Here is a 72,089-nt window from a genome sequence, read left to right on the forward strand (position 1 = left end):
AATTAAATATTAATTTAATTAATAGTTGAAAAAAGGAAAAGGAATAATTAAATATGAATTTAATTAATATTTGGATGAAGGATAATTAAACAAATATAAAATTCATTTAATCAAGTGGACATATATAGGTGTCTACATTTTGCCCTTCTTTGAAATGATGTGTGGCGACATGTTGATTCAAAGAAAAATTCACTTGATGATGCTGATAAAATTTTTGATTTGCCTCAGATGTTGATTGTTGAATATTGATATGAGTATACCCCCTCAAGAGATGAATCAAATAAATTTTTAAATTTTTATGATTGTTGAAATTGTTTTCATTTTTTACAATTTTTACAATTTTGGTTTTTTTTTTGGAGTTTTGGAAGTATTATTTTTTGATCGGTAAAAGGCTGAAGCTAGAATTTTTTTTATTAATTAAATAAAATGATTACACACTCTATTTAGTGTGGGCACCGATAGGAAAGAATGGAGGAAGAAAAACTTCGATCTCGCTTAGATCCCTTAGAGGATCAGAATCTAATGATACACATAAACAAGAATGAGAACAAGATACAATAGCCCCTGGGAAAATCCCAACCAACTGAGCTATATGATAGAGAAATGTCATTCTAGAATTTTGATGTTCTGAAAGAACTGCTCCAACCTAAAAATGATATATGCTTCACCCATGATACCCTGGATCTAAACCCTCAGTAGCAGGTTACAAATGATCTGCAAAAGATCTTACGACCAAGATCAGTGTCAGGAAATACACTATAGAGATTAAATAAGAGAGCAATGTCAAGAGACTCGTTGAATGAGTAATGAAGCACTGAAAACCTCAAGGGGAAGGCCCTGCAGGGCTAATCATGACTAGACCTACATTAAACCTTCAGACTTATCCTACAACAAGCACTTCACGAGATGTTAGCCCGAAAAAACCACACAACTAGTGGTGCCAAACCTTCACAATTAATCTGCAACATCCTCAAAGACTATAGGAGATGTTAAGAAATATAAAAGCTCATGTCATAGAAAAGCCATATCACAACAATATATTTAGGAGATAAAGCCAATCAGAGAGGACAATAGGAGTATATCTGAGAATAGTATATCTGAAGAGATTGAAGAAATGATTGGAGTATTGAAAGAAAAGAACAAAGCACTGGTTGATCAGCTAAAAGCAATGAAAAGAGAACATGAACATTTCAACACACATATGACTGAAAAATCTTGATGTATTAAGGATAGCCGAGGATAAAGTAAGAGATCTAGAAAGAGAGAAACAACAACTTGAAGCCTTAGTATCTGATAAGAATGATGAAATCACAAGGATGACTGGAATTCAACAAAACTTGTCAGATCAACTAGGTTATGCACATCATGAAGCAAATCTGAAAAATGATGAGAATCAAGCATTGAAACTTGAAGTATCAAGGTTGACCGATGAACTTGAAACAGAGAAGAAATCCAAAGAAACACTGAAGAAGAGTTATGAAGCATCAAAGATGTTGGATGAGCAACTGAATACAAGATGACACAACAAAGATGTAGGACTCAGTTACAAAGGAAAAGGCTCTACCGAGAAGGGAATTCATACTACCAAGAGAGGAGAATCATCAAAGCAAGCTGGAATCAAAAGAAATAAGCCTATTTGTAACTACTATGGAAATCAAGGTCACACTGCCAACATGTGCCAAATCAGAAAAGGTAAGCAACTGAATGTCACTAAGTCCAATGGTTATTGTTACAACTACAATAAATATGGTCACACATCTAATCAATGTAAGACAAAGTCTGTTAACAATTATCAGAAGGAAAAATTCAAAGGGTTTTGTAAAAACTGCAATAGATATGGACATAGTACCGAGAAGTGTTGGTTTAAGCAAAAGAACTATATGTGGTCTGCACACCGAGCAAATGCTAGAGGTTACCGAGCTCACACAAATCCTTACTGACAGTATTCTACAGTACCATGGGATTACATACAAGGATATGGTGTGAATGTTGTGGAAGATATGGACATATAAGTGCCAACTGCTTTATAAGGGTTGGGATGAACAACTGAAGATCATGGAGAAATCCTGGTATGGCATGTTTTCATTGTCACAAAGTTGGACACTTGGTTGGAGATTGCAGAGATCAACCTAGAAAAGACACTAAGGAAATAAAAGACAAATTATAGATGATTTGGAAAAAGAAGGAAATTGTGTCAAATGAAGAAAGCACCTTACCTACCGAGTTAGGTGCACCTATTCCAAATTAATCGGTAAAGGTATGAAGGGACTGCATTCTCTCAAGGTTAAATCTTAATAGTTCCTATTTTATTATGTACTTAATTCAAAATCTACATAGTTAAGATGTAGTAGTAAGTTTGAAATTCTATCAAGTCTTTTGGAGCACTTTACAAGAAACCTGTCAAGTCGGTGAATACAGGAAACCTATCAAGTCGATAAATGAAGGAAGTTTGGTTACTCGGTTAAAACAAAAAAAAAGGATAGTAAATCGATTTAGTGGAACCGAGTGCATTTAATGTTTTTGACCTAACCTGCATGGAGCCCAATAAGGCATATTATGTACTTAAAGCATTTTCGCAATCATTTTTACTTACCAAGTTTTTGAGAGAACAGAGGAAAGTGAATCTAAGGCGATCAAACCTCCTACAAAGAAAATTCAAGGTATTTACATCAATCTCAATGCATTGTTAAGCTGGTTTACCAATCTTATCAAGTTGCTATTATCTACTATGTGTAAAACGTCTGTCGTTTGAAAATCCTCAAACCCTAAGGATCTTTTGTTAGTTTTTATTTGAAATCTACAAATGGCACCTAAGATCCAAGATCCCATCGTTGTCAAGAATGTTGAAAAGCCCTCACTAAAATACTCTTTAACTCCCAAAGTTGCATATGAACCGGATGACACAACCGCATTTTCACTCATCCCAGATAGAGTGTTATTAGTCGAGGATGTGAGATTCTTCACCAAATATCGTGTTGAAGAACTCGGTCATGTTGAAATCAAAGACACATATGATGAATTGTGCACCAATGGTAAATTGAATAGCAATTATGAGCACATTAAGATCAAGGGATTAATTGAAGCCCTAACCTATCCCCGTGTGTTCAAACCCCAATGGGTCAAGTTTGTTCTGAGCAGAGTTCACGATGATTTCATGTTGCTAGAAGAGAAACTGTTTAAGATTACCAAGGAAATCATTCATCTGATTACCGGTTACCCTATTTATGATCATGCCCGAGCCCAAAAGATGATATCACAAAAGGAATTGATTAGTTTAACCGTAGTGGAATCAGATTGCAGAGGACTGAAATTGAACAATGTCATTGATGCAGAACTAAAATTTGCCATTAGAGTAATAGGTTACTGTTTCTTCCAATCGGCAAGGGAAAACAGTGTACCCTGTGCAGCAGTAGACCTAGCATACAAAATTGTGAAAAAGGGAATGAAAATTGATCTTTGTGAGGTGTTGCTAAAAAACCTGTTTGAGAATCTAAACACCATCAGGAAACCGAAGAAGAACAACTCGGCTAATACACTAAAGTTTGGATCATTACTTGTATGCATGTTTTTCTATTTTGAAAAATTCTTTCCATCAGTCATTAAAGTTGTTTGGGAACTACACCGACCAATCACCCATCAGATCAATGACTTCATTAAGAAGCTAGGTGATAATTTTAATGATATTATGGATGATTACTTTAGTAAGTTTCAAGAGAAAATGCATAACAGGTACCGGATTCCACCCAAGCTAGTGGAGAAATACAAAGATGCCATATGTTTTGAACTAGACACTGATTACTGTTATGTGAATGTTGTGGAACCAAGAACTCAATCTTTGTCACCTATGGGATACGAGATTGATTTTGACATCACACAACAGAAAATTGATGCATTTCTCACATTGCCAAGACATGCTACCAAGCTGAGGTATGGAACATATGAAGAAGTGAAGGAAAAAGTAAAAATGAGCATTGTATTACCCAAAGCTACAAGAAAGGCAACAAAGATGATAAAGGCATTATCAGAGAAATTCGGAGAAGACTCTTCCTCCACACCTGTTAAAGGCACTTTAGCCATTATTGAAGAGGAATCTGAAGCCCAAGAGGTAGCTATAACACTGAGCACCGAATTGCCTAAGGGAAAAGTGTTGAAAAGAAAGAAACAAGACACATCAAAGGCCTCACCGACTCCTCTAGCAAAGCGACCTAACACTAGAGCATCTGCAACTTCACCGAGTAAGAAAACAAAGAGTGTTACTATTCCTAAGGTAACAAAAACTTACAAGAAATATACTTGGAGACTCATTTTGGCAAAAGAGTCTAGTGACACCAAATCTGAGGATGCAAGCAAATTTAAGATTGTCAAGAGCAAGAAGGTAAATGTACATAGTGTTGAAAATTTTTGTGCTAATCTGAAAGAATATGGTGGATTTGGAGGATTCAGATATGTTAAGTATGAAACCAGAAATAATGATTAAAAGAGACAAATTGAAGAAGCTATCATCTACACACTTCTAAAATTCCAGTTGGCTCCATTGGAACTATCTAAGTCACTTCCAAATGAATTATATTTGCATATTGACAATAGGTGGAAGTATGCAATGGACTTAGAGAAACAGATCAGAGAAAGAAGTCTAGTACATCTCTTTCCAAACATGTTGGTAGCTGAAATAAAAGAACATCTAACAACCTACAACACAAAGTTTCTCATCAAACAAAGAGCCTTAAAACTGATGAATGGGTTGTATATTGAAGTAGAAAATGAGACAAAAGCAAAGTGGCACGAAATCTTTAAAATCAAGGATGCTGGTGAGCAAGCTATAGTTGAAATTATTGATGTCACCGAGCAAGATCCTAATGTTACCAAGCAAGACCCTGCTGACATCATTCAAATAGATGAAGATATCATGGATATAGAGGCACCGGAATAGGAAATGATAGAAGGCAATGCATATGCAAAACTTGTATCCAATGAATCAGTCTTGGAACAAGTTTAGCCTTATCCACCGGTCAATCAACCTGTCTCAATCGAAACCCCTCAAGATACGGATCAAGGCACCGAAGGTCACAAGTCTACATCAGGAGAAGGTACTACTCAAGAACAGACATCTCAAGCACCTTCTAGCACTGAAAATGTTGTAACTGAGACACCGAGTATCGAGACACCAAAGGACTCTACAGAGGCTAAAGAAACTGACTAAAGTGTTGCCTCTACTGAGCAACCTACCGAGGGTCATCAAGCCTCACAAGCCATTGTCTTAGTTCAATCGGTGAAAGGTAAAGAAATGAAGATGAAAAAGCATAGTTTTAAAGTTGATTTGTCAAAACCAATAGTGTTTCCCAATGTAGACATATCAAAATTAAAGGGGCAAGCACTCATTGATTTTGGTGAACTATGCAAAGCAAAGGCTGAACAAGAGAAGCAAACAGCGATTCAAAAGAAAAAGAAAGTACTTCAAAAGGTGAAAGCACTTTTAATAGATATGCTACCTGAAGCTACAGTCTCAACAGATGCAGCCATCCACATTCAACTAGATGAACTCCTAACAAAGATAGAGACATCTGGAGTAGATGCATCAGAATGTTTGAGCAAGCTAAAAGATAAGGAGCTCATTGCAAAAATGATAGAAGAGGTACAGAAAGCTATAGCTATTGGCAAAGTTAATCTTGTCAAATTTATTGCTAAGTTGACTCCTCAACTCAAGCACATTCATTATTTATTTTAGAAACTTTGTACATTTTCTTTATTCATTAAAGACATCAAAAATAAAATAGAAGCAATTGAGAAAGAGATCACCGATCTCTCAAATAAGTTGACCATAGAGCCCAATTCAGTTCAGAATTTTTATACAAAGTTACAACAGCTTATGGCTCAACAATTGGACCTAAGAAATGAAGAACACAAGATCAGGATGGACATAATGACACTTCAGACATTATTCCTTCCTCATCTTTCATCCGTCCAAGAACAGATCAACCGAGCCACATACTTATCTACTACACAAGAGGGAAGCACTCTAGATGGCTTAATATCATTATTGGCTGATATTCAAGCACAAAATTCTTTAATGGATAGTGTAAAGGATGCCCTCTCTATCGCTCTCACCGAAGCACAGACAAAGTACAAATCCATTTTTGACCAGTTGCCTCCACCAAATGGTAACTAAGTCTTGATGTTTGTCAAAAAGGGGGAGTGATATGGTATTCAAAGCATCAAAGTATAGTATCAAACAAAAGGAGTGTAGTATACAGGGGGAGTATACCGAGCAGAGTAAGCAGAGTACCCAAGAGCAGTGAACAGAACAGTAAAGCAAAGAACAAGTGCAACACACAGAACATTGATCACCGAGCATGCAAAATCAGAAGTTTTGTATAGTATATCGATAAGGGGAGTATATCTAGATTTAATATTTCATTGACTATTGTATATACTGTCAGTATAGTCAAATTTTGCAAGTATATAGATTATTGAGTTATAACTTTGAAACTAGTTTTTGTTAAACATCGAAAACATTGAGTTTTTGTACAACATTCACATAACAGTAATCAGTGTCTAGTTCAAAACATATGGCATCTTTGTATTTCTCCACTAGCTTGGGTGGAATCCGGTACCTGTTATGCATTTTCTCTTGAAACTTACTAAAGTAATCATCCATAATATCATTAAAATTATCACCTAGCTTCTTAATGAAGTCATTGATCTGATGGGTGATTGGTCGGTGTAGTTCCCAAACAACTTTACTGACTGATGGAAAGAATTTTTCAAAATAGAAAAACATGCATACAAGTAATGATCCAAACTTTAGTGTATTAGCCGAGTTGTTCTTCTTCGGTTTCCTGATGGTGTTTAGATTCTCAAACAGGTTTTTTAGCAACACCTCACAAAGATCAATTTTCATTCCCTTTTTCACAATTTTGTATGCTAGGTCTACTGCTGCACAGGGTACACTGTTTTCCCTTGCCGATTGGAAGAAACAGTAACCTATTACTCTAATGGCAAATTTTAGTTCTGCATCAATGACATTGTTCAATTTCAGTCCTCTGCAATCTGATTCCACTACGGTTAAACTAATCAATTCCTTTTGTGATATCATCTTTTGGGCTCGGGCATGATCATAAATAGGGTAACCGGTAATCAGATGAATGATTTCCTTGGTAATCTTAAACAGTTTCTCTTCTAGCAACATGAAATCATCGTGAACTCTGCTCAGAACAAACTTGACCCATTGGGGTTTGAACACACGGGGATAGGTTAGGGCTTCAATTAATCCCTTGATCTTAATGTGCTCATAATTGCTATTCAATTTACCATTGGTGCACAATTCATCATATGTGTCTTTGATTTCAACATGACCGAGTTCTTCAACACGATATTTGGTGAAGAATCTCACATCCTCGACTAATAACACTCTATCTGGGATGAGTGAAAATGCGGTTGTGTCATCCGGTTCATATGCAACTTTGGGAGTTAAAGAGTATTTTAGTGAGGGCTTTTCAACATTCTTGACAACGATGGGATCTTGGATCTTAGGTGCCATTTGTAGATTTCAAATAAAAACTAACAAAAGATCCTTAGGGTTTGAGGATTTTCAAACGACAGACGTTTTACACATAGTAGATAATAGCAACTTGATAAGATTGGTAAACCAGCTTAACAATGCATTGAGATTGATGTAAATACCTTGAATTTTCTTTGTAGGAGGTTTGATCGCCTTAGATTCACTTTCCTCTGTTCTCTCAAAAACTTGGTAAGTAAAAATGATTGCGAAAATGCTTTAAGTACATAATATGCCTTATTGGGCTCCATGCAGGTTAGGTCAAAAACATTAAATGCACTCGGTTCCACTAAATCGATTTACTATCCTTTTTTTTTGTTTTAACCGAGTAACCAAACTTCCTTCATTTATCGACTTGATAGGTTTCCTGTATTCACCGACTTGACAGGTTTCTTGTAAAGTGCTCCAAAAGACTTGATAGAATTTCAAACTTACTACTACATCTTAACTATGTAGATTTTGAATTAAGTACATAATAAAATAGGAACTATTAAGATTTAACCTTGAGAGAATGCAGTCCCTTCATACCTTTACCGATTAATTTGGAATAGGTGCACCTAACTCGGTAGGTAAGGTGCTTTCTTCATTTGACACAATTTCCTTCTTTTTCCAAATCATCTATAATTTGTCTTTTATTTCCTTAGTGTCTTTTCTAGGTTGATCTCTGCAATCTCCAACCAAGTGTCCAACTTTGTGACAATGAAAACATGCCATACCAGGATTTCTCCATGATCTTCAGTTGTTCATCCCAACCCTTATAAAGCAGTTGGCACTTATATGTCCATATCTTCCACAACATTCACACCATATCCTTGTATGTAATCCCATGGTACTGTAGAATACTGTCAGTAAGGATTTGTGTGAGCTCGGTAACCTCTAGCATTTGCTCGGTGTGCAGACCACATATAGTTCTTTTGCTTAAACCAACACTTCTCGGTACTATGTCCATATCTATTGCAGTTTTTACAAAACCCTTTGAATTTTTCCTTCTGATAATTGTTAACAGACTTTGTCTTACATTGATTAGATGTGTGACCATATTTATTGTAGTTGTAACAATAACCATTGGACTTAGTGACATTCAGTTGCTTACCTTTTCTGATTTGGCACATGTTGGCAGTGTGACCTTGATTTCCATAGTAGTTACAAATAGGCTTATTTCTTTTGATTCCAGCTTGCTTTGATGATTCTCCTCTCTTGGTAGTATGAATTCCCTTCTCGGTAGAGCCTTTTCCTTTGTAACTGAGTCCTACATCTTTGTTGTGTCATCTTGTATTCAGTTGCTCATCCAACATCTTTGATGCTTCATAACTCTTCTTCAGTGTTTCTTTGGATTTCTTCTCTGTTTCAAGTTCATCGGTCAACCTTGATACTTCAAGTTTCAATGCTTGATTCTCATCATTTTTCAGATTTGCTTCATGATGTGCATAACCTAGTTGATCTGACAAGTTTTGTTGAATTCCAGTCATCCTTGTGATTTCATCATTCTTATCAGATACTAAGGCTTCAAGTTGTTGTTTCTCTCTTTCTAGATCTCTTACTTTATCCTCGGCTATCCTTAATACATCAAGATTTTTCAGTCATATGTGTGTTGAAATGTTCATGTTCTCTTTTCATTGCTTTTAGCTGATCAACCAGTGCTTTGTTCTTTTCTTTCAATACTCCAATCATTTCTTCAATCTCTTCAGATATACTATTCTCAGATATACTCCTATTGTCCTCTCTGATTGGCTTTATCTCCTAAATATATTGTTGTGATATGGCTTTTCTATGACATGAGCTTTTATATTTCTTAACATCTCCTATAGTCTTTGAGGATGTTGCAGATTAATTGTGAAGGTTTGGCACCACTAGTTGTGTGGTTTTTTCGGGCTAACATCTCGTGAAGTGCTTGTTGTAGGATAAGTCTGAAGGTTTAATGTAGGTCTAGTCATGATTAGCCCTGCAGGGCCTTCCCCTTGAGGTTTTCAGTGCTTCATTACTCATTCAACGAGTCTCTTGACATTGCTCTCTTATTTAATCTCTATAGTGTATTTCCTGACACTGATCTTGGTCGTAAGATCTTTTGCAGATCATTTGTAACCTGCTACTGAGGGTTTAGATCCAGGGTATCATGGGTGAAGCATATATCATTTTTAGGTTGGAGCAGTTCTTTCAGAACATCAAAATTCTAGAATGACATTTCTCTATCATATAGCTCAGTTGGTTGGGATTTTCCCAGGGGCTATTGTATCTTGTTCTCATTCTTGTTTATGTGTATCATTAGATTCTGATCCTCTAAGGGATCTAAGCGAGATCGAAGTTTTTCTTCCTCCATTCTTTCCTATCGGTGCCCACACTAAATAGAGTGTGTAATCATTTTATTTAATTAATAAAAAAAATTCTAGCTTCAGCCTTTTACCGATCAAAAAATAATACTTCCAAAACTCCAAAAAAAAAACCAAAATTGTAAAAATTGTAAAAAATGAAAACAATTTCAACAATCATAAAAATTTAAAAATTTATTTGATTCATCTCTTGAGGGGGTATACTCATATCAATATTCAACAATCAACATCTGAGGCAAATCAAAAATTTTATCAGCATCATCAAGTGAATTTTTCTTTGAATCAACATGTCGCCACACATCATTTCAAAGAAGGGCAAAATGTAGACACCTATATATGTCCACTTGATTAAATGAATTTTATATTTGTTTAATTATCCTTCATCCAAATATTAATTAAATTCATATTTAATTATTCCTTTTCCTTTTTTCAACTATTAATTAAATTAATATTTAATTATTTCACCCCAACCCCCTTCTTCTATTAGTTAAATAAATTATTCAATTTATTTTATTTTATTCATTTGACCATGTTCTAACTATTAATTGAATAAATAAAGCATATTTATTTAACTAACCACCCCTCTTGCATTTAAATAAATTAACATTTATTTAAATCATATCTTTCACATTTAAATAAATCAATATTTATTTAAATCCCTAAAATCCCATCCCTCACACTTAAATAAATTCTATTTATCCTTCACCCACTTGCATTTTCCTAAAAAAACAAGTTGCACACACATTTAAATAATGTATTTATTTAAAAAACTCATCCAATGCAAGTTGCACATTTGATTGAAATAAATGAATTTTATTTTAATTAAAATCCTATTTATCCTCACCTACCCTAATCCACTTTCTAAGTGTTTGCACATTCCTAAACTAAGGAATTAGAGAAAAGTCACTTCTCAAAATATTTAAGGCTCTTACAATCATTAAAAGTATTTCTCCCTTGCACAAGTTAACCCCCAAAGTCTCCTCAAGCCTTAAAGGCTTTAATCCAACTAACCCATCTTTGACCCTTGGTTAGAGACATTTTCTTCAACCCAACCGTCCAAGTTAACCCTCAAGTCTCTTCAAGCATTTAATGATTTGACCAAGGTAACCCTTTAACCCTTGCACATTCCTTTACCCCTTGGATAAAAGTTTTATCCATCAACCTAACCTTAACCCAACCACCCATGGTAACCATCATGTCTCTTCAAGCATTTAATGCTTTGTCTCTCTCCTCTTAAGCCTTCTCTTGTTGACACTTGTCAACATGTGATTGGGTTGAAGAGGAGTGCATGGATTGAGGATCACCCCTTCCTCAAGCAATCCTAACACTTCCTCCATCAATTGAGTGATAACCATTCATTGTCCTATTTCCTCTATAAATAGGACTCATTCTTTCACTATCAAGGTGCTACACAAGTCCCTCTCACAAGTCTTTTTCAATTAATCAATCCTCTCTCACAGAAGCTTTTTAGAATCATTTTAGATCATAATCTTATTATCATTAGTAATTACTCGTGTTAGTATAGCATTTTTAATATCATTATCATAGCATTTTCATTATCATGCATTAATTGTAGTATAATTGTTACTCTCATATAGATCTTAATTGCATGGCATATAGATCATTTTAGCATAAGCTCTCATTCTTTAGGTTGTCATTTTGAAAGTCAAGTGCTCAATGATCTGAGAGCAAAACCATGACTTGAGGAATTCTTAGAGATAGAGAACAATGGAACATCTTGGAAAGGATTGTTTTGTTTAACTTGTTTATCAATTAAATCCTTTTACATATAATGTTTCATTGGCGTGTCACTTGCTTTATGGTTATTTGATTGTCACACTTTTGTGCACACAATAATTAATACAATATTGTATTTTTATGTAAAATTCAACTTATATGCAACTAAAGGACTAATAGTTGAATACAACAAATTATTTGTTGTTATAAAAATAATATATTATTATATAAAATACAACTTATATTGAACACAAAGGGACCAATTGTTGAACATCAAAACTTTTAGAAATCCCTTATATTTCATGGAAAAAAAAAGCATTTATTGCGTTCACCTTTTATATTTGTGATAAAACAAATTATTAAATATGAAATACTCCAATGCATATACATTGCTAGCCTAATAGTTGTACACATAAGAATAATGTTTTTTCACTATGATAACGATAATTGTTTAAGTGAGCATCTTATTATGCCGAGATCGCATGACGAGTAAACGCATGAAATATGTCTTTTAGTTTTTGTGGAGGTGTTATTTTATTACTACAAATAAAATAGAACTCTCGCCACTTGTCTCCAACTATATGAAACCGTTACATTCAAATGATAGTGGAAGAGTGCCATGATATTTAAAAGGGAACAATCAATTGTCAGAGTCCTTTCTATTATAAGATATCTCTCCACATAATTTACCTATATTTTTTAAATATAGATATACTAGTTTTATTTTATAAATGATACACTTATAGGGACGTGGATAGATATGCAAACAAAAAAAGATTTGTTTCACTTGCTAATAAATGTATTTATGTTTTTTTATATAACATTTATAGGTTCTCTTGTGTTCAAGTATTGGTCCATTTAACCAACATTTGATAATTTTTTGTATTTACATGTGGATTATTTATTTACAATATATAGTATAAATATGTGATAAGACTGAATATTGTAAGCACAATTGCTATAACCACTATTAGACCTTTGTACAAATAATCTCTAATCATCTAAAAACCTATCATCTATAATGTTTTTCTTTTTAAGTTCAACAAATATCTGATCCACATGAGATGATATTCTACTAGATAAATGTTAACTAAGGATACACAATTTGTAGCTAGTTTTCTGAAAACATAATTTCATGTAGGATTTTTTATTAATAGAGTTGTTTTGTGGTTGCTTGTTCCAATCAAACATGGGTGTGATATAAACTTGATACAAAGAATGTGACACAAGAACTAATTGAATAACCCAAAAAAGTATAAAAAATAATAATAAAGATGTGTGTTATTTGTAGAGTTTGATTTATGGCGAGAATGTGATTAGGGCATTCTAGATATGCTTAAGTAGGCAAGGTACCTACGATACTTGATAAGATCCATTTCTCTAATTAATTGAATTCTAAATTAATTGAGAGGCGTGGGAATCAAAACAAATGGCCGACAAGGAAAAAAGTATGTCCTTTAAGGGCGGGCCCACCATTGACTTGGTGTGAGATGTTACTTGTGATCATCACTCACCCCATTTATTTCCACCGACCTCAAAGATGCGAAGCATCTTTCACTTTCTTTTCGTATATTTTGGACTTTTCTTCTGTCATGAAATAGACGTTTCAGAGACGTTTCTGCAACACCTACGATCGACTTCAGATGTGAAAGGGTAAGATTCCTCACCTTTCTTTTCAAAAGCAACTTGGAAGTGGAGCCATAATTTGATGGGAATAAAATATTACTTTGATTCCGCGGAATACTGTGCAGTAGGTAGCCCGGTACCTTGTGACCTCTGTCTACGCAGCACTCATTTTGCATCATTGACTGTGTTAATAAATTAATTAATAATTAATTATTAAAATATAACAATCGTTTATTTTTTAATTAATTATTGAGGATAGGGCCTTGGTGCAGACATATGATTATAAATTGTACGTGGATACAGCGCCACAGACACAAGGCAGAAGCGACATGCAAAACGATGTTTATGCTATGCTAAATGGTTTCCCACCGTCAAAAAGGCTTCCAATCGGCATCATCTAGGTTAATGCCCCCTCACTCTCTAAAATATAATTTCTATATGATGCCCGTTAAATTTGTTGGTAAGTTAAAAAAATTGGTTTTAACGCGTCCCCAAGGAAAAAAATAATAATTGTTATTCAAAATTTAAAAGGGAAATTAATAATAAGATATTATATTTTATCTTATTACTATTTGTCATTGTTATTATTAAATTATTCTTTCTGCAATAAAAATTGTGAATTTTTTAAATTTTTTTAAAGTTAAGATACATAATTTTTAATTTGTTAAGCTATTTTTTATTAAAAAGTTATTATTTTATTATTAATTTTTTATAAAAAAATTATTTATATATATATATATATAATTTTCACAAATTGTATAGAATTAAATTATTGTAAAAATATAATAAACATCTCTCAAATATATCTTAAAATTTAAAAATTATATACTAACATATAGACAATCCAATAAATTGTGAAAATCTAATAACAACGACCCACCTTCATGTGGAAACAAGATAAAAACAATAAAAAAATGTTAGATAAAACAATGAATAAGAAATGTTATTCTTTTAATACGTCCACAATTATTTAACCCATCATAGATCAAAAAATGAAATAGAAATAAACAATAAAATCAAACACAAAACGTAACTTAATGTTTATGTGGAAAAGCCCTCGTAAAATTCCCAAACCTCGAAGAAACTCAATCTTACCTATATGTTTCTGCAGCATAGACACCTACAATCTCCTTTTGCTTTCTTGTCAAAAGGAGATTGGAGATTGTTTATTTTTAAAACATATTTAAAATTTAATTAACAATTATGGAAAAAAATATTATTATATACAATAGATAAAGTCAACTATGGTTAAATTTTTAAAAAAGATTAGAGTTTAGGGTTATATATATTTTAATTAAAGTAAGAGTTCAATTAGGGTTTAATTATGATTCAAGTTGGGATTACCATTTGATAAATCTTAGGGTTAGGGTCAATTTTAAAGTTCAAATAGAATTTGAGCTACCATAAAAATTATAATGTTTAAGTTTTAAGTAAATCTATAAAAATATAACTTAAATTTTTATGGTAACTCTAATCATATTTGAACCATCAAATTGACATAACCCTAAGATTTATCAAATAACAGTAATCCAATTTCAAAGATTTTATAAAAATAAACCAATATGAAAAAAAATTACTATAAAAATTTACTTAAAATTAATTTTATAAATTTACTTAAAATTTAAGTATTATAAGTTAAAAGTAAATTTTAAAATTATTTCTTTATTAAGTTTTCTTAAAATTTAAACATTATAATTTAATAAATCTATTAAATAAATAATATTATAACAGTAAAAAATAATTAAATTAAAAAATTAGGCATATTTATTTACACAATAAGAAAATAACATATGAAAAATATTCTATATCATATTTATCAAAAAAATATAACAATAAAAAATATTATATACACATTTAAAAATTTATATAAAAAAAAACAAATAAGATAATAATATAAACATATAAATTTTTTCATTTTTTTTTTCAAATTTGTCTTTTTTTTCTTCAATTTTCAATTGTGGTGTGGTGTGAAACTTATCTTTAATGGTTGGTCGAAGAATATAAATACCAAAATGGATGCTAGATAGCTAATAATCCAAATAGCTTTTATGGTTTTAATCAATAATTTCACGTATGGAAAATAAAAATTACTTAACAAAGAAAATAACAAAACGATTTGTGGCCCTGCCACTGGCCTTCTTAATGTTCCTATGGGTCAACCCCCTTGTTTTTTTTTGGCTGCTTTTAATATCAAAAACATATAAACATAAAAATTACTAAAGATAGAAAATAAAAGTTTCTTAAAATAAAAAATAACTAATTGATCTTAGCATATAACTAAGTTTTAACATACATGATATATAACTTAATTAGATAATATAAACTATTTTAACATAAGAAATAAATAAGTATTTAGAAAAAATAAACAATTATTTACTTATATAAGTATTTTTAAAAAATTAAAATAATATTATTAAAATTTATATATAATATATATATTGTAATATACTTTTTATTAAAATAAATTAAAAAATTTAAATTTAAATATATAAATTATTATAAAAAATTTAAATATATAATTCATTATTTATAATATTTATTATTTTACTCATTATAACTTTTAAAAATATAAAAACATAATAAATGAAAAAAAAAAAAAGGTAAAAGCTACAGTGGGCAGGACGAATGTAACTGACGGATATGACATATTGTACGAGCCTGGGAATGAATGACATGATGGGCATGGAGAAGGCATTGCATGGGGCGGGCCATTTTGTCCGCTGCATAGCCAGTGCCCAAAATTTGTGTCTTTTTTATTGATGCAATCTGATTCACTTCATTAAAAAAATATGCTTTCTCACAAAATTTGTCACGACTTAATCAACCTTTTAGTGCTTCCCATTTCATTTGTTTGGTCAAGGAACTACTCTAGGTTATTATATTCAAGAGGGTGGAATTTTTTTTTTTTGTTTCTAGATGAGGAATCCCTAAATTTTTCATGTGAGGGAAAGGGTGTTATGTAGTGGCATCTTTAGAGATTTGTTTAGCTACATTAAATGTTTATTTGGTTTCATTTGTAGAGTTATATGTGACATTGGTTCGATATTTCATATGGAAGCTGTACATTGAAACTTATTTAATATTAGAAAAATTTAGTACAAAAAAGTAAATATTGATATCAATGGTTTGTGCATTCATGATTATGAGACACATTGTTTTTCTATGTCATAACCCATTAAATTAGTGTAGTTTAATCACTAGACTATTGTATAAATTGATTAAATGAAAACAATTAGGTAGATAACTTGATTTTGTTAAGTATATTTAACTAATGATTGTTTTGACTATTGGAATCCAAGAACACTGAGAGAGTGGGGGTGGGGTAGTGAATTAGTGTTCTATTGGTGAGATCAATTTTAACCTTATTAACAAAGTATTTTAGTAACTGGTAACCATAAAGGAATATAACAAGAAGTAGAAATGATGCAATCACAAGAACATACACCATAACACAAAGATTTATATGTGGAAAACCACAAAGAGGAAAAATCACGGTGCGATTGGTAACCCACAATATCTATCCACTAGTCAAATGAATAAATGTTACAATAGGGGTCTACATGTGTAGGAAGGCCAACAACCTAGAGCACACTTCTCATCACAAAAGGAGCCTCACTGACTACAAATATCATATATGGAGTTACAAACAAAATTCTAAACTCAGAGAATGCATCTACTATCCTGGATGAGTTCTAGTTCAAACACTCTCTGTATCGGTTTTCACTGTGTCCTCCCTTACCGATACCTTACTTCGCATCCCAAACCTCTAAACCAATAACCAAGACCAACTATAGAATATTAGATTCACATTTAGTCAATCAACATCACTCGCATAATATCACTTTACTATACATTCCATATCTATTCAAAATAACCTAACCGGACTGAGTTAAATACCCTTCCCAATCATAAACATAAATGCCTTATGTCAGCTTACAATGATATTATAATTTATTTACATGTCAGCCTAGACAAAAATAAATGAATTAAACTTCATGATCGATGACGCTGATTGTTGCCATGGAAACCTATCAGATCAATCTCCAATGGTGGCCTCATATACGAGTTCCTAGTTTGTTGGTTCCCCTTGTCTGCTGGTTGTCGGTTTCTTTGTATGTCGGATGACTTAAATTCTGGTTGCCAAACAATGAATACATGTGAGTATCCAACCCAAAATGATCTATGTTGCCATCAATGACAATGCAACTAAACCGAATGAGTGTCAATTGTCAACAATCTCCCCCTTTGACATTGATGGCAACACTCATGTGAAAAATGGTTTGCTGAAGTGTTGTTCTGGTTCCTCCCAAACCTGATGACCAAAACTGACCCTTCTCCCCCTGAGCTATAGATTACTTCTTATGCCCCTTAACATTTTTCACATCAACCTCTCCCCCTTTAACATCAATGACAAAGTGCAAGGCAAATGAATGAAAGAATGAAATCAAATGTGTTTACCGGATCTAGATGTACTTGAATATATCCGGGTAAGCAGCCTTCAAAAATCCTAAGTAAGTATCCCAACCAGTTTTCAATGTTCCCAAAATAGATACAAACCCATTAAGAATGTATGCATGTAGTTCTTCTGTTAGGTCTGTCGATGTGGGTTTATTCATCAATTCTATACTTTCCCGCTTATGAAGTAATAAAGTGTTCAACCGGGGACTTACTAATCCTCTCAATTCCCTTACTCACCAGATTAATCTATCCATATCTTTCTCCAAGGCTAATATCTCAAATTCTGTAACCAAAATTTGACCATCAATAGCGCTGGTCAATGACTAAGTACCATCAAAATTGTTAGCTAGATGTTCCAACCAGGCCTTTGCTGCTTTTATTTTTACCTCCAGGTTAGATGTAAGTTTTCTGGTGTTAGTACAAGACCTATATATACAACTGCACTGATTAAGAGCCTCATCAATCTTTGTTAGCTCCTTTGTCATCTTGGCCTCATTTGATGTGATCATATTGTCACAGGTGATCATTCTAGTTGCATTGTACCTCTCTATTAACTATCAGTTTGATATCTATTGAAGAGTTTTAAACTCTTTGGAAATGTGCTCTGTCAAACCTTTCAATTTTCTAGATGGGCTTCCAATATGATCTACCTTATATTCTAGAAAAAGCTGCTACAAAACTGGGTTAGCCTGCTAAATAACTTGCTTGTCTTCAGACCCTTCCTTCCTTAACTTTTGAGATACAACATACATCAATTCAAAACTGCTCAGTTGCTCAATATTCTTCTGTCCACAATCAACTTGACCAAATGAGCCAAGTGCCAACAATGAATGACTAGACTCTCCAACCCGATGAATGGCACTGGTGGCTTCGCCACTTGGTGCAGTTACCTACTCAGCCTTAGCCTCTTCTATATGTACATTTGTTGTCGGAGGTTCAATATCCTTAACCTGCTTATTTTTTGTATCCACATCAATGACCTCTATATCCTGAATGTTTTATTTTGGTGTATCTTGCTTATCACGTACAGTTTCAATATTATCTACCGGTTTCTCTACATTATGTATAGGTGCTTCTGTCAGAGGAACATTCTCTTAGAGTTTTTATTCCAAAACCAGTGAATCCATACCCAATATACCTTTCTCCTTATCATCTACAGGTATGTCTAGAGTGTTAGACTTTGGAGGGACTTCCGGTGATGTAAAGAATCCAGGTTTATCTACAAATAATTTTACCCATGCCTCATGTGTCTCCTTAACTATTTTATTAACTCTACCCACCATCACACTCACATGTTGGTGTTTGCTCCAGAATATTTTTTTGTTTGGATATTTTAGATACTGCTGCATCTCCCCATCAGTTATAGCACCACAAATAGTCAATAACTCCTGTATCTTTATATGTTTATCCTCTTCAACTGCAGACGATCTCCTAGCATCTAATGTGTTACATAATTCTGCCCGTATTTGTTTCTCAATCTCAATTAATGCCTTCTTATATTTATCTAAGTATAACAAAACTCCTTCATTAATCACCATTTGTTCCTTATCATCCATATGTACATAGTAATGATTGATATTACTCAAAATTCCATCTTTAGTTATTTGATCAATCAATTCAGCAACTGAGAGAGGAGGAATGACTTCAATACTCTTACCAGATTTGAGAGCTATATCTATATTTTATTTCTTCTTCTTCTTGTCGAGAGTAGAAGTAGACTCCTTAACCGGTTTCATCTTCTTTGTGAGTTTCCTCTCCTTCAAAATTTTCTTTGGGGTTGTCGGAGGGGTGACCTTTACTTCATGTTTCTTTCCTTCCTGAGGCTTCTCCCTCTAAATCGGTATGTAAGTCGTGGGAATCTTTGGGGGCCCATCATTAGTATCAGAACTGGATGCAACAGGGGCAATATAAGTTTCTAGTTTCTTCCTCTTCACTACACCCTTGCCGATTGTTGTTGTCGGTGAGGCCTGAACTACTATCAGAGAAGATCCTTCTGCTAGGCCAATGATTTGCTTGATTTCAAAGGACATCTTCTATACAGCTTCCCCAACCTTCTTGATTTTTCCTTCCCTTTTCTTCTTGTTGAAACCTATCTGAACTTCAGACTCCTTTTGCTTTCTTGTCCCAAAAGTTTTCTGATACCAATTGTTGGATTCCAAGAACACTGAGAGGGGGGGGGGGATGAATCAGTGTTCTACCGGTGAGGTCAATTTTAACCTTATTAACAAAGTATTTTAGTAATGGGTAACTATAAAAGAATATAACAACAAGTAGAAATGATACAATCACAAGAACATACACCATAACACATAGATTTATATGTGAAAAACCTCAAAGAGAAAAAACCACGGTGGGATTGGTGACCCACAATTTCTATCCACTGACCAAATGAATAAATATTACAATAGGGTCCTACACATGAAGGAAGGTCAACAAAATAGAGCACACTGCTCATCACAAAAGGAGCCTCACTGACAACAAACACCAAATATGGAGTTACAAACAAATTTTTGAACTTAGAGAATGCATCTACTATGCTGGATGAGTTCCTGTTCAAGAACTGTTTGTATCGCTTTTCATTGTGTCCTCCCTTACTGGTAACTTACTTTGCATCCCAAACCTCAAAACCAATAACCAAGACCAACTACAAAATATTAGATTCGCATTTAGTCAACCAACATCGCTCGCACAATATCACATCACTATACATTTCATATCTATTCAAAATAACCTAACCGGACTGACTTAAATACCCTTCCCAATCATAAACATAAATGCCTTATGTTAGCTTACAATGATATTACAATTAATTTACATATAGGCCTAGACAAAAATAAATGCATTAAACTCCGCAACCTATGCCGCTGATTGTTGTTGTGTAAACTTGTCGGATCAATCTCCTATGTCAGCCTCATAAATTGGTACCTAGTTTATCAGTTACCCTTGTTTGTTGGTTGTCAGTTTCCTTGTATGTTGGATGACTGGAATGACAATTGATAAACAATGAATATCGGTGAGTATCTAACCCAAAATGATGTGTGTTTCCATCATTGACACCACAACTAAACCAGATGAGTGTAAATTGCGAACATTGAGAACTATATATTAAAGTGTAATTAGAATCATCAATATTTTGTTATGTTAGAGAGAGAGTATCATCTGAAAAAAAAATATAGCCCATGGAGTTAAAATGTCATGATGGAATCAATACACAGACTAATTTAGAGTCATGTAGCTAGGTTGCATGTGTGTGTATAAGACTAATTGTTGGTTCCTAAATTAAATATGTAATTGTTAGAATGTTCTAATACCGAGAATAAATTGAGAGGTGGGGGTGAATTAGTTTACTAACAATAATAGCAATCAATACAATTGTGAACCTTAAATCAGAGCATAACTCAATGAGGAATATAACATGAAAGCACAACACACATAACACCAATATTTTGACATGGAAAACCCAGAAATGGAAAAGCCATGGTGGGAAACCCTACCCACAATCATATGAATACTCTATAGTAGTATTGTGAATGATTACAATGGGGTCTGCACATGCAGAAAGGCCAATAGCCTAGAGAACACTGCTCATCACAAAGGGAAGTCTCACTGACTTACAAAATCTTCGGACTACAATCTAGAAAGGAATAAACTAAAAAGTAGCTTCTACAAATGCTTGATATATTTTCGGTTAAGCATTTATGTCTTCCCTGCAATACAAAACATTTCCAACCTTCTTCTAAATGATATGACTTGTTCACTCATGAACCAACCTCTTATAATGCTGACTTAACCAACCATAACCATCAATCCATCCATTATGTCAATTACATGAATAAGTCACCTATAAATATAGATCATCAACCTTATTTACAAGGGCGGCTAAATCCTAAACCCATAATTACAAAAGTTACATCACACTATACTATCAGACCAATATTACGATTTACCTTACATAGCATGGACCTAAATCAAGTAACCAAACAATTAAATCCACCGAGAATTCCGCTAAGACCAAAATCCAACATGCTTCACTAGTTAGTAGAAACCCTCAATGAAAGTTTAACCGGATCCAAATAGGACCACCATAACAACACACCATCTAATGTAAAGTCATCAAATACTTAGGATATGATAAAAAAGAATCAATAGCATGATAGAAATTGAATCCATAAGTTAGACCCCAAATCCACATATGAAGTCACTAAATAGTGCATATCGGTAAAGCTAACCGGGAATGTCAGAAGTCAATAAAGCCAAAACAAAGCTAGGAAAGCCAAGAACAAGCCGGGTACCAATAGATACCAAAAGTGATAACCAAATCATGAAACCACTAGAATATAGAAAGCATATAACCATCAGAATAAGCATCCAAAAGTGATTCCAGAGATCTGATCAGACCAGATAAAAATCATAGCCAAAGATAGGATGATCACCAAGACTAATCAGGATAGATCTAACTAGGATACACTATTGAAATCAATGACAACAATTAACCAAACCTAGCATATTGCCAACAATCTCCCCCTTTAGCATTGATGGCAACACTGAATGTGAAAAACATCCAAGTGCCAAGGAATGCCAACATTCTCTCAAAAGATGAAATTGAAATATATGTCCCCCTTATATTAACATGAGTACCTCTCTCCAAAAAAGATCTAATAGTTTTTCACATGGATACCTCTCTCCCCCTTTGACATCAATGACAGAAGATGAATACCAAACCAAGAATACCGAACAAAACAATAGACTACTCCCCATGAGTAGTAGCACCAAATTCATCAACCCGAATAAAAAAACTATCTTTGATAAGCTCATTGGATTGATGCATCCCTGCATCTCTAAGTCTCTTCTAAAGAGCTGGTAACCCCTAATTGATTTCTGAGTTATTCAAAAGTGTCTTTAGGTACTGGTTAAGTTAGAATGTCTGCAATCTGTTCCTTAGTAGGCACATAAACCAATCTGACTTCCTTTGTTTCAACCTTTTCCTTCAAGAAATTATACTTTATAGAAATGTGTTTTGATTTGGAATGAAATACCAAATTCTTTGAACTATTAATAGAAGTAGTATTATCATAGTGAATAACAATAGGCTTATCATAACTCACCCTTATGTCCTTTAATATTTGTTTCATCCATAAAATCTAAGTACAGTTGGTAGTAGTTGCAACATATTCTGCTTCAGCAGTAGACAATGAAGTGCATGATTGATTCTTACTAAGCCATGAAATCAACTTCTTCCCAAGAAACAATACTATGCCAGTAGTTCTCTTTCAGTCATCCACATCTCCTTCCCAATTAGAATCTGCACATGCACATAATGTGAAGTCATCATCCTTAGGATACCATAACCTAAAGTTTGTTGTACCTACCAAATATCTTAATATTCTCTTGACAACAATATCATGAGTCTCTCTAGGATCTGACTGAAATCTGGAAGAAATGCAAACAACATTCATTATATCAAGTCTCTTCTGAGTTAGGTACAACATCCACCAATCATTGATTTGTATCTTCTCGGATTCACTTTAGGTGATTCTCTATCCTTTGACAATTTGCAACAGGTTATCATAGGAGTACTGATAGGTTTATAATTCTCAAGTCCAAATTTCTTAAGTAACTCCTTCACATACTTAGTTTGACAAATGAAAATACCTTTATCAGTTTGCATAATCTATAAGCCTAAGAAAATTTTTATTTCACCAATCATAGACATTTCAAATTCATTCTTCATATCATCAGCAAATTTCATGCATAAACCTTCTTCTCCTCCAAAAATGATATCATCCACAAAGACTTCAATAATCAATATGTCATCATGCTCAATTTTGTAATATAAGTTACTATCAACATTACCCTTACTAAAGCCAAATTTTGAAAGATACTTATCCAATCTAGCATACCATGCTCTAGGGGCCTGTTTTAGTCCATATAAAGCTTTCTTTACCCTACAAACTATGTCCTTGTCCTCTAATAAAGAAAATCCATCAGGTTGATCAATGTAAACTTCTTCTTCAAGATCTCCATTTCAAAATGCACATTTAACATCCATCTGATATACTTTGTAGTTCTTGTGTGCAACATAAGCAATAAAAAGTCTTATCGCTTCAATTCTAGCAACTGGAGCATAAGTCTCTCCATAATGAACACCTTCTTCCTGAGAATAGCCTTTGCAAACCAATCTAGCCTTGTTCCTTACCACTTTACCTTTCTCATTCAATTTATTCCTAATAATCCATTGAGTTCCAATAATATTCTTGTCTTTAGGTCTAGGTACAAGTTCCCATGTCTTATTCTTTTCAATTTGATTTAATTCTTCTTCCATTGCTTTATCCAATTTTCATCCTTACTCACCTCAACAAAAGATTCTAGTTCAATTTGCGAAATTAAACATACCTCTTCAGCAACTAACCTTCTCCTAGTCATCACACCTTTCCTTTTATCTCCAATGATCTGATATTAAGAATGATTTAGCTTTACATACCTGGGAGTCTTTGAATTTTCTTGATTTTTTGACTCATTATGTTTTTCCTCTGTCACTGTTGAATTTTTTGATCTTATCAGAGTCATAGGTTCACTACTCTGAATTGATTCTTACATTACCTATTCAAGTTTGATAAATTCATCTTCCGGTCCATAATCATAAGCTTCGATTTGATTGCTTCCATGCTCACCCACCTTGAAATTTATGCTTTCCATTATCCTATTCAATATTTTGTCATAACATCTATATGCTTTACTCTTAGTAGAATAACCCAAAAATATTCCTTCATCACTTCTAGGATCAAACTTACCTAATGCATCATCTCTTCTAATGTAACATTTGCTTCCAAAAATGCTGAAATATATGACAGTAGGAGTATGACCAAATCATAATTCATAAGGAGTATTACCGATATCATCTTTAATATGTACTATGTTGAAAGTGTATATAGTAGTACTAATAGCCTCTCTCCAATAGATATCAGGTAGTTTAGCTTTAGTCATCATAGTCATTGCAACACCAAAGATTGTTTTGTTCTTCTTGTTGGCATTGTGTTGTCATTGATAACTGGTATAGGATGTTACCGGTATCACTAACATTGATGTCAACTAAGTAAACAAGAGGCTGTTGGCATTAGAGTGTGATGTCAATCAGAATTGAAGATGGACTGGTATGGGAGAAGAGTTGATGTGTTGTCATTGGTGACAACCAGGTGACCATCTTCATGCAGAAGGAAGAACCAGTGTGTACCGATATGCTAGAGGTGCAGTAAAGTGACCACTCCACTCAGTAAAAGGGTTGTTGATATGGTGGTACATACAACCAGAATGAAGAGACTACATGATGGGCATTGATTGTGTTGAAGTGCTGGAATGCTATTTGGATCTCATCAACACTGGAGGTGAAGTTTGTGTAGGCCACCAAATTGCTAGTGTAAGGATAACTAGCAGGACTCCCATCGGATGAAGAAGCTATCAAAGGCTAGGTGATAGGTTGACATAGTATCTTGCCTTTGTGTGCACGTTGACATATGGAAAACCATTGGGACATATATCATGTTGAAGATGTATCCTCCCCTCAGTAATGACACATTTGTACTAGCAAAATGATTCCCTAAGATAGATAAATGATTGAATGTAGAGACTGGATGTACAAGTGGAAGATAAGGAAGCCCCTATAGCATGGGATTAGAAATGCACACCGGATAAGAAAGTGAAAACAAGATGTGATACCAGGACAGTGGAGGAATAATGAGGAGTTGAGATGGTGTGTTTGTCATCTTGACAAACCAGTTGCTAGGAGAACTAGTTTGATGAAGAAGGATGCTAGTGAGTTTGCAGGAATATACATGGTGATACCGGGATGCTAAAGGAAGGTTTATGCAAAATAGTTGGAGGGTGATGACTTGATGTCATCAATGTGTCTCACTGGAAAGAAGGAAAGCATGTTGTCCACCAATAGACACATCTACTTGAATCTGCACTGGTGATAGTTGACATATTATGTCAACCGGTGAAACATCAAAGAAGAGATAAGGTAGATAAGGTTCTCAGCTAATAAAGTGAAGTGCAGACATAAGGATTATACTGGCTGGAAGGGTAACCGACAAGGTGGTCAGTGCCAGTAGGGCTAGTGAACCAGTATGGGCATACTGATTATGTGTGTGGTCAGTGACCAAGATGAACCGACAGAGTAGTGTGATGAGGTGGATATCGACTATGATGCCACAAGGAACTGAGGTGGTGAATATGCAGAGGTTGGTGATGTTTGGTGTCAAAGATGTAGTTGTGATTGGTCAATATTAAATGTTGATTGCGACAATCACAAAGGAGTTGCAGAGTGTGCAACTTGATGAAAGATGAATGAAAGAGGAAGATCAGGGATCTGTTGGCATCATGAACGATGTCTAAGATCTGATTGCAAATTGACCTCAAGAAGGAAACAACTGGATCATAAATGTGTCGACTGATTTCAAGGCTAAAGAATAGGGTTATATTTTCTATTTTTAGCAAATATGTATTGGATGATGAAAAACACGTACAGATGCATTCCTCTAATGTAGGTGATCGATCTAAGGTAGATTGGATTGGATCTAATAAAGATTTGATGAGTGGAAGAAACCCTAACCGCCTGAGATTTGAATTTGCTCTTGGAGAGAAAACTAGGTTATAAATAAGGAAGCCAAAATCATTGAAGGTTGTTGTTGAACATAAGAAGATAGAGCTGCTGCATGTCAAACCAAATCAATCAAGTTCTCTTCAAGGAGATAGAGAAGAGACTGAGTGTGAGGGAGAACAAGGTTGAAGTGTTCTACTAGTAGAAGTGCAGAACCGGTAGTGTCCATACTGACAGAAAAGAAGAAAAGGTAACTATACAAAAGGCAAGGATAGAACTGGTTGAGAGTAGTATCATGGAGAGTACAACAACAGCTGAAAGAAGTAAAAACTAGCAGAGAGAGAGGTGAACTAGTAGGTTCTTGTACCAATAGGAAGGTAGTTGAGAGGACTAAAGAACAAAACTATGAGGAGGAGATCCAACAGAACAGAAGAAGAATAGAGGTGAACTAGTAGAGTTTACCAGCATTACAACAACTAATGAAAGCAGCAGAAGAGGGGTACCGGTATAGCAGAGAAGGTGTCTCATCGATAGATTAAGGTATATGAAATGAAAACAAGATTCACTTGTAACATAATAACTACTTTTGTAATTGAAGTTATCTTTGAGACCATTGAGTTATAGCTTGGTGTAGGGGTTGTAGCCCATAAACAAGTTAGGGGTTGGTGCTCCTTGGGTTGGTGCCCTAAATCAGGGGTTGGTGCTCCTTGGGTTGGTTCCCTAAATTGGGGGTTGTAGCTCCTTGGTTCGTAGCCATAAACATTGTAATAGAGATTCATTGTGAGGCTAGATTGCAGTAGTAGACTCCAACAACATTGCTCACCGAGGTTTTTCCCATCTTGGGATTTCCTCATACATGCTAGTGTTATGTGATCTATCTTTGTGTGTGATTGCATTTGTGATTAGTCTCTTGACTAATTGGTAAGTCTGCATTATGTTAGATCCCATGACCGGTATACATGCATAAGCTAGTTAAAGGGGAAAAGATTAAGAGCCACTTATTCACCCCCCTCTCAGTGGTGCATTGTGTCTAAGAATTGGTATCAGAGCATAGGTACCCTGTTTATCAATATTTGTCTCGCTTGGGTAGATTCTGGCTTAAGAAAACAATGGTTTGTTTAGTGTCAATCCATGCTCCAGTGTTTAATGGATCAAACTATACCATTTGGATTTGTAGAATGGAAGTCTACCTGTCCTCTCTAGTTTATGATGTCTAGATGGCCTTTGTTAATGGTCTCCCTAGGAATGTCAGTCCTCCCACTAGTCCTAAAGAAGAAAGAAGATGCAAGTGCAATGATGAAGCCATGAAGGCTATTTTCTGTGGACTCACTGGTGATATTCCTTCACAGGAGGACAAGTGTAAATCGAAAAAAAGTCTATGGGATAGACTAAAGAAACTCTATGGAAATGAGCCCTGCACTGCTAGATCAACTTGTAATAGTGAGAAGAACACTGCAGTAGATACATGTGCAGATGACAAAGGCAGATCAGATTGTTGCAGTAGAAATGGTGACGAGGAGACTCATCTCTTCATGGCCCATGAGATGAACATTGAGAATCACACATCAAAAAGGGATAATGCAGATAGATCCCACTGATATGACATGTTTGGCAGTGACCTTGAAGAAGATGAAGAGGAACGAGGCAGGGTAGATAGATCTAGCCGGAAAGATCTATTGGGAAATGATGATGAAGAAGAAGAAGATGCAGAAGTTGATCTTGAAGGTGAGCTTCTAAGCACCCTTAATGAACTAAAAAATGTTATAAATGAACTTAAGGATTACAATAAATCAGTTCATGAAGAATGTAGCAAGTTGAGAACTTGCCTTGAAAATTCAAACAAAAAGGTCAACTTACTGACCACTCAACTAGATGAGGCAAAAAGAATGGAAAATAATTTGAAGTCTATCTTGGATGCCAAGGAGAGAAGCTGTGAGGAGTTGTTGCTATATATGAGGTCTAAGGACAAAGGATGTCAAGACTTGAATAGTGAAATGGAGAATCTAAGAAATGAATACAAGTTGTTTAAGAATGATGTAGTTATTGAGAAAAATCGGTTGATCAGATGCCTTGAAGAATTTGAGAAATGTATCTTAGAGTTAAAGACTCAACAAAAAGACACCAAGGAATGTAGGTGCAAAGAGCTAAAGACTGAGCTAGAGACAAAGGATAAAGAGCATCGATAGATGATAGGTGAAATGGAGTCCCCTAGGAAAGAACTTGAGAATGTCAAGATGAACTCAAATTGACAAACAAGTATGATGGTGGGACTAAAGCCTTGGATAAAATGTTAAGCCAACAAAAACATTCCAAGGACAATGGAGGATTAGGATGTGGTAGCAGTGAATGATCTATAAGCAAGGAGACCTCCCAGAAAGATACTCAATTTGTCTCCTAAAATGGATATGGAAAGGGTCAAACCTTCACTATTAGAAATTTTCCAAAGAAAAGGATAGATCTTACTACAACTGGTGAGAAAATGAAGCTAAGGATGAAGAATGGTGTTGCATGGAAGAACAATGCAGATTTGAAAGGAAAAGGGAAAATAGGTGAAGACATCAAGTCACATCAAGTCAAGTGTGGAAGAACAAGGGATCTAATGGAAGACCTGTAGAGATTGGACAACCCTGGATCCACTCCTGGAGAAGCACAAATGGAGATGCCAAACCAGTAAGATCACCTCATGTTTGGCAAAATAAATTTGTAAGTAATAAGCCTCCTTTTTTTGGTTATTGTTTTGCATGTAAATATTACGGCCATAGGGCAAAAGAATATAAAATGTGGTCTAGGAATAGACAGATTATTCTTCCTAGGTATGATAAATCAGATGGCTATAGATTTCATGCATATAAGCCAAATGTTTCACAAAGAAGACACATGCATATTTCCCTTCCTAGCTATGCTAACAAGAATCATTGCACTGCTCCTAAAAATGTAAACATTGTGTGTTATAACTAAAATGGATTAGGTCATAGAAGTTATGAATGTAGGAAGAAAAATATGAATTTCAATGGCAATCAGAGAATCAATCATGCTCAGTATGAGAGTAGTAATAGGGGATATGAGAAACATAGACTTGCTTGGAACAAAAGGAGAAGTGCTCCTGTACAATCAAGGGATTCAAGAAAACCAGTAACCAGCCATTATGGCATGATCAGAAAGGGATGTTGTATGCAATTTAGCACTACTTGTAGAAAGAGGACCAATGAGGTGAAGAAGGTTGACACTGCTCCCAAGACTGTAGATGTGGAAAGGAAAGAAATCAAGCAGACATGGAGGAAGACACCGAAAGATAAGAGAATGGACTGATATTGTGCATTCAATACACAAGTGATGTCTCCTATGGCTTAAAGGAGATGTTGGACTTAGGGGGAGTTACATATTTACCATATCAGTCACGCCTTCATTGAAAAGTAGACAAGGAGATGAACAAGCTACTACCGGTGAGAGGAAGAAAATGAGGTGGCAATATGTGTGTAGTTACCACCTTGACTACACATGGAAGATGGTTTATTCCTATAGGTAAATTGAATGGTAGCAGAGGTAATTGTTACCGGGAGATAGAGGTTAAGAGGAAAGTGTCCCGGTAGAGATAAGATACCTATATAGGACACAGGTATGTGCAACATGTTACCAACATGGATGTTGATCAGTATTGTAGGTTATGTATGTCAATGATGTTGAGGGATCATTATAGTAACTTCGGTAGTTTGGATGGATGAGGTTATGTCTCAGGTGTTATTGGAAAGGACCTAGATGAAATGTATTGTTCTGGTAGCTGATCTTATGAGCACACATATTTATGTGTCAATTGGTTTGATATGTGACCTGCAGTTGGCATTGTGGTCATGATGGTTGTAGTTACAAGTATTGATGTGGGTCCCAGTTTAGGACTTGACTGAATTGATGAAGTTCAGAGGTCTTTTTTCAGGGGGAGTTTAGGGCCATACTTTAGATTAATATTAGATATACTGAACATAGAAGAAGATCAAGCAGATGCTTGATAATACTAGAAAATAAATTGCTCATCTGACTATGGATCATCAATTGAAAGAAAGAGAAGTCTGACAAACCGGTAGGACCACATGCACAAGAGAAAATAAATTCATTCCTCAATTAGTTCTGAGTGAAAGAAGGGGAGATACTGGTGTATGTTGTTAAGGATTGTTTGGTACTTGAGCTTTCCATCTCAAGTGTAGATAATTGAGATGATGTTGTGCATAATCTTCAAAGGGGAAGATGCACTCGGTAAAAAGGGGGACAAAGACCTATGTTAGTGCCCGGTAGATACAAGGAGGTATGTTATCCTGATAGTGCCCTTTGCGATTGTTGTCAAAGGGAGAGAAAATTATTGTAGTATACCAGATACTACATGTGTTGACATCAATGCCAAAGGGGGAGATTGTTGACATTGTGTTGTCATTGATGTCAGCTAGTATAGGATGTTACCAGTATCACTGACATTGATGTCAACTAAGTGAACAAGAGGTTGTTGGCATTAGAGTGTGATGTCAATCAGAATTGAAGATGGACTGGTATGGGAAAAGAGTTGATGTGTTGTCATTAGTGACAACCAGGTGACCATCTTCATGTAGAAGGAAGAACTGGTTTATACCGATATGCTAGATGTGCAGTAAACTGACCACTCCACTCAATAAAAGTGTTGTTGATATGGTGGTGCATACAACCAGAATGAAGAGACTACATGATGGGCATTGATTGTGCTGAAGTGGTGAAATGCTATTTGGATCACATCAACACCGGAGGTGAAGTTTGTGTAGGCCACTAGATTTCTAGTGTAAGGATAACTATCAGAACTCTCACCAGATGAAGAAGTTATCACAGGCTAGGTGATAGGTTGACATAGTATCTTGCCTCTGTGTGTAGGATGACATATGGAAAACCACTGGGACATATGTCATATTTTAGATGTATCCTCCCCTCAGTAATGTCACACTTGTACCAACAAAAGGATTCCCTGAGATAGACAGGTGATTGAATGCAGAGACTAGATGTACAAGTGGAAAATAAGGAAGCCCCTATAGCATGAGATCAAAAATGCACACTGGATAAGCAAGTGAAAACAAGATGTCTACCGAGATAGTGAAGGAAGAATGAGGAGTTGAGATGGTGTGTTTGTCATCTTGACAAACCAATTGGTAAGAGAACCGGTTTGATGAAGAAGGATGCTAGTGATTATTTTGGAATATACATGGTGATACCGAGATGTTGAAGGAAGGTTGATACAGAACAATTGGAGGGTGATGACTTGGTCTCATCAATGTGTCTCACCGGCAAGAACGAATGTATGTTGTCCACTAGGAGACACATCTACCTGAATTTGCACTGGTGATAGATGATAGGTTATGTTAACTAAAGAAACATCAAAGAAGAGACAAGGAAGATAAGGTTCTCACCTGATAAAGTGAAGTGCAGACATAAGGCTTGCACTGATAGGTTAGAAAAGGTGATGGCAGGTAGGATAACTAGCAAGGTGGTTAGTGTCAGTAGGGTTAGTGAACCGGTATGGGCATATCAGTTATGTATGTGGTCAGTGACCAAGCTAAAACAATAGAGTAGAGTGATGAGGTGGATATCGACCATGATGCCACACAAAACAGAGGTAGTGAATATGTAGAGGTCGATGATGTCTAGTGTCAAAGAAGTAGTTGTGATTGGTCGACATTAAATGTTGATTGCGACAATCACAGAGTAGTTGCAAAGTGTGCAGCTCAATGAAAGATGAATGTTAGAGGAAAATCAAGGATCTGCTGGCACCATGAATGATGTTTGATATCTGACTACAGATTGACCTCAAGACAGAAATAGCTGGATCATAAATGTGTCGACTAATTTCAAGGCTAAAGAATAAGGTTAGATTTTCTATTTTTAGCAAATATGCATTAGATGATGAAAAATGCATACAGATGCATTCCTCTAATGCAAGTGATCGATACAAGGCAGATTGGATTGGATCTGATGAAGATTTGATTAGCCGAAGAAACCCTAACCACCTAAGATTTGAATTGGCTCTTGGCGGGAAAACCAGGTTATAAATAAGGAAGCCAAAATCATTGAAGGTCGTTATTGAATAGAAGAAGATAGGGTTGCTACATGTGAGAGTAGATCAGTCAAGTGCTCTTCAAGGAGATAGAGAAGAGATTGAGTGTGAGGGAGAACAAGGTTGAAGTGTTCAATAGGTAGAAGTGAAGAACCGGTAGTGTCCATACCGATAGAAAACAAGAAAAGGTAATAGCAGAGAAAATAGTGATAGAACTAGGTGAGAGTAGTATTGTGGAGAGTAGCAGAGAAATTGAAAGAAGTAAGAACTGGCAGAGAGAGGTGAACCGGTAGGTGCTTGTACTAGCAGGAAGGTAATTGAGAGAACTAAAGAATAGAATAGTGAGGAAGAGATCCAGCAGAATAGAAGAAAAATAGAGGTGAACCAGTAGAGTTTACCAGCATTACATCAGCTAATGAGAGCAACATAAGAGGGGTACCAGTATAGAAGAGAAGGTGTCTCATCGGCAGAGTAAGGTATATGAAATGGTTACAAGATTCACTTGCAACAAAATAACTACTTTTGTAATTGAAGTTATCTTTGAGAGCACTGAGTTGTAGCTCAGTGTAGGGGTTGTAGCTCATAAACAAGTTAGGGGTTGGTGCTCCTTGGGTTGGTTCCCTAAATTAGGGGTTGGTGCTCCTTGGGTTGGTGCCCTAAATTGGGGGTTGTAGCTCCTTGGGTCATAGCCCTAAATATTGTAATAGAGATTCATTGTGAGGCTCGATTGGAGTAGTAGACTCCAGCAGCATTTCTCACCAAGGTTTTTCCCATCTTGGGTTTTCCTCATACATGCTAGTGTTATGTGATGTCTCTTTCTGTGTGATTGAATTTGTGATTAGTCTCCTCACTAACTGGTAATTGTTAGGAACTAGGAAGGACAAATGAGAGGGGGGGTGAATCAGTTGTCAATAAATTGCAACCCAAAACAAATTACTCCAACTTAAAACTTAGTGTCGGTAAAATAGATTAATAGTTATAGTAATACTGGTAGAACTTAAGGCATGAAACATAAACAAAAACAACATCCACAACACATGACACAAAGATTTTGACGTGGAAACCCTGTAAGGGGAAAAACCACTGTGGGAAACCTTACCCACAATCAGATGATACTACTACAGATAGTATGTGAATACAATAATGGGGTTTGCATATGCAGAAAGGCCACCCACCTAGAGCTCACTGCTCAATCACAAAATTATGAGTCTCACTGACTACACAGTTGGATGGTTATATCCAGCAATCAATGTACTACTTCAATTTATCATCTTCAATGCTAGATTTAGTACCTCTTTAAGCTCTGTGCATGAGGACTAAACACCTTCATGACCTTTAACATTCTTTCCTTCAACCTTTAGATGATATCTACATGATTCACACAAGGATATGCTTGTTTTCTCTCTTCACAATAATCTCAACACATACACACACTTCTTCCAAATAAGATCTTACAATTATTTATACAAAACCTAAGACCTAACCATTAGGTCGGCTCCCAAAAGATATTACATTTAAATCAATTTCAAAATAAGACTTGGTGCAATACAATATATCGGCCTCGATACATTTACACATTATCCAATCAATAAATCATTTCCAAAACATGTCATGCTAACCTGGAACATGTTTTCATATGTCGGTTCATAACCAGGACCTATTTGTCGGCTAAGATAAATATGTGAACCCAGTCAGTCTAGTATGCAAAACGTCAAATGCAAACATCCAATCCATGTCTTCGACATAACCAAATGATCTCCAGATAATAACAAGTTATCATCAACTTCTTAAGCTACGGGTGAAACATATATTGGTAACTGTGCATAAGCCAATACCCATACTGGGACCACAATGTGTCAGTTTATCCACAAATCAATATAACCAGAGTGCCAAATCAACAATGTAGACCTCCAAAAAGATAAGTGTTGACATCAATGACAAAACCAATGCAACACATGGCAAAGTCATCCATAATACCAATAATCTCCCCCTTCAGCATTGATGGCAACACTAGATGGAAAAACATCTAAGTGCCAAAAACAAAATGCCAACAATCTCCCCTAAACAGATCAACACAAAGTTCTATACCAAAAATAGAAACAATATAACCAAAACCAAAATGCATCTCTCCCCAATATTCAAAGTACATTGTTTTTCCATAGACGTCTCTCCCTCTTTGACATCAAATGCCAAAGAAATTAAAAATTAGAATCAGAACATAACATACAACTAACTACTCCCCTTGAGTAGTAGCTCTCCTTCATCAAAGCCAGAAAAAGATTTTTCTGTTAGTCCCTGTCGGTTTGATGCCAATCTGCATCATTTAAGTCTCTGTCAGTGGGGTGATTACCCCAAGCTTCTATTTGAGATATTTAAATGTTTCCTTAGGAAAAGGCTTTGTAAAAATATCTGCAATTTTCTCTTTAGTGTTCACATAAACCAATCTTACTTCATTTGCTTCAATGTTTTCTTTCAGAAAATTATACTTAATAGAAACATGCTTTGTTTCAAAGTGAAATACTGGATTCTTTGATATATCTATTGCTCCTGGGTTATCACGGTAAATAACTATCGGTTAATTGCATTTTACCTTGATATCCTTCAACATTTGCTTGATCCATAATACCAGAGTGCAATTAGTTGTTGCTACAATAAATTCTGCTTCTACTATAGATAATGATGTGCAAGTCTACTTCTTGCTGAGCCATGAAACTAATCTTCTGCCAAGAAATAATGCACCACCAGTCGTACTCTTTGTCATCCACATCTCCTGCCTAATTCGCATCTGTATATGCACATAACTCAATATTGTCATCCTTATGATACCACAAACCAAGATTTGTTGTGCCTTGTAGATACCAGAAAATCCTTTTTACTGTGGTTTCATGATTTTCTTTAGGATTCCTTTGAAATCTTGAAACAATACATACTGCATTCATTATATCAAGTCTAGTTTGTGTGAAATACAGTAACCCTCTAATCATATATTTATACCTTGTCAGCTTTATAGGTGTTGAATCATCCTTTGATGTCAATTTATCAGTTGTAGTCATAGGAGTGCTTACCGGTTTGGAGTTTTCCATTCCTAATTTCTTCAAAAGTTCCTTCAAGTATTTTGTTAGACAAATGAATATACCTTTATCTATTTGAGAAATCTACAAACATAGAAATTTTTTTATCTCTCCAATCATAGACATTTCAAATTCTTCCTTCATCTTATTAGCAAGATCTTTGCATAACTCTTCTTCTACTCCAAAAATTATATCATCCACAAATACTTCAATAATCAAAATGTTATCATTGGTAATTTTGTAATACAAATTACTATCAACATTACCTTTTGTGTGTCCTATCTTTAAAAGATATTTATCCAGTCTAGCATACCATGCTCTGGGAGCTTGCTTCAATCCATATAAAGCTTTTCTTAATCTGCAAACCATATCCTTATCATTTGTTAATGAAAATCCATCAGGCTGCTCAATGTAAACTTCTTCTATATCTCCATTCAAAAATGCACATTTTACATCCATCTGATAAACCTTGTAGTTCTTGTGAGCTGAAAATGCAAGAAATAGTCTTACTGCTTCAATTTTGGCTACCATTGAAAAGGTTCCATTATAATCAATTCCTTCTTTCTAAGAATAACCTTTACAAACTAATCTTGCTTTGTTTCTGATTACTTCACCATCTTCATTCAGTTTATTTCTAAATACCCATTTAGTTCCAATTACATTTTTGTCTTTAGGCTGGAGAACTAATGTCCAAGTATTATTCTTTTCAATCTGTTCTAATTCTTCTTCCATTTCTTTTATCCAATGTTTATCTTTACATGCTTCAACAAATGATGAAGGTTCAACTTGGGAGATTAAACATACCTCTTCATTTGCCAATCTTCCTCTTGTCATAACACCTTGATTTTTATTTCCAATTATATGATTTTCTGAATGATTCAATCTTACATACCTGGGTTTTTTTTTTTCTGATTTCCATTCATAGTTTGTTGTTCTTCAGTCATAGTTGAGTTCTCTGATGATGTCGGTGTGACTGGTTCTTCATTCTATTTTGCTCCAATATGTGCCGGTTAATTTATAATCAATTCTACTACCAGTTTAGAATCTATAGATCTTGATTCTCCTCTAAAATATTCATCTATCTTCACATTAGTACTTTATGTTGGCATTTTGATGATGTTTAAGTTGTGATTGTCATTGATGGACACACACTTATTTTACGTATGAGTTATTCTCCACCCATAATATGTGTTGTATTGTTCAAACCAGTATTTTATGCCATTATATAGTCTTTGTTTGTAGAACACTATTGCTATTTTGCAGGAGACGCTTACCGGTCAAAGCATGACTGAAGACCTCAAGTGGTATCAAGACCTCAAGCAGGATGAGGACCCCTAGTGATATTTAATCTTTTTTTATTAGAACACTATGTTCCATTTTTCCAGTCTTTATTTGTTAAACTAGTATAATTGTAAAGTGTGATGAGTTATCATCTAGTGACACCAATGCGGTGATTCAACCGGTAATCTTATTGGACCGACATGAAATCACATTCCTATATGAGGACATCATGTCTAGGGTTTTGAAGTTGTTATTGTGTGCAATTTTTGGAGATAAGATTAGGTCTGTGCGAAAAAGGTATCTCACAACAGAGATTGAGAGTGAAAAGTATAGAAGACTGAAGTAATGCTGGAATGCATTAACAAAGAGCAGTCAAGGATCTAATCAGGCATTATGTGCTACTTTCTAGATCATTCACTTATTGATTACTAATCTCTTCAACAAGTCTGAAACCCTTAACCGAGTAGGCCTAGCCAAGCCTATTGTAAATCCTCTAACAAGGTGGTTCATAGTTGTGGATCTGAAATCCTTTAATAGGGTAGTCTTTAACAGGACTTATCGTCTAACAAAGATCTAGATTCCTAACAGGATCTGTTCTGGTGAAGAACATTGTAAGGCCTTAACCAGTCTGACCTTAACCGGTCTAGTTACTATTCTATAGATAGTTGACTTGTGAGTTTTACTCACTATGGTTTTTCCCATTTGGGTTTCCACGTCAAAATATCTTGTGTTATGGTGATTGTGCTTCTGTGGGTGAATGTTCTATTTTCTATTTGGCTTGTTTATGTTTTAACCGGTTTGTTGTTTAAACTACTACATTGGTCTGCAGTAAAATTGTTTAAGAGTTTGGTTAATTTTTTAGGCATACTAATTCACAACCCCCCTCTTAGTATTCATCACTTTCAATGATTTTCTACAATCTTTTATTATAACATCCATATACCTTGCTTCTAGTTGAATAACCAATAAATATTCCTTCATCACTTCTAGGATCAAATTTGTCAATAGACTCATCTCTCCTAATATAGCATTTGCTTCAAAATATTCTGAAATATTTAAGAGTAGGAATATGACTGAACCATAGTTCATAAGGGCTCTTACCATTTTCACCTTTGATGTGAACTCTGTTGAAAGTATAAACTGATGTATTTATTGCTTCTCTCTAGTATGTATGAGGTAGATTTTCTTCCATTATCATGGTTCTTGTTGCATCTAGTATAGTTCTATTCTTCCTTTCCACAACTCCATTCTGCTGGGGTGTCTGGGGTGCTGATAGTTGTCTTTTGATTCCATTCTCTTCACAGTATGCATTGAATTACCTAGATGTGAATTCTCCTCCTTGATTAGATATCAAACATTTGATTTTCTTTTCGGTTTCATTATCTACCATTGCCTTGGATATCTTGAATCTCCCAAAAGCTTATGATTTCTCCCTGAGAAAAGTAACCCAAAACATTCTAGAATAATCATCAATAATTAGCATAAAGTATCTATCACCCTGAGGACATTCCTTACATACCAGATTATGAGGTTTCACAATTTTAGGTAAATCCCTTATTGCCTTGGTTGAACTGATCTTTACAATGCAATCAACATTCACATGATAGAGTCTTTTATGCCATAACCAACTTTCGTCAATCTGAGCAATCAAACATGTCTTGTTGTTGGTATTCAAATGAGAGATATTACCTTTAGTCTGATTTCCAGTTGCAATCTCCAATTCATTTTGGTTTATGATTTTGCTTTTTTCATTCTTGAATTGTAATTTAAATCCTCTTTCCACTAACTAACCAACACTCAAAAGATTATGCTTTAAACCTTCAACATAATAAACATTGTCAGTATTATACTTACCATCCAAAGATATATTGCCTCTCCCTTTGATCAAACAAGCTTTGTCATCTTGAAATCTTACTTGACCTCCATGATATTCCTGTAATGATAAGAATTTTCTTTTATCACTAGTCATATGATGTGAGCATCCACTATCAATGATCCATTCATCCTTCTCTTCAATTTTTTTTTACTAATGCCCACTCTACTGGTTTGACAATAGGTGCCGGTAGATTTTCTTTTATTGAAACAAATGCCCATCCACTATCTACTGGATCTTCATCAGAATCATCTGTAACACCTTCATCTGCATAGTAACATGACTTATCTCTATTTTTCTTAGATTTGTATCTCTAATATTCAGGGTTAGGCTTATGTGTTCTCTTTGCCTCATCTCATAGTCTTGAATATCTATCAGGACACCTAGACACCATATGATCAACTTTATTGCAATTAAAATATTTGAAAGGTGCTTTACCTTCATACTTACTTCCTGTTGGACCTTTAAGCATCTTCCTTGCAAATAGTACTTCAAGTTCTTCAAGTTCTTTATTTTCTCTTCTAATATCATCAACTTCTTTTGCTCAAAGTTCTTTCCAATCAGATTTGTCAGATGATGATGATGATGCTTTGAAGGCTATATCAGTCTTGACTATAGCAACAGGACCAAATTCTTCAAGCTCAAATGCAGAAAGTTTTTCAACAAATTTATCTCTAGATACCGATGTATTAGGCATTGTTCTCAACTCTTTAATAGCTATTACTTTCATTTTGTAAGCCAGTGGAAAGGCTCTTAAAAATTTAGAAACAATTTCATCTTCACTTAAAGATCCTCCACAAAAATGTATTCCTAAAAAAAATTCATTAACTCTTTCCATAAATGCATAAATTCTTTCATCCTCTTCCATTTTTAAATTTTCATACCTAACACAGTAACATTCCAGTTTTGCAATTTTGATAGTGGAATCTCCTTCATTCAATGTTTCCAGTTTATCCATGTGTGAGCTTGAATTTCATTCTTAGAATGTTACCTGCAACAAGTTAGTTTCACAAAATACAAAGGAAATTGCTACAGGAAATCCAAACTCAACTAATGAAACTACATGAAATACATATTAAATAAAATACTAATATATTACCTTCATGACTTATGTCCCATTGTGTCCTAACTCCACTGTTCCTGGTTGCAGATGGTGTGCTCTTAGACAATGCACTGATAGCTTCCAAGATGGAATATGAAGAATGGACTGATAACTTGTAGTTAACTGATACCATGATATGCAAATACTACATGATTATGCTAAAATGATTATGCTACATGGTAATTGCTATTGCTATTTGCTATTTGCTTCAAAAACTCACAGATGTATATGATTAATTTGAAGACTAACTCTCTCTCAACTAAAGCTCTTGATTTTATAGACCTTGAGAGGATTAGATGATGTGGCTCAGATCAATGATCCTGATCAGATCTGTAGATTTGAATGGCTATGAGCAAAGGTGAAGGTTGAGAGAAAGGGGGAAGGAGAAGACAAGTTTCACTCATCTCACCTTGACTGGGTTGCTGACTAAGGGAATCTAGGGATGGTTGGAGAAGATTTAGGAATGATAGGACAAGTGGACTCAAGTCCTTCCTAAGATGTAGGGGGTGTTGGAGAGAATATAGGAAATCTTTTGAAATATGTGTACGTACACAATTTTCATTAATTTTGGTGGTTGAAGATAAATAATGAATTAATATTTAAGAAATATTAATTTCCTTAGCCATATGATGGATGAGTTGGCAAAGGGAAGATGAAGTGGAGATGGAGGGATGAGTTGGATAAGGGATTAAATAATTTTGAGAATTATTTAATATTTGAGACTATAGGATAGGAGAATAACCATTAAATATTAGATATTTAATTGTTTGGAGGAATAGGATAAATGAATTAATTAATAGAAAGATACAAAAATGAATTAAATAAATTAATCTTTTCAAATTGACTATTTAATAGAAGAATAATTATTAAATAAATATAAAATATTTATTTAATTGCTCATAGCCAATTTTAATGTGTATACATTTTGCCCCTCTTTGAAATGATGTGAAGACAACATTGTTTCAAAGATTAAATCAGGTCTTGATGATGCGCTTGATAGAGATTGAAAATCCTGATTGTGTGCCCTCTTAGAAGATTGATCGTGAAATTGTCAAAATATTTGGTTTGAATGATTAATCTCATGATAATTTTATAAACTTATGGTCAACTAAATTCATTTGTGAAAAAAAATTAAATTAAATTGCCCCATTGAAATTAATTACTCTTCAAATAGTAAATATAAAATTAACCAAGGCTAATTTTCATTTCATTGTTATCCTTGTCAGCTTGTGGAGAAAATATTCTTGCTGAGGTGGTGAAATGGTGATTCCCATGGAGAACCATCATTTTGAGCGTGTTCGGTGTTATCAGTGACTTGCTGAGTATGGGTATCTGGTAGGTATCTTATCTTGAGCTTTATTGTCAATGTTTTGTGCAAATTTTCATGTTTTAGCGCATTTTTGAATTTTCAAAAAAAAAATTTATGATTTTTTTGGCGTTAGGTTCATGCTTTTGCAATTTGTTTTAGCGCATATGCAATTAGGATTAACGCATTTGCATGTTTTAGTGCAAATGTTCTTTTTGTTAGCGAATATGTTAAGGATGTTAGCACTTATGCATAGGATAGCGCAAATGTTTCATTTGTTAGCACTTGTGCTCAATAAGGTAGCGCTTTTGCATGGGTTTGCGCATATGCTTGTAGATTTAGCACATTTGCTCAAAAGGATAGCACATATGCATTAGTTTAGCATAAATGTCTTTAGATTTAGTGCATTTGTTGTAGTTTAGCACAAATGCTCAATAGGATAGCACTTTTGGTTAAATTTGATGTTTTTGATAAGTGCAAAGGCTAAAAATCACTTTGATGATTAGATTTAACGTGTTTAATATGCATTGATGATGAAATAGGGACTTGATTGAGCGATTTGTTGGATAGATAGATAGATTGATTGATTTGATAGATTGATTGCGTGATTGGCTTGATTGCTTGATAGATTGCTTAATTAGCTTGATTGCTTAATAGATTGCTTGATTAGCTTGATTTCTTGATTGATTGCTTGATTATCTTGATTGCTTGATAGATTGCTTGATTAGCTTGATTTCTTGACTGTGTGAGTAGTTCTAAGAAACTGATTTAGTTTCTGATGTAAGAGCTTAGAAAAGTTTTAAGTGAACTTGGTGATTGATAGAAAACCATGATTGATAGGTTTTAAAATGATTTGATAGCATAAGTTGCTTCAATTTGATTTGATAGATAGATATCATAGATTGCTTTAGTTTGATTTGATAGATAGATAGCATAGATTGCTTTAGTTTGATTTTATATATAGATGATGAATTGATGATTGATTGATTTCTCTTGATAAATAGGAGAAACTTGATGTTCTCCAGTGTTAGGAGAAATTACCTGAAGTGCATCATTTAGTGCCAGAGTTGACACAGGTAGAGGTTAGACATATAGATGCCTATGGTTTATGCCATTTGTTGTATATGCATGAGATTACGCATGTAGACACCTAAAAATGGTCAATGCTTGCGGAATCCTACTTTAACATTTGTGCATTGCCTCATTTTAGGTTTTTGCGTCGCATTAACATTTCTCCTATGTCACGCACTTGGTTTTTATCATTTGTAAACATCGAGTCATTCTTCTACATTCTTCATTCATCTCACTCTCAAATTTGGTCTTGTCAACAACACTATTCAGTCATGATTTTGATCGATTTTATCTTATTGCATCAATGTGTATGCTCATTTGTCATCATTTTGGACATCGTCAATCCTAATTAGGGTTTTTTCCTCTTGTTAATCTTGCGATCGATTTTTCATCAATCGTTGCCCTCTTGTCAATCCTGTCCTCTGGCGATCAGTTTATCATCAATCCTTATCATTTTCAATCTTGTCATTTAAACGATCGATTTGTCATCGGTCATTGTCATGTTCGATCTTGTCATTTTGTGATCGATTTGTCATCGATCATGGTCATTTTCAATCTTGTCATCTTGCAATCTATTTTTGTCATCGATTCTTGTCCTCCTGTCAAATTTCTCATTTTGCGATCATTTCGCTATCAATTGTTGTCTGTCTAAATTACGTCAATTTGGATCAATTTGTCATTGTTTCTCGTCAATTGGCGCATTTGTCAATCAAGTCATTTATCAACACTGGTCATTTATCAATTCAAAATCATGATCGATATCAATTATCTTTAATCAAGGCCTAATTGTCATTCTCGCAGACCTAATTCATCTTCTAGGGTTTCGTGATTTCATCATTTAACCTAGTTTGTCATTTCCTCCTTTAGGATTAATAAATTTCTTATTTATCCTAAGTCTTTTCATTACAATTAAATCTTCATTTAATTGGCTAATTATTCCTCTTTGTGAATTAATTAATAAATGACAAATTATTAATTAATTTACTTAATTTTTATAAATTTCCACCTAATTTCCTAATTTTCTAATTCCTAATTTCAATTTCCTCCTATTTCTCTCCTAAATTGATGGAAATGACATGTCAATTTGTCATAAATTTGTCATAATTGACAATCAATCAATTTTGACATAGAAGTTGTCATAATTTGTCATAAATTATCAATAAACAAATTTTGCATAGAAAGTGCATAATTTGTCATAATTTGTCATAATTGACATAATTGATTTGCAATTTCCATTTGAATTGAATCATGCTAATCTTGTCATCTCTCCAATTCTTCTATAAATTGGATGATCTTCATCAATCAAAGCTAATTGGTAATCAGACTATCGAATTTCTAGTACTCTTGATCAATAATCTTGTCTACTTGCTTTCAATTATGTGTGTGCACTTGTAGGTGAGATCCACAACCAAACCATTTGAAGAGGAAAGAAGAACAACGGAGCCGCATGGAAGAAGCATTCAAATCGACATCTAGTTTGCACAATCTTTAATTTTGTATGCTTTGTTTTTATGTCTCTATTGAGTGTTGTTTAGGATAGATCATTGCAATGTGTTTTCGTGATTGAGCTAATGTCTAGTATTTTGACTTGTTTGTGATGATTTCCTATTTCCTAACGTACATTAATTGGTGAACCCGACGTGAAACACTAACCATCTAATCCCTTTTATTGTGTTTTTAGTGCTTTTGAGTTGATTTGCAGGCCAAAAAACCCAAAAACAGGGTCGTGTAGGGTTTTTTGGAGACTTCTGTGCCCGTGTGAAGCAACTTGCGCCTATGTTGAACATTATGCACTTGTGTGTATGACATTCTGTGCCTATGTGATGGGTTCTATGCCTGTGTCCTGAGTTCTGCGCCTGTGTCAAGTCTAGAACAGAGGTAAAAACACAGTCTTTTACTTGAAATTTGTTTTGTTTTTGCATTTTGTTTTCTGTTTCTTGGTTTTTGGTAATAATCATCTGTGCAGAATCTTGGCATACGCATGGCAAAGACAATAAATCAAACTACTAACACACTTTGTGCAGGTTCGATAGTCAAAGAATAAGCGTATCAAACTCCTAACTTAGGTTTTTGCAGGTTGCCTTGGAGAAACAAACAAACTTTGTGTTTGCATTTAATTTTTAGGCACCTAGTGATTTCTAAATAGGTTGGAATGAACATTTGTTTGCTTTTATTGTTGAGTGTGACATTGGAGTAGGAGAGTATGCTCTCATCCTTCTTAGGGTGATCAGAAATCCAGATCTTCGATACCATGCTCGTGTCTTGCATTGTGTGTCTCCTTTAGAGGGCCTGCCTTCCTGACCACTTTTCTTTTGTAAGCAAGTGATAATCATGAGAAGGGAACGACCCAAAGTGAGTACGGCTAGAATACCTTGGCATTCTAACTCACTATAAAAAAATACCTGATGGGCAAAAGCTTTGAAGGAAGTGTTACGTGGGAATTGCAGTTACTTGGGAAGTGATGACCCTTGAAATCTTTCTCATATCAACATCTAAGTAGGGCTTCTTGGTCTAAATCGTGCTTGCGCGACTATATTTGTTTGGTATCTTGATGGGCTTAATGTCTCAATCATGCTTGCATGACATCAAGGAGTAACACTTAACAGAAATCCTTACTAAACACCTTGTTTTTAGAGACCAAAAACCCTTCTAGTTGCTTGAGAAGGACAAGTTCGGATACTTGGAAGAGATACTAAGTTCGCCATGGGGAGATTTCCATGGGGATTGATGCTTGGCTTCCCTGAGAAGTGATTGCCGTGGAGGGGAGCCCGTGGGGTCAAGCATCTATGTATTCTCCTTGAATCCCATAATGAGTCTACCTCTCAAGTACCTAATGTCCTTGCCTACCATAAGAAATGTGGGAATGAGCATGATTGTCTTGAGTCTAAGTTGCAATATCTTGTATTCTTTGATTGTCAAAAGTTGAATTTTATCTCATTTCAAGAACAAGGCAAATTGATCCAACATAAGATTAAACACAAGAGACATTCATCCAACAAAAGTTCAACAAAGTTCAAACACACCTTCAAACATGATGATCAAACATTGTTCCAAATCTTGTCTTAACATTCATGTCACTTACATTTAGGTTCATCCTAGGTTGCATTTTGCAAAGTCATTGTCAAGTACCAAGGTTAGGTTTCACCTAAGTCATACTCCTTTGCATATCAATAAGAGTCATTCACTTGTATATGTCCTCTTGCATTAAAGTCATACCATTGTCATACATTTATATTTGCATACCCTAAGTCTCTTCATTAAGCTTAGGTCATCATCATATCATAATAAGATCACTTGCATATTAATTGTCTCTTAGCATATAGTGTCAAAAACTAGGTTTTGTCATCCTTGAGTAATCCAAATCTTTGATAAACCCTAAGTCATTGTTAAGAGGTCTAGACCTTATCAAACCTTTTGTCCTTTTGTCATCAATGTCATTTCATCAAACCTAGCTTAGTATCCAAGCATATAGGGGAGACATTGTCATCTTGTCCTTTTGTCACTTAAGTCCTTTTGTCCTTTGAGGTCTAGACATCATTTCAGTTTCCCAAGGGTCCCTCTCTTAGATTTGCGTTCATAAGTTTGTCAAAATCTTCAAAAACAACCAAAAAACATAGATTGCATTTTCATCTATTTAAGTTTGCATTTAGTTGCATACCATATATTGTCTTTGAAAAATTCTAAAAACATTGCATTTGCATAAGTGACATGCCTGTTGAGACAAGATCAAAAACTAAAAAGATGGGTGAACAAACGTATCAACCCATGGACAACATAGCAAATTCGCAATTTCAAACTAGTCAAACAGTGCAAATCGAAGGTTCATCAAATACATCTTTACCACCATATGGGATGGTTCAACTTGGACCACCTCCATTATATGAACTAGTGTTTGTACCTATGAAACCAGGACATGGGAGTGTTCCACCTACTCCCAGAGGAAGTGCACCTTTCAATTGGAATCAACCACACTTGCAACATGACATTCAAGCTCAAACATTATATGAAGAACAAACCCTTTCGCAAGGATTTGGTTCAGATCAAGGCATCCAACAAGAAATGAATCCAAATGTCCAACCAGATTCTTCATCTGATTCTGATGCTTCTAATGATGTTGACATGTTCCTCCAAGATCCAAAGATATCAAAAAAGATGGATAAGTTATTGAAAAAGGTCTTTAAGATGTTTCCACAAAATAATCTTAACATGATGAGTAATGTGACCTCTTCAAGTGAACAAGTCAATGTGCAAGAACAACAAGGCGGTGAGTTGTTAAGTTTCTCTCCGCATCCAAATGAAGAAAATGCACAAAAAGCAACTCAACCTACCTTGATGAGCAAACGTGCTTCAAAGGCATTAATAGTGACTATTCCTCAAAAGTCACCGTTTGAGACAATAAATAATCCATTATTCAATACGACGCCTATAATACAAGATCAAATGAAGACTACGCAAATGTTGACAATGGTTCCTCAACAAGAAGTGGTTCCTTACATGCATAAAGTTGCATCCAAGTCTAAGATGTAGGAAAGCTTCACAACTAGAATGCCTAATATCACTAATGGCCAAAGTAATTCCATGATGCAACAAAGTTCTTATGTCCCGTTGAGTTCAATATCTTTGCCAAACACTATTGCAACAAATCCTTTGATAATGGTGACACAAAAAGCTATGGATAGTGGTTTGCACCAACAACTATTGTTGCAACAATTGAGTAATACACAAAGGGCACACTTGAATGTGCAAACCAGCAATGTGCAACAACAACAATTTTGCATTCGACAACAAATTGCAGCGCCTTCGGCACCATTACAAGTTAATACAAACTTGCAACCATCACAATGGATTGGACAAACAACACAACAAGTTAATGCAAGTGCTATACCCCATCTTAAGGAAAAGCAACAAAAACCACCTAAACAAAGTTTTTTACAAATGATGGGATATACACCGTGACAACAATTGGCACAAAGGCAACAAATTCCAATTCGTCAACATCAACAACATGTGCCTCAATATGTGCCAAGGCAAACAAGCTATCCTACTTCACAACCACAATTAGCACCTGTGCAATATCGACCACTTACTCAATTGCAATATCAACCCAAGCTACAAGAAGCACAACAACAATGTCAATATCAAGGCATAGCACAACCGCAACAACAAGAGATGTACCAAGAACTTTATATGCCAGAGACACCAAAAATGACCATTTCAAAATATCAACAACCGATTGGAAATGCAATGTATCAACAAAGAATACTTGCTGGGATTAATGATGGACCTCTAAAATCTGATACAATTGCTCAACAACTTGAGAAGTTGCAACGAAAAGTTGACGCATTAGAAACCAAAGGAACAAAGAAGTTGTATACAGATCAAGATTTATGTCCCAATCCATTTGACAAGAGCGTATACATGCCTCCATTCCCTAAGCATTTTGAGGCACCTAATTTTGAGAAATACAAAGGGAATGGCAATCCAAAAGATCACATTCGAGCATTTTTTGTAGCATGTACTGAAGTGAGCTATGAGGAGACATATTTAATGCGATTATTTGCACAAAGTCTCACAGGACAAGCCATGGATTGGTATTCACATCTGCCAGGAAATATAAAGACTTGGTCGGAATTGGCTCAAAAGTTTTTATCTCATTTTGCGTTCAACATCGACAGTGATGTGACTATGTCAAATTTATGTAATACTAAGCAAAAGCCAGGTGAACCATTAGTGACTTTTTTGCAATGATGGCGAAGCTTGTATAGTCGTTCTTCTCTTGATATACCTGAAGAACAACAAGTGAATCTGTTTATCCAAAATTTGGTCCCAGAAATGATGTATGAGCTAAAATTAAAAAGTCCCAGTACTATAGAAAAAGTCATTAAGAAAGGAATGAGCATTGAAACGGCTCTTGTAGCCAAAGGAATTATCAAGCTCAATAAAGACAGTGACAACACAAATTATTCAGGGGACAGAAATAGATTTTGGTATAAGAACAAAAATGTCACTAATGATGGTGTTGTTGATGCAAGAGCGGTGAATGCAAATCAACCCCCATTCACAATCAAGAAATTGAGTGTTCCTAATATGTCCACTATGGAACAAAATCAAGCACCAATGAGCAATGTTACTCAACAGCCGCAATACCAACAACATGCTCAACAACAGCATACTCAACAAAATAATCAACAACAAGGCCAACAACAAAACCAACAACGCAAGCCCTTCCGATCGCGAGATGGGCCTCCTCGACAATTTACGCCATTGGGAGAGCCTATCGAATCAGTAATGAGACAATTGATATGAGCAAAATTTATTAAGCTACCAGATATCAAGGCAGAATTGGCAGTAAAACCGCATTGGTGGAATGATAATGCGTACTGTGAATATCATCGGTCCAAAGGACACAAAACTGCATCATGTTTTCAATTGAAACATATGATCCAAGACTTGTTGGAGCAAGGAGTAATTGAGGTAGATCCACCCCATCTGACCTCTAACACTGATCATACCATTTTCAAAACTCCTTTGCTGGATCATGACAAGGGTAAAGCGTCTTCTTCCAACTCTGTTCAAATAGCTAATTATGCAAACACTGGTTATAACAATGTCATTAATTGTTTTTGAGCGTCAAATGATTATGTTGCCACCATACAAATAAAAGAACAAGATCCTTCTTGTGCGGTCACCACTCATCGATCCAAAATAGTCCTGAAAGGAGCTCCTGCAGCTCCTTCCAAACCAACTCCTGCAAGTCAGTACAATCTTTTGGATCATCTAGGAAAAACACCTGCACAAATATCAATCCTTGAGTTGTTGAAAATGTCTTCCATGCATCGTGCAGTCCTGGATAAAGCTTTAGTTGAGTCCACTTTCCTGACAGATATTGATGTTGATCAGTTTCAAGCCCGAATTGGACATTTAGCTGTTTCCCAAAATGTCACATTTTCTGATAATGATATCTCACCTGATAAGCTCCCGCATAATGATCCTTTACACCTTGAAGTCTTTGTCCATAATTGTAAAATCCGACAAGTCTTGATAGATGGCAGAGAAGGTCTTAATATTTGTACCTTGAGAGTGGTCATTGGCCTTGGATATACAGAAAATGACATTAATGCTTCCAAAAGAATAACAATTAAAGCATATGATGATGCTGAGCGCCCATCCAAAGGGATAATTACATTGCCTATCAGAGTTGGTCCAGTGACCGAAAACACTTTCCTGTAGGTTCTAGACCTTGACCTCCCTTATAATATGATCCTTGGCCATCCATGGATCCATGCAATGAAGGCAGTTCCATCCACCTATCATCAATGTTTAAAATATCCTTAAAATGGAACTAAGATAACAATTCCGGGAGATCCTAATCCATTTCAATTTTGTGCTACTCTAAAGGATACTCCTCAGCAGCAAGTCCCAGTTAATAGAGAAGCCAAATCAGATAGTTATGTGGATCCTAATGCATTGTTAGATGCAGTCAAAGGAAAATTGAAGATACAAGACCAAGGGTGTGGAGAATATTCAATGGATCAAAGATTCCTCATCAGGAATTTACCAATATCTCCAAAATCATATGGAAAACCGCATTTATTGCAAAAAGAACCTAAGGTCATTATTCAATATCAGCCTCCCGCTACATTTACAAGATGGGGAGAACTTGACAAAGAAACTATAAATGATGATGTCATAGATTGGCTTTACAAAGATCCAACTAAGACCCCACTTGTCAGGTTGCCAGTGGAACGCTATGGCAAAGGATTTACTATGCTACAAAAGAAAGGATATGATGGCTGTAGTGGCTTAGGCCTGAACAACAATGGAAGGCTAGAACCTGTTATACCTAAGAGGCACCCTCCAACTTTAGGGTTAGGTTTTGTACCATTACGAAATGGATCCACATCTACCAAAGTGCCCACGTGTCGAAAAGGGCATGATTCTGACGATGAAATAACACCTGAGGATACCCGACCCGAAACTGATTCTAATGAATGGGAGTGGAGTTCTTTTTCTTCTAGCTCCTACGCCCTTGACAATATTTTCATTGACCCTGATAATTTGCCTATGGAAGACAAACATGAAATAACTCCTCTTCCTAAAACATGTCCTCATGCTTGGATAAAATCATTGTGGGACCTAATCTCTGAATCGGATTCCAGTAGTTCAAACAGTGATACTACAGATATTCACATCTTTACCATTCAGCCCTATTTCTCCTTAACATCGATGATGACATACCCCTCATTTATCCCTAGCTTGTCCAATATGACCAACAAGAACCACTTACATTGGACTATTTTCAAAATGATGAAGCAATTGCAGAATTCCTTGGACTATGGGAAGGAATACACAAGGTGATCATAAGGCAAGATTTGCTATTGACCTGGATTCCACAACATATTTTGGGGAGTCAACTCCCTCTTCCAGTCATCAAAATGAAAAAAGAAAAGAAACAGTAAAAAATCAAAAGAATAGATCTTTGAGTGAAAACCATAAGGCACTCTCTGATCATACAAAAGTAAAAATAAAAGACGTACCTACGGGTGAAAACCTCTTTGAGGTGCCCAAAGGTGGAAGAGTGGACATACCCCTGTCAAGTCAGGACAAATCAACATTGCTTGTGGAAATGATCGAGGAAATCAATTTGGGTACACCTGACAACCCTAATGTCATTCATTTCGCTGCTTCTCTATCACAACAAGAAAAGATAGATTTTGTTAATTTCTTTCTAGAGAAGAAGATCAACTTTGCATGGTCCTATGCAGATATGCCTGGCCTCGATCCAGAATTAGTTCTTCATCATTTACCACTAAAAGCAGATGCCAAGCCTGTCAAACAAAAACTTAGAAAGATGCATCCTCAGGTGGCTCTTTTGGTCAAAGTGGAATTAAAAAAATTGCTAGATGTGGGCTTCATCAGACCCATTGATTATGTAGACTGGATTTCAAATTTAGTACCAGTTAGCAAAGTAACTGGGGGCATCAGAATCTGCACAGATTTTAGGGACCTCAATAAAGCATGCCCTAAAGATGATTTTCCATTGCCAAACATAGACATCATAGTGGACATGATGGCTGGATATGAGATGCTTTCATTGATGGATGGTTTCTTCGGCTATAACCAAATTCGCATTGCTCCTGAAGATCAGCATAAGACAACATTCACCTATGCTTGGGGTACCTACTATTGGAATGTGATGTCCTTCGGTCTTAAAAATGCAGGTGTAACATATCAAAGAGCAATGATGACAATTTTTCATGATTTCATGCATACTTTGATGGAGGACTATGTTGATGACTTGTTATGCAAATCTGTCACCAGAGATAGTCATCTAGCCATCCTAGGCCCAATCTTTGACCGAATGGAGACCTACAAACTCAGGCTAAATCCAAAGAAGTGTGTCTTTGGTGTCACAGCTAGCAAATTACTCGGATACATTATTTCTCACCGAGGCATTGAGGTCGACCCTACCGAGGTCAAAGCAATAATGGATATGCCTCCACCTTCAACCCTCCGACAATTAAGAAGTCTACAAGGAAAGCTCCAGTCCATTCACCGCTTCATAGCTTAGTTGGCCGACAAATGTCATCCATTCCAACATCTACTACAGCAATGTCAATTATCCTTTCAAGCTCTAAAAGACTATTTGTTGTCGCCGCCTATTTTAATGCCTCCAATAGAAGGAAAGCCATTTTTATTGTATATTTCTGCAACTAAAACAACATTAGGAGTTCTCTTGGCTCAACAGGATGAGAGCGGCAAAGAAAGAGCTATTTATTATATCAGCCGGATGCTGGTAGGCTATGAGCTAAATTATTCAACTATTGAAAGGGCATGCTTAGCAGTGGTATTTGCAACACAAAAGCTCTGACATTATATGTTAAGCCACCAAACATTGTTGGTTGCAAAAATTGATCCCTTAAAATACTTGCTTAGCCGAGTAGCTTTGACGGGTCATCTAGCAAAGTAGGTCATGAACCTCAGTGAATTTGACATTGTGTATATGGAGCAAAAGGCGATAAAAGGACAAGTAATAGCAGATCAACTGGCAGAGGCTCCTATTTCTGATGATCATCCCATGTTGACCGATTTTCCAGATGAATCAGTCTTTGCTCTCACATCCTCTAATGAATGGAAGTTATACTTTGATGGATCTCATACCAAGTTTGGGTCCGGAGCCGGTATTCTGTTTGTCACCCCTCAAGGTGATGCTATTCCAAAGTCCTACAGGATAACTTTTCATTGTACCAATAACATTGCAGAGTATGAAGCACTGGTCACAAGACTCCGAGTAGCAGTCCATTGGAACATCACGCATTTGCAAGTCTATGGAGATTCTCAATTAGTCATCCAACAAGTCAATGATGAATACAAAACAAAGGACGAGAAGCTTATTCCCTATAAGCACATGGTAGATTTCTTCAAGACAAAATTCACATCTATCCATTTCAGTCAAGTGCCAAGAATGCAAAACAAGTCGGCAGATGCAATGGCTACAATTGCTTCCATGTTGAATATGCCCCATAATATGGACAAGTACGAATTCTTGGTCGAACAATTGCAAGTTCCCTCTTTTGACATTCTGACAGCTGATGTGATGTGCATTCTTGTTGGTCCCAAATCCCCGTGGTACAATGACGTATATCAATATTTGAAATCCCAAACCTTACCACCCAACCTTTCCACTAACCAATGCCGAGCCTTTATTTGATAGACAGCCAAATATGTCATCATTGCCGACACCCTTTACCGCCATTCTTTTGACCATACCCTCCTCAGGTGTTTGGATTCTGAAAAAGCACAAACGACTTTACACGAGGTTCATGATGGTATATGTGGGGGCAATTTCAATGGTCTTAGCTTAGCCAAAAAGTTGATTTGTGCTAGGTATTATTGGCCCACTCTAGAAAAAGATGTTCATGATTTTGTGAAGAAGTTCTACAAGTGCCAGATTCATGGAAACTATATTCATGCACCAGCTCAAGAGCTTCATTCTGTCATATCTCCATGGCCCTTTTCTCAGTGGGGATTGGATCTTATTGGCAAGATTCATCCGACATCTGCAAATGGACACAAGTTCATCATTACAGCCACAAAGTATTTTACAAAATGAATCGAGGCTATCCCCATGACTTATATCATGGGTGTCCAAATTTCAAAATTTTTGCTGAATTATATCATATGCAGATATGGGGTTCCCCTTGCCATAGTTACAGATAATGGTCGACCCTTCAAGAATAAAGATGCTGAAGAGCTTAGTGAAAAATTTCATATTCAACACCATTTCTCTAGTCCATACTATCCACAGGGGAATGGTCAAGCTGAAGCATCCAATAAAACCATTATCAAGATCCTGAAGAAAGTTGTCAATGACGCTAGTCGAGATTGGCATGTATAGTTAAATCCAGCACTATGGGCCTATCGCACTTCTGTCTGCACACCTACTGGCGCAACACCTTATTCCTTGGTGTATGGTGCGGAAGCTATTTTACCTTTGGAGGTGGAGATTCCTTCCTTGTGAGTTTCTTTGCAACACCTGATTGATAATGAGACACACAGAGTCTCCCGGCTGCATCAGCTTGAGATGTTAGATGAAAAGCGTCAGACAGCCCTGACACATTTACAAGCATATCAAAACCATCTCCATCGCTCTTATAATAAGAAGGTCAAAGGGTGACACTTCAAAGTGGGAGACCTGGTTTTAAAGGCAAACCCTAAGAACGCACAGTCTATTGACATCATTAAAGGCAATTTTGAACCTAATTGGGTTGGGCCTTTCATAGTAACTGCAACTTATGGCTCGGGGGCATATCAGCTTGCCACTCCAGAAGGTGAACCTTTGTCTGATCCTATCAATAGCATGCATCTTCGCAAATACTGGGCATAATTTTCTGTCAGATGTTTCTTCAAATATGATCCTGAAAAAATACAAAAAAATGAAAAAAGCAAAAAAATACAAAAAAAAGAAAAAATACAAAAATACAAAAGAAGTGAAAAACAAAGAAAAGAGCAAAAGAGTAAAGACAAAAATGATTCGCCCTCTAGTGAAAACCTGGCAAACAGGCGCTTTGGGCAAGTACCTTGGTGAAAACCTGGCAAATAGGCACCATGTGTAAATTGAGATCATTGCTCCGTCATCTGTCATGATCTCTAAGACTATGCTTTATCTCGGCCCGTTTCTCACGTCTATCTTTGTCTTAACCTAATGTTCTATTCCAGGCCCGTTATTGGTCAACATCATTGTCTTGCATACTCCGGTTTCTTGTATATATGTTTTGGTCCCGGTCTATGTATATCTTTCAGATGCGCATTAGGTGCGTTTCCCTTGTCATGATCAATCACTAGAACTTTTGCATCCAAAAATGTCCTAAAAAAATCAAATCATAAAAATCGAAAAATGTCCTGAAAAAAAGTTTAAAAAAATTAAAAATGTCCTGAAAAAATCTCATAAAAATTGAAAAATGTCCTACTAAAAACAAAAAAAAATTGAAAAATGTCCTGAAATAATCTCATAAAAAATTGAAAAATGTCCTGAAATAAAAACAAAAAAATTGAAAAATGTCCTGAAATAATCCAAAAAAAATCAAATGAAGTCCTGAAAAAATGAACACAAAAAAATTGTAAAACCTCAAAAAAGCGAAACAAAAACAAGCATTTTGCAATTCAATAAATAATTCCCTTTGAGCATAGACAGATCGCCGAGCATACATCCAACGACAAATCAATCCAACATTATGCTTTAACTGAAATCATGCATTAACAAATAAACTATTCGACCAAGCAAGCATTCAAACTGATCAACATTGTCATATCAATCGAATATTACCCTCAATATCATTTGTCCTTGTCATTACTATCATGGGTCTTATACAGGGTGTGGTATACTCGAAACCAGACTGTGTCCTGTCTTAGATGGGGTACCACATGTCCTGAAACCAGACAACATGATTGTCCTATCAACACTTTCAACTTTTGACAATTAAGGTCAAGATGTTTGTTTGATTTGTTGTAATTTGTGCATCTTATCATTTGTTGATTTATCTTCGATCATGTTCCTATGTTGCTCGATGATGTCATTGAGTGATTTAGAGTGACCGGGATGGCTCATGGTCCCTTTCTTTTTTGATTGTGATTGTTGTTTGTCTGTGATGTGTCTGTCTTTTGCAAAAAGGGTTGCATTTCAGCTCTGGCCTTCAATGCCATGATGCTACGCATCTAGTTTGCTAAATAAAAATAAAGGTTCTCACCTACAAAGTGCATTACTGAAAGCAATTTTTTCTTCATTGTCCTTTATCTCATTTCTTCTTACTAACACTTCTTCTGTCAGTTTGGATAGTCAGTTCGGTCTAGTGCTCCGATTTCCAAAAATGCATGTTGCATCCTACATCCATTTGGTTAGTACATTTGCATTATATCACGCATTGCATCAAGCATTTTATCCATTTCACATCATAAATGCATCCACACTACATACAAATACATCCATACATGTTCATAAAAAGTGCATAAGTCATCCATATGTAGACAAATAATTACAAATCATAACACATTGCATCCCATCCTATCAATGCATATCATATCATATCACAATAATATCAGAGTACAAAATTGGACTGTCTGTCCTAAGTATGGTCCGCAGGCTGACTACATAAGGTCAAACTACATCTATCTGTCATAAGGAGCACGTGCCTCTGTCACTGGGTGCTCCCTCTGTCCTCCTCATCCCTGCCATGTCTCAAGGATGATGTACCTCCTATCAATCGTCTTGCTAATGTATCTCTGTCCGTGCTCCTGAGTCTATGTCGTAGCATGAAGCAGTCAGGTTGGTTCTCCCACGTGATCAATGGATACTGTCGACTCTGCATCACAAATTGGGGCATCTTTTTTGTCAGTTTTAGGGTTTTCTCCTATGGGTTGCCTTTCCTCATTTTTCATGGCCAAATTAGGGTGTACTTTACCTATTTTGCTCTATCCTACCCTTATCCCCCCTTTTCGGGTCATTTGCATGCAATTTCGAACCAAAATTGAGCCATATATGCACACTTGTGCCTATGTCAAGGAACCTGCACCTGTGTCAGGTAACTTGCACCTGTGTCTCTCTATACAAGTGCAGAAGACCCTACACAAGTGCAGGATTCGCCCTACACAAGCGCAGGAGTCCTTCTCTGCATCCCCTGTGGGTCCCGTAATGTCCCACAAGCGATCAAAATTCATGGAATTGAAAACATGGGTTTTTGAGATCCATACCGCTACTCCTACGTCATTTGGTCATCTGAATGTGCGTACATGTTCCCCGAGGTGATCTGCCATAGGAATGTTCATCATCTATCTGCAAGTGTCCTTGTCCAGAGCAACAAATCCTCCTCTTTGTCTAGTGCAAATGAGTTCTTTTCCCCCTCTTGGTTCCATTTATAGATCTTTGTCAGTGCATAGATGGACGTACATCCTCTCCATCTTATGTTGGTCGCGGTCTTGTGCATCTTAAATTGCTTGTCCTTCATGCATCTGATCTCCGATTGTCAGTCTGTTTGATCGTGTCATTCTTATCGATCAATTGGCCTCTTTTCTGCATCTTTTCGGCCAATTCCTCGAGGGGGCATGCATATGTCATTGTCAGTTGTCCGAGGTATTTTCATTAGTGTTCTTTGAAACAACGCTTAAAATCGCATTGTCTCAAAGAGGGGCAAAATATAGACACCTAAAAATGGTCAACGCTTGCGGAATCATACTTTAACATTTGTGCATTGCCTCATTTTAGGTTTTTGCATCGCATTAACATTTCTCCTATGTCACGCACTTGGTTTTTATCATTTGCAAACATCGAGTCATTCTTCTACATTCTTCATTCATCTCGCTCTCAAATTTGGTCTTGTCAACAATACTATTCAGTCATGATTTTGATCGATTTTATCTTATTGCATCAATGTGTATGCTCATTTGTCATCATTTTGGACATCGTCAATCCTAATTAGGGTTTTGTCCTCTTGTCAATCTTGCAATTGATTTTTCATCAATCGTTGCCCTCTTTTCAATCCTGTCCTCTGGCGATCAGTTTATCATCAATCCTTATCATTTTCAATCTTGTCATTTAAACGATCGATTTGTCATCGGTCATTGTCATGTTCGATCTTGTCATTTTGCGATCGATTTTTCATCGATCGTGGTCATTTTCAATCTTGTCATCTTGCAATCTATTTTTGTCATCGATTCTTGTCCTCCTGTCAAATTTGTCATTTTGCGATCATTTCGCTATCGATTGTTGTCTGTCTCAATTACGTCAATTTGGATCAATTTGTCATTGTTTCTCATCAATTGGCGCATTTGTCAATCAAGTCATTTATCAACACTAGTCATTTATCAATTTAAAATCATGATCGATATCAATTATCTTTAATCAAGGCCTAGTTGTCATTCTCGCAGACCTAATTCATCTTCTAGGGTTTCGTGATTTCATCATTTAACCTAGTTTGTCATTTCCTCCTTTAGGATTAATAAATTACTTATTTATCCTAAGTCTTTTCATTACAATTAAATCTTCATTTAATTGGCTAATTATTCCTCTTTGTGAATTAATTAATAAATGACAAATTATTAATTAATTTACCTAATTTTTCCAAATTTCCACCTAATTTCCTTATTTTCTAATTCCTAATTTCAATTTCCTCCTATTTCTCTCCTAAATTCATGGAAATGACATGTCAATTTGTCATAAATTTGTCATAATTGACAATCAATCAATTTTGACATAGAAGTTGTCATAATTTGTCATAAATTATCAATAAACAAATTTTGCATAGAAAGTGCATAATTTGTCATAATTTGTCATAATTGACATAATTGATTTGCAATTTCCATTTGAATTGAATCATGCTAATCTTGTCATCTCTCCAATTCTTCTATAAATTGGATGATCTTCATCAATCAAAGCTAATTGGTAATCAGACTATCGAATTTCTAGTACTCTTGATCAGTAATCTTATCTACTTGCTTTCAATTATGTGTGTGCATTTGTAGGTGAGATCCACAATCCAACCATTTGAAGAGGAAAGAAGAACAATGGAGCCGCATGAAGGAGCATTCAAATCATATCTATGGTTTGCATAATCTTTCGTTTTTGAATGCTTTTATTTCATGTCTCTATTGAGTGTTGTTTAGGATAGATCATTACATTTTGTGTTTTTGTGATTGAGCTAATGTCTAGTATTTTGACTTGTTTGTGATGATTTCCTATTTCCTAATGTACAATGCATAATAGAGGATTGTTGATAGTGTTAGCCAACAGATGGCACAGTGAGCATAACTATTTCCACCTACCTACGGGTGATATTAGTGTGACTCTTGAGGATGTCTATAGGATTCTGCACATCCCAGTGACTAGCGAGCTAGTGTAGTATGATTTTTAGGATCATCTTGGTACAGAGGCTTGCAGAGCCATGTTTGCTGATGATAGAATTGGTAGAGGAGAGATTCGATGGGTGGATATGCTGATGTATTACAAGGCTCTTCTCATTATTCTTGCTAGTCTAATTGGAAGATTTATTTGTCTAGATAGGCGATGACAAGGTTTTTCTATTGGATGGGGTGAGATTCTCTGGAGTATGATGCAACATCATACTCAATATGCTTGGGGTGTTTGTATGCTAGCTCATTTATATCATGATCTTCATCAGGTAGTGTATGATGAGAATGCGAGTTTGTCTACAAGATGCACTTTATTGCAGATCTGGTGTTGGGAGCACATTTCTATTACTTAGCCTATCCATCATAGAGTTCATGGAGAGAGATAGACTTATGCATATTTTTATGCAGGTATCCTTACTTAGCATAAGCTGGGTAAGATGGAGTATTGGCGGTGGGTGCTTATTTCATTAGATAGCATTACTTGGAGACCATATGTTGATTATGAGCCATGGATGGATGATGCACAAACATTACCATTTATCATGCAAAGTAGATATCTCATTGGTTAGATGCCTTACATTATTGAGCGATAGTTGATTAGTCACATTCTTAGACAGTTTGGTATCATCCAACCTATGCCTACTGGTGTGATGATATATGCTCAATGGTAAAGAGATAGGTGAGATTGGGGACCTTTGTTATCATTTGAGATTGCTCATGCATATTTTGTTGCTTTTCTGAGAGTGGCTTATGATATGAGATTGCACATTCTTTATCCTAGAGTTACTGTAGAGTATGCTTAGTACATACTAGCTCATCCATTTCCTCGCATTAGTAATCCAACTTAGGAGATGATGATGATTTAGATGATCTAGGTGTGAGGGGATGTAGATGGAGACAAGAGCTTAGAGCTACTTAGGAGGCTGGGGGAGGTGGAGATGAGGGTGGGCATGGAGGTGGTGGTGGTAGGAGACCTGGATAGAGGGGAGGTTGACTGAGAGTCCGTGGAGGACCATTTGGACTAGTTGGCAGGATTGGGAGACCACGTCCTATGGGTGGGAGGGATGTTGGATGGATTGGGAGGGATCATGGTAGAGAAGGTATGAGATCACTGAGAGGGTTGCCATTGACAGGAGGAGGCAGGGTGACTGGACTGGATGGGGGTTACGGGAGAGGCATTGATTTTGGATAGATTCAGCCAGATCCTGGGGTTATTGCAGCTCATGGTGGAGATGATGAGGATCTTGAGGATCATGTTCCCCTTATTAGATGACAGGTTTAGAGAGTTACTCGAATCGAGATTCCAGCAGTTGGACAAGTTGGTGGTGAGGAGGGGATTGGGGTTCATGCACCACAATAGGATGCACTAGAGCATGATGTGCTAAAGCAAGAGACCATTGATAGTCTAAGAGAACAGATTGATCAGCTTCAAGCACAAGTGCAAACTCTTATGACTAAGAGGGATAGAGCTATTAGGAGACAACAGGATACTCAGGGCCTTCTTGATCATATTCAGTAGGTTGGATTAGGTACTCTCTCGGCTGACACTGTTAGAGCACTAGTTTGGGCTAGGAAGGAGACTTCCAACTGGCGATGACGATATGAGGAGGTAGTTGCAGAGAGCTAGAGAGTAGATAGTTATCATACTACCGTGTTGATGGACACTAGCAGTGGTGGGGTCATGGGACCTCCTTAGCGAAGTGGTGAGCATGGGAGATAGACATCTGGAGGATCTTCTCACCCACAACCACAGAGACATACAGAGTTAGGTGGTAGTTGTACAAGACAGTCATGACTTGATGTGGAGGCACTTGTATTGTTTATCTAATATTATTGTATACTTGGACTATTTATTGTTAAATATGCAGACATGGACTCTATATGATGATGATCTTTATTATGCATGTTATTCTATTTGATGATCTATATGCCTTGATTATATGGATGCAGTGATTATATGGATGATGTTTCTTTATGCATGTTATTCTATGTGATGATGATATGGATGCAATGATTATATGTTTTTGTTTTGATTTTTGATTTTGATGATCTTGGATGCAAATGAAAATGATTACTATCTTAAATGATGCAAATGTAATGATCTATATGGAATGCAAATGAATGATTGATTTGCTTTTGATGATGATGCAAATGATCTATATGAAATGTTTTTGTATTTTTATATGTAATGCTTATAATGATTATGAATCTAAGTGAAAAGATGCAACTAAATGATCTTTAATGGAATAATAATGCAAACTATAATGATGATACACTATATGATGAATAAAAATTCACTTAATTGAATGCAAACTAATGCAATGATTCAATGCAACAAATGAAATGAATGATGATTAAAATGTTTCTAAAAAGAATGCACCTATAATGATTAAATGCAAATTATTTGTGTTTGTCCAAGTATACTCAATCTTTATTTATGACTGTTGATCTGTTAATGAAATGATATGCTTATAATGTAACAGACAATGAATGCTTTTAATGTAGATGAATAATGAGCTAATGAAATGATCTAACTAAAATTTTACTGCCATTCTTCATATGTTGTCTTGTAACAGTGCTTGATTTCATCATTGAGCTTTTAAATGTTGTAAGAAAATACAAGCAACTCGACATAATGATTCAAGATGACCTGAGTATTTCTTACATGGATTTTGATATAACAAGTTAATACAAGAACTTGATATAATGGATCAAGCTAACCTGAGTATTGCTTGTAGAATAGACAAAGATTATCTCCTTTCATGCATGACTTGGAATGTCCTCCTTGATCTTTTGCCAATCATATCCTGAGACAAGTTCATATCGTAGTAAGAGATAAACCACAAATAGCAATCAAAGAAAAATAATCATGCCTCATCATAACTTCTCTAGTAATGGACATCCTTGAGTCGCATATAGTACATGATTAGCAATAAAATCATGATATAAACACTGAATCTTGTATGTCATTCACATGTTCGTGTGGTCATTAACTGATATATTCATCTTGATGAATGATATTTGATAATCCTTTATTACTTGTTGGTTGATTCATCATTGGTTTTTGAGTTTCATGATTCAGTTTGTTGATGAAATGCCTTGATTTTTGTTGCTTTGTTTCTCGTTATCTATTTCAAAACCCTCGGTGTTTTTGGTTTTTCTAAGCTTTTTCTGAATTTTTTAGATTTTTAAAGATTCAAAGGATCACCTTAGCAAAAGGAATTGGGATTTTGCCCCTAGTGGAAACAAAAATTTATTATGGATGTATGAATTGATCAAGATCTAAACCATGGTGGGATAAAAATGTAGATATGATTAATTATGTCAAGCCTAGTCTGAGTCAAATAAATCAGACCTCCAATCATAAATTTGGTAAGATTTACCAATGTGGAAACATCTTTCCTTGTCAATTTGTCACTTGTAATAATAGGAGTACTTATCGGTTTAGAATCTCGCATACCAAATTTCTTCAACAATTTCCTAGCATACTTAGTTTGACAGATGAAAATACCTTTGTCAGTCTAAGTAATCTACAAACCTAAGAAAAAATTCATTTCCCCAATCATAGACATTTCAAATTCATTCTCCATATTTTTAGCAAATTCCTTGCACAACTTATCTTCACCTCTGAAAATAATATCATCAACCAATACATCAATAATCAGTATATCATCATCAGTGATTTTATAATATAAATTACTGTCAGGATTACCCTTAGAAAAAAAAAGATTCGAAATATATTTATCCAACCTTGCATACCAAGCTCTAGGTGCATGTTTTAATGCATATAAAGCTTTCCTTAACTTGCAAACCATGTTTGTATCATCTGATAGTGAAAATGTTAGGTCCCAGAGACAACTGAGAGGGGGGGGGGGGGGGTGAATCGGTTGTCCAATAAATTCAACCAAAATTAACTTAGCCAAAACTTAATGCTTAATACCAGTAAACCAAACTTTATGTTGGTAGACAGTCTTACTAGTTAATTGCAATACAGGTAAAGATTAATGCATGAAACAAAAAGACAATAACATCCAAAACACACAACACAAATGTTTGTATGTGGAAACCTTATAAGGGGAAAAACCATAGTGGGAAGCCTTATCCACAATCAAATGATACTACTACAGATAGTATGTGTGTACAATATGGATTCTGCACATGCAGAAAGGCCAGCTACCTAGAGCTCACTGCTCAATCACAAAATGAGAGTCACACTAACTACAATTGGATGGTTAAATCCAATGATAATGTACTGCATAAAATAGCATCTTCATATGTTGGGGTCAGTACCAGTTTAGTTATGATTGCCTACACAAAATCCTTCCTTCAACCTTCAAATGATGTTTGTGTGTATAGCTCTACTTATTTTTGCATATACCTTATTGCAATCCTTTTCGCATTCCCTCTACAATCTCACAAAATGAGATCTTATATTTATACCATATCCTAAGACCAATTTGAATAGGTCGGCTCATTAAAAGATATTGCAATAAAATAATTTACAAATAAATCAATATCCAATGCATCATGTCAGCTCAATGCATTTACAATAGTAATAAATCATCTCCATAACGTGATGTGCTCATCTAGAATAGATATGCTTGATGGTGCTTATCCTGGACCTATTTGTTGGTAATAACAAATATGCAAACCATAAATAAACAATTAACCAAATCGGCAAAACCAAGTGATCAAATAATTACTTCAACATAACCAAGTAGTCTCCAAGTCATTCCAAGTGTCGGTGAACAATATAATTTGTAGTGAACCAAATACCGGTGACTGTGCATAAGTCTCTAACTTGCTGGTGAACATAACCAAAATCTCCAACTACTGGTAAGTGTTGACAAGCGATGACAGGTGTTGATATCGATGACAAAACCATATCAACATATCCAAAATACCAACAATCTCCCCCTTTGGCATTGATGGCAACACAAGATGGAAAAACCATCAAAGTGCCAGAATAGAAATGCCAAAAACCAAAAACCAACAATCTTCCAAAATATAGATACAAAGAGTAATCAATCTCTCCAACAATCTCTCCCCAAAGGGATAATGTGTTTTTCCATATCAATCTCTTCCCCTTTGACATCAAATGCCAAAGCAATACAAAACCAAAAACAAAATAACAACTTATTATACCAACTACTCCCCCTGAGAAGTATCTCTCCACATCAAAGCTGGAATAACATGTTTCTTTGTTAATTCTGTCGGTTGATGACAAACATCAATTGTCTAAGTCTCTACCGGTGGGGGTAGGACTCCAAGTTTCTCTCTGAGATACTCAAATGTTTCCTTAGGCAAAGGCTTTGTAAAAATATCTACAATCTGCTCTTTAGTATTCACATAAACCAATTTCACTTCTTTTGCTTCAACATTCTCCTTTAGAAAATTGAATTTGATAGAAACATGTTTAGTCTTAGAGTGAAATACCAAGTTCTTTGATATATCAATTGCTGCCATATTATCATAGTAGATAGTTATAGGTTCCTTGCATTTTACCTTTATGTCCTTCAACATTTTCTTGATCCATAATACCTATGTACAATTAGTTTCTGCTGCAACATATTCTGATTTTGTTGTTGATAGACTTGTACAACTCGTTTCTTGCTCAACCATGAAATTAGTCTACTCCCCCAAAAAATGCTCCGCCAGTGGTGCTTTTTCTTTCATCCACATCTCTTGCCCAATTAGCATATGTGTATGCACATAAGTCAAAATTTTCATCTCTAGGATACCATAAACCAAGATTTGTAGTGCCTTGTAGGTACTGGAAAATCCTTTTCACTGTCAATTCATGATTTTCTTTAGGATTACTCTAAAATCTTGAAACAATACATACTGCATTCATAATATCAGGTCTTGTTTGTGTCAAATACAGTAAACCTCCTATCCTAGACTTGTATCTAGTTGGATTAACAGGTGTAGATTCATCCTTCAAAGATAGTTTATCAGTTGTAGCCATAGGTGTGCTTACCAGTTTATAGTTTTCCATGCCAAATTTCTTTAGTAACTCCTTCAAGTACTTAGATCGACATAGAAATATTATACCTTTATTAGTCTATGAAATCTACAATCCTAAAAAGAATTTTATCTCTCCAATCATAGACATTTCAAATTCTCATTGCATTTTGTTAGAAAAGTCTTTACACAAACCATCTTCTCCTCCAAAGATTATATCATCAACAAAAACTTCAATAACCAAGATGTCATCATTAGTCACTTTGTAGTATAGATTGTTGTCTGCATTACCTTTAGTGTAACCAAGCTTCAAAAGATATTTGTCCAATCTAGCATACCAAGCTCTAGGAGCTTGTTTCAATCCATATAAATCTTTCCTTAACATGCAAACCATGTCTTTGTTGTTTGTCAAAGAAAATCCATCACGTTGTTCAATATAAACTTCTTGTTCAAGATCTCCATTCAGAAATGCACATTTAACATCCATTTGATATACTTTATAGTTCTTTTGTGCTACAAAAGCCAATAAAAGTCTGACTGCCTCAATTCTAGCTACCGGTGCAAAGGTTTCATAGTAATCAATTCCTTCTTTCTGTGAATATCCCTTACACACTAATCTTGCTTTGTTTCTGATTACTATGCCATCTTCATTAAGTTTATTTCTAAAAACCCATTTAGTTCCAATTACATATTTGTCTTTAGGTCGGGGAACTAATGACCAAGTGTTATTTCTTTCAATTTGTTCCAATTCATCTTCCATAGCTCTAATCAAATATTTATCTTCACTTGCCTCATTAATTGATGTAGGTTCAATTTGAGAAATAACACATACCTCCTCATTTGCCAATCTTCCTCTAGTCATAACTCCTTGAAATTTATTTCCAATTATCTGATCTTCAGAATGATTCAATCTTACATACCAGGGTGTTTTTACTTTCTGTTGTTCTTCAGTGACAATTGAATCTCCAAATGATGTTGGTGTAATTGGATCACCATTCTATACTAGTATATTCATAGTAGGTTCATTTGTGATTATCTCTATTGCTGGTTCAGAGTCTCTGTACCTTCAATTTACGCTAAACTATTCATCAATCTTCACATTTGCACTCTCAACAATTTTCAGCAATCTCTTGTTAAAACATCTGTATGCCTTGCTATTAGATGAATAACCAAGAAATATTCCTTCATCACTTCTAGGATCAAATTTTTCAATATACTCATCTCTTCTAATATAGCTTTTTCTTCGAAATATTCTAAAATATTTAAGAGTAGGAGTATTACCAAACCATAGTTCATGTGGGGTCTTATCGGTTTCACCTCTAATGCAAACTCTATTGAATGTTTAAACAACTATATTGACCGCTTCTCTCCATTATATATGAGGTAGATTTTCTTTAGATATCATACTTCTGGCTGTGTCCAAGATAGTTCTATTTTTCCTTTCCACAACTCCATTTTGCTAGGGTGTCTGGGGTGCTAATAATTGTCTTCTGATCCCATTCACTTCACAGAATGTATTTAATTCCTTAGATGTGAATTCTCCTCCTTGATCTGATCTCAAACATTTTATTTTCTTGTTGGTTTCATTTTCTACCATCACCTTGAATAGTTTGAATTTCCCAAATGCTTTAGATTTTTCTCTGAGAAAAGTAACCCAACACATTCTAGAATAGTCATCAATGATTAGCATAAAATACCTATCTTCTTGTATACTTCTAGTTCTTGTTGGACCACATAAATTAGTATGAATTAAATCAAGAACATTTTTAGACTTCTCCAGAATACTCTTGAAAGTTGCTCCAACTTGCTTTCCAAATTGACATTCCTTACATACCGGATTGTGAGGTTTAACAATCTTAGGTAGATCTCTTACCACCTTAGTAGTACTGATTTTTACAATGCAATCAAAATTTATATGACAAAGTCTCTTATGCCATAACCAACTTTCATCAATATGTACAATCAAACATGCTTTCTCATTGTTGTTCAAATGAAAGATATTACCTCGAGTCTGATTACCGGTCGCAATTTCCAAACCAGTTATGTTTAAGATTTTGCATTTACCATTCTTGAATTGTAACAGAAATCCTTTCTCAACTAATTGACCAACACTCAAAAGATTATGCTTCAAACCTTCAACATAGTAAACATTATCAGTATTGTTCTTACCATCAAAATATATAGTGCCCTTTCCTTTGATCAAACAAACTTTATCATCTCCAAATATTACTAGACCTCCATTATAATCCTGAAAGGTTAATAATTTACTCTTATCACCAGTCATATGATGTGAACATCCCGAATCAATAATCCATTCATTCTTATCTTCAACTTTAGCTACCAGGGCCTAGTCTACCGGTTGAATAGTAGCTGTCGGTTGATCTTCTATTATAACAACAAAATCCCATCCATTATCTATCGGATCCTAATCAGAATCATCAGTAACTCCTTCATCAACATAATAACAAGATTTGTCTTTATTCTTCTTAAACTTGTATTTCTGATAGTCAGGGTTAGGTTTATATGTTCTTTTAGCTTCTTCTCTTAATCTTGCATGTCTATTAGGGCATCTAGAAGCCATATGACCAATCTTATTACAGTTAAAATATTTAAAGGGTGCTTTACCTTCATACTTACTTCCAATTGGGCCTTTAGGCATTTTCCTTGCAAATAGTACTTCAAGTTCTTCAAGTTCTCTAGCATAGAAGGCTTTCCAATCAGATTTATCTGATGATGATGATGGTGCAATTGATGATGATGCCTTGAAAGCTAAATCTATCTTAATAGTAGCAACATGACCAAATTCCTCAAGTTCAAAAGCTGAAAGTTTTCCAACCAAAGTGTATCTAGATACTGATGCATTAGGCATTGTTCTCAATTCATTTATAGAAGTCACTTTCAACTTTTATGTCGGTGGTAGTTCTCTTAAAACTTTAGAAACAATTGCATCTTCACTTAAGGTTCCTCCACAACATTGTATACCCAAAACAATTTCATTTACTCTTTCCATAAAAGCAGAAATCCTTTCATCTTCTTCCATTGTCAGATTTTCATACCTGACCCGGAAGCATTCAAGTTTTGCAATTTTGATAGTGGTATCACCTTCATTCAATGTTTGTAATTTGTCCCAAATATCTTTAGCAGTAGATCTGTTTGATAATCCCATGATTTGATGATCTGACAATGCGCTCAAAAGTGCTTCTCTAGCTTTGCAATCATTTCCCTCATCTTTGGCCAAGGTTGGTGGATTAGATTGACCTTGAGTAGGAGAAACATAACCATTCTTTGTAATTTCCCATATGTCCTTTCAAATGCAATTCAAATGTGTCTCCATCCTAATCTTCCATATGCCATAGTTAGTTCCATCAAGTTTAGGACTATCCTTCCTGAAATAGTTAGAAGACATTGGATCTCCTCAAGATGTTAAACTTCTACAAAAGAGAACTAGGCTCTGATACCAATTGTTAGGTCCCAGAGACAATTGAGAGGGGGGGTGAATCAGTTGTCCAATAAATTCAACCAAAATTAACTTAATCAAAACTTAATGCTTAATACTGGTAAACCAAACTTTATGCCGGTAGACAGTCTTAACAGTTAATTGCAGTACTGATAAAAATTAATGCATGAAACAAAAAGAAAATAACATCCACAACACACAACACAAATGTTTGTATGTGGAAACCCTGTAAGGGGAAAAACCATGGTGGGAAGCCTTACCCACAATAAAATGATACTACTATAGATAGTATGTGTGTACAATATGGATTTTGCACATGCAGAAAGGCCAGCTGCCTAGAGCTCATTGCTCAATCACAAAATGAGAGTCACACTGACTACAATTGGATGGTTAAATCCAATGATAATGTACTGCACAAAATAGCATCTTCATATGCTAGATTCAGTATCGGTTTAGTTCTGATTACCTTCACAAAATCCTTCCTTCAACCTTCAAATGATGTCTGCATGTATAGCTCTGCTTATTTTTGCATATACCTTATTTCAATCCTTTTCACATTCCCTCTACAATCTCACAAAATGAGATCTTGCATTTATACCATAACCGAAGACCAATTTGAATAGGTCGGCTCATTAAAAGATATTACAATAAAATCAATTACAAATAAATCAATATTTGATGCATGATGTCGGCTCAATGCATGTACAATAGTAATAAATCATCTCGATAATGTGTTGTGCTGATCTGGAATAGATATGCTTGCCGGTGATTATCCTAGACCTATTTTTTTGATAATAGAAAATATGCAAACCCGAATAAACAATTAACCAAATCGGCAAAACCAAGTGATCGAATAATTTCTTTGACATAACCAAGTAGTCTCCAAGTCATTCCAAGTACCGGTGAACAATATAATCTATCAGTGAACTAAATACTGGTGACTATGCATGAGTCTCTGACTTGTTGGTGAACATAACCAAAATCTCCAAGTGCTAATAAGTGTTGATAAGCGATGACAGGTGTTGACATTAATGAAAAAACCATATCAACAGATCCAAAATGCCCATAGAAAAACCATCAGGTTTCTCAATATAAACTTCCTCATCAAGATCCCCATTCAAAAATGCACACTTAACATCCATCTGATAAACCTTGTAGTTTTTATGAGCAACATAGGCAAGAAATAATCTTACAACTTCAATCTTAGCTACTGGTGAAAAAGTCTCACCATAATCAATTCCTTCCTTCTGAGAATATCCTTTGCAAACCAATCTAGCCTTATTTCTTATAACTTGACCATCCTCATTCAATTTATTCCTAAAAACCTAAAAACCCATTTAGTTCCAATAACATTTTTATTTTTAGGTTGGGGAACTAAAGTCCATGTGTTATTCTTCATAGTATGATCTAATTCTTCTTCCGTAGCTTTCAACTAATATTCATTTTTACATACCTCAATTACTATACCAGTTCAACTTGTAAAATTAAACATACCTCATTGGTTGCTAGTCTTCTTCTTGGCATTACTCCATTGTTTTTATCCCCAATGATTTGATCTTCTAAATGATTCAATCTCACATACCTAGGAGTCCTTTAACTCTCTGTTCCTCTTCTCGGTTCTTTAGTTACTGTAGAATTTTTTGATACTGCTAGAGTAATTGATTCAACACTCTATTCTAGTAAAGGTGCTACTGGTTAATATATAATCATTTCCATTGTAGTTTCCTTCTCATAAACTCTGATTCGACCTAAATTTAGCTCATCCACCTTGACATTATTACTCTCCACAATTATCTGCAATCTTTTTTATAACATCTATATGCCTTGCTTTCATTAGAATAACCAAGAAATATTCCTTCATCACACCTAGGATAAAATTTTCCAATAATATCATCTCCTAATATAAAATTTACTACCAAATATTTTGAAATACTTAACTGTAGGTGTATTTCCAAACCATAATTCATAAGGTGTCTTACTGGTTTTTCTTTTGATATGTACTTTGTTGAATTTATAAACCATTGTGCTCACTGCTTCTCTCCAGTAGATATGAGGTAGACTAGCTTCCATCATCATTGTTCTAGCAGCATCCTAGATAGTTCCATTCTTCCTTTACAAAACTCCATTCTATTGAGGTGTTCAGGGAGCATAAAATTATCTCCTTATACCATGCTTCTCACAAAACTTATTAAACTCACCGGATGTGAATTATCCATCATTATCCGACCTCAAACATTTAATCTTCAATCCTATCTCAATTTCCACTTTAGCCTTAAAGATTTTAAACTTTTCAAATGCCTCATATTTTTCCCTTAGAAAAGTAACCCACATCATTCTAGAATAATCATAAATGATTAGCATTAAATATCTACAACCTCAAAATTTTTTAACTCTAGTAGGGCCACACAAATCATAATGAATAAGATGAAAAACATCATTAGATTTATCTTGTATACTCCTAAAATAGGTTCTGACCTATTTACCCATTTGGCATTATTTACATACCAGCTTATAGGGCTTCACAATCTTAGGTATATCTCTAACTACCTTAGTTGAACTGATCTTTATAATGCAATCAAAATTCACATGAAGCAACCTCTTATGCCATAGCCAACTCTCATCAATTTGTGCAATCAAACATGTCTTCTGACTAGAATTCAAATGAAATATATAACCTTTTGTCTATGTGTCACTTGCAATCTCCAAACCAGATCTATTAATGATTTTGCATTTTCCTTCATTGAATTGTAATTGAAATCCCTTATCCACCAATTGTCCTACACTCAAAAGATTATTCCTCAAACCTTCAACATAATAAAAATTATTAGTATTGTTCATACCATCCAATGATATAATTTATTTTCCTTAGATCATACGTGTCTTGTCATCTCCAAATCTAACCAGACTGTCATCATATTCTTGCAAAGATAGAAACTTTCCTCTATCTCCAGTCATATGATGTGAACATCCACTATCAATTACCCATTCATTCTTGTCTTCAATTTTATCAGCAAGTGCCTTATCTTTAGGTATAATATCTTCCAGTGCTGGAACATGTTCCTTGATAGCCAAGAACACCCATTCCTTTTCATTTTTGGAACCACTAGCAGAGTCTTCTTTTGGTTCATCATCAAAATTAGTAATTCCTTCCTCATCCACTATGTAGCATGACTTGTCTTTGTTTTTCCTGTGCTTATACTTCTTCTGATATCCATGGTTAGGCTGAAAAGATCTTCTAACTCTTTCTTCAAATCTCAAATTCCTTTGAGGACATCAAGATGCAAAATGACCAATCTTATTACATGCATAACATTTAAAAGGTGCTTTTCCTTCATACTTACTTCCTACCAGTCCTTTAGGTACTCTTCTAGCAAATAGTACTTCAAGTTGCTCAAATTCTTCATCTTCTCTCTTCATATAATCTAATTCTTTTGCATATACATCTCTCCAATCTTACTGGTTGATGATGTAAATGCATGAAAAGCAGATTCACACTTCACAGCTTTAGAAGGTCCAAATTATTCAAGCTCAAAAGCAAATAATTTCCCAACCAAGGTATCTCTGTTGAAAGATGTATTAGTCATTGTTCTCAACCCATTAATACTAGTAGCCTTCATCTTATAAGCTGGTGGTAGGGCTCTCAGGACTTTAGAAACAATTTCATCTTCACTCAAAGTTCCACCACAACATTGAACTCCCATAACAATCTCATTTACCCTTTCCATGAATGCAGTAATCCTTTCATCTTCTTCCATCTTTAGGTTTTCATATCTCACCTAGTAACCATCAAGTTTAGCAATCTTCACTGTAGGGTCAACTTCATTAAGAGTCTCCAACTTATCCCATATCTCCTTTCCAAATGATTTGTCAGTTAATCCCATTATTTGTTGATCAGAAACTCCACACAAGAGGACTTCTCTTTCTCTACAATCCTTCTCAAGCTCCTTATCCAAGTTTGCCAGAGGAGGATTGCTAGATGCCAAATTATAAGGTGTAACACCATTCTATGTGATCTCCCAAATATCCCTACCAAGACATCTCAAATGAGTCTCCATCTGAATCTTTCATACCGTGTAATTTGTTCCGTCAAGCATAGCAATATCTCTCTGAGAGATAGCTCCAGATGAGCTAGATGAACTTGAACTATTAGTCGCCATAGGATCTTCCTCAAGCGATTAAGGTTTTTGCAGAGAGGACAAAAGT

Source organism: Cryptomeria japonica, chromosome 9 (genome assembly GCF_030272615.1).
Source record: "Cryptomeria japonica chromosome 9, Sugi_1.0, whole genome shotgun sequence".
In the NCBI taxonomy this organism is placed as follows: Eukaryota; Viridiplantae; Streptophyta; class Pinopsida; order Cupressales; family Cupressaceae; genus Cryptomeria; species Cryptomeria japonica.